This window comes from Lycium barbarum, chromosome 5 (assembly GCF_019175385.1).
Source record: "Lycium barbarum isolate Lr01 chromosome 5, ASM1917538v2, whole genome shotgun sequence".
Taxonomy (NCBI): Eukaryota; Viridiplantae; Streptophyta; class Magnoliopsida; order Solanales; family Solanaceae; genus Lycium; species Lycium barbarum.
The window spans coordinates 1,736,834-1,808,922 of record NC_083341.1 but is presented as its reverse complement, the minus strand read 5'-3'; the positions used below and the strand labels follow the sequence as shown (position 1 = coordinate 1,808,922).

The 72,089-nt window shown below is 33.9% G+C and overlaps 4 protein-coding genes across 4 annotated transcripts; 3 read left to right on the top strand and 1 right to left on the bottom strand.

The window, feature by feature from the left end:
- Positions 1 to 4,199: 4,199 nt before the first annotated feature.
- On the top strand, positions 4,200 to 6,149 carry LOC132642117 (uncharacterized). The gene has a single exon (XM_060359386.1). It carries the CDS (start codon positions 4,200 to 4,202, stop codon positions 6,147 to 6,149), a length of 1,950 nt encoding a protein of 649 aa, XP_060215369.1.
- Positions 6,150 to 38,706: 32,557 nt separating this feature from the next.
- LOC132640070 (probable protein S-acyltransferase 15) lies at positions 38,707 to 43,537 on the top strand. The gene is made up of 7 exons (XM_060356494.1): positions 38,707 to 39,108; positions 41,661 to 41,753; positions 41,844 to 41,945; positions 42,022 to 42,093; positions 42,539 to 42,637; positions 42,718 to 42,813; positions 42,888 to 43,537. Exons 1-7 carry the CDS (start codon positions 38,722 to 38,724, stop codon positions 42,981 to 42,983), a joined length of 945 nt encoding a protein of 314 aa, XP_060212477.1. The 5' UTR covers positions 38,707 to 38,721; the 3' UTR covers positions 42,984 to 43,537.
- Positions 43,538 to 45,943: 2,406 nt separating this feature from the next.
- On the top strand, positions 45,944 to 49,339 carry LOC132640069 (large ribosomal subunit protein eL38). Its single transcript, XM_060356493.1, has 3 exons — positions 45,944 to 46,101; positions 48,717 to 48,900; positions 49,116 to 49,339. Exons 1-3 carry the CDS (start codon positions 46,099 to 46,101, stop codon positions 49,136 to 49,138), a joined length of 210 nt encoding a protein of 69 aa, XP_060212476.1. The 5' UTR covers positions 45,944 to 46,098; the 3' UTR covers positions 49,139 to 49,339.
- Positions 49,340 to 49,869: 530 nt separating this feature from the next.
- On the bottom strand, positions 49,870 to 55,694 carry LOC132640068 (uncharacterized). The gene is made up of 5 exons (XM_060356492.1): positions 55,538 to 55,694; positions 53,970 to 54,466; positions 52,171 to 52,554; positions 51,246 to 51,471; positions 49,870 to 50,440 (listed from the first exon to the last, which is right to left on the bottom strand). The coding sequence occupies exons 1-5, from the start codon at positions 55,625 to 55,627 to the stop codon at positions 49,985 to 49,987; spliced, it is 1,653 nt and encodes a 550-aa protein (XP_060212475.1). The 5' UTR covers positions 55,628 to 55,694; the 3' UTR covers positions 49,870 to 49,984.
- Between the last annotated feature and the right edge of the window lie 16,395 nt (positions 55,695 to 72,089).

Below are 72,089 nucleotides of genomic sequence, written 5' to 3'. Positions count from 1 at the left end.
ATCCCTCTCGTATTTTCTTGCCAAGGTATTATATGCCAAACCATTCGAATTTCTCTTCCTTTCCTAACTTCACAGGTCTTAAGAATATCCTTAATTAGATTTATTAGTTCTTGGTGATAAAGTTTAAACCTCAAGAATAAGTAATAAGAGTATTTAGTCCAAAAAAAAAAAAAAAACTAATGTAACGCCAAAGTTACATATTAGTGCTGATTTTATTAACATTAATAATCATGATGTTATAACAAAGAAATGTTTAAGAATTTAAAAGAGAAATAAAGAAAGAAATAGTTGGCAAGAGCCAATGATACTAATAATCCTGAACACAAGAGAAATTTTATATTTTTTGAAAGAAGAGAAGCATTTTTTTTTTGTAAACTTCGATGTGATGGAGAAGTCGGGGGAAATTTAATAGGACGAGAAAAAAGATGTTATAGAATAATAAATTTGGTCAAAAGCCAAAAAATAATTAAATATTGAAATATCATCTATTCTTTAAAGGTTAATTAAGAAAGAATTGACAAGTTTAAATATAAACAGGAATTAGGGCATTTCTTTGAATGATGATGATAGTTCATTAATGTCAATTAATAGAAGGGTGTGTTTGAAAAGCTTGATATAATTATTAGGGGGAGTAACTAATTAGGATTATCTTATATTGATTATACTATTATTATATTTAAATTTTAGCTTGTAATGAAATTATTCAACTGTAGTTGTGTCTACTTAAACTTCTGGTAAGTATATATTTTTATTTAAATTGATTATAATATTTTGTAAGACGCGAAGAAAGAAGCTATAGATTTATCAATAATTGAGGTTAAATGATGTGTTGTTTGGATTATATTTTGCAACAAAAATTTATTCTAGAATTTTGTTCAAAAAGAATGGTATAATTATTAGGTGAAGTAACTAATCAAGATTATCTTCTTAATTGTACTGATATTTAAATTTTAGCTTGTAATGAACTTAATTAGAGATTTGTCCACTTAAAATTTTGGTAATTAATTAGTGATGGACTATACATGTTGATAATTAAATTGATTATAATATTTTGTGAGAAGCAATCAACAATTGAGGTTAAACGATGTGTTGCTTGGATTATATTTTGCAACAAAATTTATTTTTTTCGATTTTTATCTTATAAGTGCTTGTATTATATGTCTGAGAATTTCTGTACGACATGATTTCTTCTACTTTATTGATCTTGCTAAATATGATTAAAGATTAGAAATAAGAAAATGTAGCTTGAAACAAATTTTAGATAACGAAAATATTTTTAAATTCATATTTAGATTTTAATTCGTAATTACAAGTAAATTCAATCCTAATTATTTTTCTACCCTAAATTTTATGAACTGAAAAAAGTACCATAGGGCTCTTGATTTTTACGATGCTATATCATTGAGAAGTATTTCTTTGAACAGGGTAAATTGAAAGAGATAAAGAATTGAGGTCATTACCATTTTTTTGTTTTTTGCTTTTAGGTGTAGGAAATATAGAAAATTGAGCATCACTTTCTTTCGTTAAATTAGTTATCTGGCATATTTCTTCTACATTTTTATTTATTGGAATAAATTAGGAACTCTGTCTATAAAGTATTAAACGCCAACGTAATATGTTATATGGATAAATATATGTTGCACTTTCAATAGGAATATCAATTACAATAACAAAATTTTGATAACGATGAAGCAGTTAAATAACACAAGAGAACATAAACCAACACCATCGTTTGTAAAACAACTATCATGTGAGATACAAATCCGAACTAATTTATCATATTTACATGTCTAAAGATATTGAATTTTTTTATTGCGTCAATGTTATAACTTTTATTCCTTCGTTTAAATAAATATTGCATTTAAATAACGCAAATTATTATTTTCTAGTAATTCATACTATATATTTATTGGTTGACGTGATACACACGCGCAACACACGTATTCTAAAACTAGTAAGTTTAAATACCAAAAGGAAAATCACCCCTAAAAAAATGGATATAAAAGTCCCCATCACTGTTAGAAGCACAAGTTTTTCCGATCACATCAGAAATAGTTCTAAAGGAGCACATTTCTAATGAATTTTCAACAAATTAAAGTAGGTCATCAGAACAACATGTGAATTTTATTAGTTATATTTTTCTCTTTGTTCTTTCACATGAGAATCATCAACTATGAAATCTAGACATGATCAAAAACATAATTTAATTTTCATCAGACTTTCTTTTTGTTTTTTCTCTCTCAAGTGTTTCATGTTAAAAAATATTCAGCTTTTCTACATTTGACTTAAACTTTCAATTAAACAAAAATCTTTCAAGTTAAAAAAAAAGAACCTGTGAAGTTTGAAGTACATAATTATTATTTAGCTCTAGTCAGTTTAACATGGAAGCTATTGTCGCAGTGTTAGAAGTACTCTATCAAATATTACTTAAATTACACAGAATATTGCACGTACATAATGTCCCTTTTTTTTGTACACTCCAAAAAGGAATGTTTCTATACAATTGAAAGTTGGTACGGACATTTTCAGCTTTCATTACTTGGTTTTTGTAGTACAAATGGAAAATTCTAAGAATTAATGATCAGCATGTGTAAAGTAATTACAAATAAAAATCTTTTCTGAAACATTTATATTTCTTTTTATTGATTGCGACCGACCATACAATAAAATATCTATTTGTAAACATGGATTAATTTATTACTTGGATTTATTAATGAAAGAGTCCACAAATTCCAACATCCAATGGTTGTACTTTTGTTTCTTCATCTTCTTTGTTCATTCATCTATTTCTTCTTCCTCCTCATTTTTATTTTTTTGATTCATGAAAATAATGATAGAGAAGGAGAATGAGTTCTAATGTTAATCACAAAGGATCAATAGTGCATTTTCATTATTAACTAATAAGAGATTTCATGTGTGTCTTTCACGTTTGCATTTGTACTGCACTCTCCAATATTTTTTTAGGCAATCTGAATACACACTCATGTTAAATAATAGTTTTTAGCATCTAATGGACACCCAACTTAACACCTATATATGCGATTAGTTAGGCACATATACAGATATATCGAAATATTCCTGACAAGTGTAACTTTTTAATGAGATTTCATGAGTGTTTTTAATGTTTCAAGATTTATCGTACATTTCAATATTTAAAAACTCTCAAATATATGCCAACTTGGTCCTTTTAGGATTTCATGAGTTTTCTAAATGTTCTTAGATTTCATGATTGCTTTTAACATGTGATTTGTTGATTAACATGGATTTATTCGCTGGATCTATGTCATTATTCAGAAATTACTTCTTTTAATATTAAAATACTCTTGACAACGGTACCTATAACAAGAGATTTCATGAGTATTTTTAACGAATTAATAAATATCCTACATTTTAGAGTTCAAAGAATCTAAAAATGTCAGCTTGATGGTATCAAACAGCCCATAGTTTATATGTAACCAACCTTTATATGAATCTAGCTCAAAGTTTAATCTCAAGATTTTGCCAAGTCTTTTTATTCATAGATCTCAAATTTAATGCAATGGAATTGTGAAGCCCAACACAGAAGGCCCAATCACTTAAGCACGACCCGATCCACTTATATTCCTTTACTGTGTTATTTTTAATTCACTTCAGTTTCATTTTTGTATATACACAGATATTTTGGGAATGAGAATGATAAGAAGTTCATTTCAATATTCTGACTTTCTCGCTCTTCTATGACCCGTTAGGGCTTCTCTTTATTTCTCCGCCATTGTTGCTCGATTAAGCTTGATTGAGCATCTCAACATGGTATCAGAGCGGAGTATAAGAATCACCTTGCTACAAGCTTTGTTCCGATAGTAATTATGACATTTATGGTTGAAGATTCCATTGTCAAGTCTAGAGTTCGATTTTCAGTTTCAATTTTGGTTTTTGCTTCTTCTTGTTGCTGAAATCAAAGAATTTCTCATCTGGTTTCCAATTTCGAGTGTTAATCAGGTTATTGTGGTTTCGATTGTGGTGATTCTCAGCGATTTCGGGATTTTTTACGGTATCTAGGGTTTCACAGTTGAACAAGGCCTTTACTTTTTCAGGTTGAAGAAAAAGCTTGGTATTACCTACTCTATTCTCATATCTCATCTGATAGAATTTGATTTCCGCTGCTTTGTCGAGTTCTGCTATTTTTTATATCGTAGTTGTGTGTTGCTGTGTGTATAATCATGGTTTTGAATACAAATCCTGCTAATGCGACCCGTACAACTACCACGTCGGGTAATTCTAACCCTAGTACTGAAGGTTTTAGTCCTTTCACACTTGATTCCTCCCATGTTTTCTATGTCCACCCATCTGATAGTCCTGGTTGCCAACTTGTGGCTGTTCCTTTCAATGGTTGTGGTTTCGTTACCTGGAGAAGTAGTATACTAACCTCCTTATCAGCTAAGAACAAACTAGGGCTTATTGATGGTAGAAATGATAAACCAGCAGTTGATTCTCCATTTTTTCCTTATTGGGAAAGATGTAATGACATGGTGAAAGCTTGGATAACCAACTCTGTGTCTAGGGAGATAGCTACTAGTGTAGTGTGTATGAAAACTGCTAAGGAAGTCTGGGAGGACATTAATCAAAGATTTGGAAACTCTAATAGTTCTAAATACATTCAGATTCAGAGAGAGATTGCCTCCACAAGTCAAGGCTCCTCTGATATAGCTACTTATTTCACTAAGCTTAGAAACTTGTGGGATGAACTTAATGGTGCTTATGTTGGACCAACATGCACATGTGTAGCTTTACCCAAATTCATTCAGGACCAGCAGCTTTTTCAATTCCTAAGTGGTCTGAATGATTCACACTCCACAGTCAAGAGTAACATCTTAATGATGCATCCACTTCCTTCCATAAGTAAATCATACTCCCTCCTACAGCAAGATGAGAGTCAAAGAGAAATTCTTCCTTCTAATTCAAGTTTCTCAAGTGACTCCGCTGCTTTTTTATGTTCTGGACCTTACAACAATCCCAACAAGCTCACTCAGAAGGTCAATTTTGAATCAAGAAGAGGTGTAGTTCCTAATGGACCTAATGGTTCTGACGCGAGAAGGGGGCATGGTGCAACTACTGGTCAACCTGGTGGTCTTTATTGTAAGTACTGCAAAAAGACCAATCATACCATTGAGAAATGCTATAAGTTGCATGGGTCTGATTTCAAGTTCACAAAACCCAGAAAGTTAGCATCTTGTGTCCAAACTGAGGTCCCTCTAGTTGATCCTACTCTCCCATCTGTTCCAAAAAGTATTCCAGCCGCAGCTCATGGTTTTTCTCCTGAGCAACTTCAACAACTTCAGGCCATGTTTCATCAGGCTCACTTGTCATCTACTGGTTATGGTTCTGGTCATATTTCCTCACAGGAATCAGGTTTTGCTCATTTTGCAAGTTTGTTTACTGCATATGCTGTAAATTCTGTAGGATCCCATGTATGTGCAACTTCACAACTAGGACTTACTCCTTGGATCCTAGACTCCGGGGCAACTAACCATATGACCCCCCACAAACATTTACTCCACAACATCTCACCATTACCTAAACCTTTTCTTGTCACTCTTCCAAATGGATACAAGGTTAAGGTTATATCAACTGGATCCTTGCATCTCAGAAACGACATAGTTTTATTAAATGTTCTCTTAGTTCCTTCTTTTCACTTCAACTTAATTTCTTTACATCAACTCATTTCTCAGCTGAACTGTGTAGCTGTGCTTACTAAACATCATTGCTTATTACAGGGCCCTTCTCAGAAGAGGCCAATGGTAATTGGTAAGGTTGTTGGGAGGCTCTACTACTTGCATCCTGATGCTGCTCTTTTTCCATCCTCCACCAGTTCATCACAAGTTTTTTCCTCAAATGTTTGTAATATTGTTCCTTCTGATTCTTCTATTTCTGCTTGCTTCCCTGATAATTCCAACAAGCAATTCAACTTTGTAAATAGTCCTAAGAATTTCCCTGCTACTTGTGCTCAAAGTTCTACTTGTAATCAAGCTTCTGCTGTGAATAAAATGGACATCTTTTGGCATCAACGACTTGGCCATATGCCTTTTCACAAAATGGCTTCTATCCCTTTCCTATCAAATAAAGTTTCTTCGACACAAACTTTTTGTCTGTCCAGTTTTCCCTATGGCTAGACAACAAAGATTACCCTTTCATGATAGCACAATTCACTCCACAACTCCTTTTCAACTGATCCATGTAGACACTTGGGGACCATATAACACTAGGACTTATAATGGGTTTCTGTATTGCTCTTGCAGTTCTCAAAGCTTTTACCTCCATGGTTACTGTCCATTTCAAATCTAAAGTCCAGACCTTTACGTCAGACAATGCTTATGAGCTTGGTAGTAGCACTGAATCTGCTGTTTTCTTTTCCAGCCAAGGGATACTTCATCAAACTACAATTCCGCACACCCCACAACAAAATGGGGTTGTGGAAAGGAAACACAAACATCTTCTTGAAGTGGCTAGAGATTTACTTTTTCAATCAAACCTTCCTCTCAAGTATTGGGGTGATTGTGTCCTCACTGCCACATACTTAATAAATAGAATGCCTTCCTCTGTGCTAAATCAGATCTCTCCCTTTGAAAAACTTCATCATCTTCCACCAACTTATGCCCATCTTAGATCTTTTGGTTGTCTCTGTTTTGCCACCTCTCCTAAGGCTGGTAGAGATAAATTTCAACCTAGGGCAATAAAATCTATCTTCTTAGGCTATCCTTGTGGCAAGAAAGGTTACAAACTCCTAAATCTAAACAATCACTCAATCTTCTACTCTAGAGATGTGATTTTTCATGAACATATCTTCCCTTACTCTTCCCCTTCTACATCTCTGTTTCCTCCACCACCTGCTCCTCTATTTGTGGATTCCCCACCTAGATCCTATGATCCAGTTCACCTTCAAGCTCCTCTTTCACCTCCCATATCCCAAACTCCAGCTTCTTCATCTCCTCCTACACAAACTACACCTGCTTCCCCTCCTGGCTTTCCAGTTTTACCAACTCAACCTAGGACTTCTACCAGAACCAAGTCCCAGCCATCTTACCTCTCTGATTATATATGTTCTTCAGTTTCTGGTCCATCCAAGGTTCCCAGTAATGTCTTTCATGTACATGAACCTCAGTTTTCTCAATAGGCTGCCTCTCAGCCTGCTTGGCAAGAAGCTATGTTGAAAGAATTTCAGGCCCTAGATGCAAATCACACTTGGGATATTGTCCCTCTCCCCTCTCACAAGAAAGCCATCCCTTGTAAATGGGTTTACAAGATTAAGTAGAGGGCTGATGGTTCTATTGAAAGATACAAGACTCGCCTTGTCATTAGGGTGGACACACAAAAAGAGGGCATTGACTTCACTAAGACTTTTTCACCTGTCATCAAACTTACCACTATCAAATGCTTACTCACCCTTGCTGTTAAAAGGGGTTGGACTGTTTTTCAATTAGATGTGAATAATGCTTTCCTTCATGGTGATCTCCATGAAGAGGTTTATATGAAGATCCCACCTGGTCTTACTGTTTCCTCCTCCAACACTTCTACTGTCCCCTTGGCTTGCAAGCTTCGAAAATCCTTATATGGTCTTAGACAGGCTTCTCGGCAGTGGTTTTCCAAACTGTCCGAGGCTTTGATTTCACGAGGTTATACTTCCAGTTTGAATGATTATTTTTTATTTACAAAGCAGTCCTCTGGTTCCCTGATAGTGTTGGCCGTGTATGTTGATGACATTCTCCTGGCTGGGGATGATCTAGTTGAGCTTAATTCCTTGAAGAAATTTTTGGATGCCCAATTCAAAATCAAGGATTTGGGTACTGTACATTACTTTCTTGGCCTGGAAATAACTCCTACTTCTACTGCATATGTTATGAGTCAAACTAAGTATACCACTGATTTGTTAAGCGAGTTCAACTGTCATCATTTTCCCCCAGTGAGTACTCCCTTGGATCCTTCCACCAAGCTCACTTTGGACATGGGGGAACCCCTCTCTGATCCAAGTGTATACAGAAGGTTGATTGGCAAGCTCAATTTTCTTCAACATACAAGGCCTGATATTGCCTTCACTGTCCAACACTTAAGTCAGTTTCTCCAGCATCCCCAAGTCCCACATATGTTGGCTGCTTTGCATGCTCTTCGATATCTCTCCCACAGTCCAGATCAGGGTATTTTGCTTTCCAGTATCTCTGATTTTTCTCTTCAAGCATACTCCGATTCTGACTGGGCTGCTTGCTCCATCTCTCGCAAATATGTTTCTGGTTACTTTATCACCTTGGGTGGTAGTCCTGTGTCTTGGAAAAGCAAGAAACAACCCACTATTTCCTTATCATCTGCAAAGGCTGAGTATAGAGCTCTTCGCAAAGTGGTTGCCGAACTTTCTTGGCTTGTAAGGCTGCTGGCTGATCTTGGGTTGCATATTACTGATCCTGTTCCTATTTTTTGTGATAGTCAATCTGCCATACACATGGCCAAGAATCCAGTCTTCCATGAGCGTACCAAACACATCGAGATTGATTGTCACTATGTTCATGAATGTTTGTTATATGGATTGATCACCTTACATTACATCTCCACTGCTGATCAGTTGGCTGATATTATGACGAAACCTCTTCCTGGTGCAGTCCATCATGGCATCTTATCCAAGCTGGGTGTGTCCCCACCCTCCAGCTTGAGGGGGGGTGTGAAGCCCAACACAGAAGGCCCAATCACTTAAGCACGACCCGACCCACTTATATTCCTTTATTGTGTTATTTTTAATTCACTTCAGTTTCATTTTTGTATATACACAGATATTTTGGGAATGAGAATGATAAGAAGTTCATTTCAATATTCTGACTTTCTCTCTCTTCTATGACCCGTTAGGGCTTCTCTTTATTTCTCCGCCATTGTTGCTCAATTAAGCTCGATTGAGCATCTCAACAGGAATAAAGTAACTTTAGTTGACAATTATCAATTTGATATAAATATCAGCAAGTACGAATAAGTTTTTGCCTACATATATATATGATGTCCGTCAAGTTTTTTTATGATTAACGAAGAATTAAGAATCCTATTATGTAGGGTGAAGAGGTTAATTATATGTGCGTCAATTCATACGTTACACTTTCCAAAAGATCTTAAACCTCAATTGGGGTTTAGAAAAGTATTCTTATCATTAAACCTATTATATACCTTTTTCAAGGGACGTACAAAAATATTAAAATGGATATTATAACATGGAACAGAAGTTGTATTAATTACTTTATTTTACAAGCCATTAAATTCTTCATAGTTTTCAATATTTTAATACACTACTTTATCTCTTTTTGAACATTGAACGAACGGACAAGTGAAATGGAACAGCACATGAGAATCCTCATATAAATGTCAAATAAAATTGAGTATAATTGAGTGTAATTATACCGTTTGGCATGTTTGTTTGACCAAGTAATTATACAGTTAATTGGGAATTGAGTGAAACTACACTCTCCAATTCTAAAGCGAGTTGAGAATTGGTTGTGATTACAGGGTTACTTTTTAGTTTGTTTCTTTTTTTGTTTATTTTAACTTATTTTTATTTTTAATTATTGTTTTATTTCTATTATTTTTATTTCTTTTTATTTATTTTAATTTCTATTATTTTTATTTATTATTTATTTTTATTTGTTAAAATGTATTTTTTTTATTATTTTTTTTTTTTTTTTTCATTTCCTTTCTTCTCATTCCCAACATTTACTTCTTGTGGTTCCATGTAATTGCTCGTATTTTTTTTTTATCTTATTCATTTGCATAACCGTATTATTATTCTAATTTTTGAATCTACACCTCTTAATATTGGAAAGAATGAGTCATTAACAAACTTGACATATAACGAGTGACGTTATTAAAGTAGAATTTCATTGTGAATGAGATTATAGACTTATATTTTCCCTTTCTTTTGAATTATTTACTTAAGTTACATTGAAACTTACGTATGCAATGTTGGAATTTGATATAAGAGCATTATGTTAAACTTTTCTTTTGGATTTTAAATTTAGGTTATATTTTCAATTTTAAGTTATTTGCGTTCAGATTGCATGTTGTTTATTTTTCACTTACATATGGATTTTTTGTGTCAAACATTTGAATAATTTTATGGCATTATATTTATAAATATTATTTTTTGACCAAACATCCAATTCATGACGTTCTCACAAAAAAAGTCTTCTTTTAAGTTTTATATTTAATTAAAATTAAATATTATTAATTTGAAAAATATATATCAATTATGTTTTATAATATTAATTACAAATATATGATTATTCATTAATATATTTTCTAGAAACAACGGGTTATTAAATAACTAATTTAATATCATTTACAAAGGAAAATATTTTTTAAATATTATTTTTTATTTTTTATTTAAATTTTATTTTTAAATTAGACTAACTGTGTAATTACATTTGTGCAACCAAACAACACGCTTGTAATTATAGTGTAATTACGTTATGACAAACAAACAAGTCTGTTATAATTACAACCATAATAATTACACCAATTCCAATTACCAGGTGACTTTCCAAACATGCCCTAAGTGAAAATAAAACCGCACTTTGGCTTCAAAAGCAAAAGACATTAATTAGTCGATAACCACTTAATTAAGCATGATTTTGAGGTTTGAAGGTGGTTTTGTCTCCAATTTGACAAGGATTACTTAAATTAGTGAACTGCTAAAAGGGAAACAACCTTGTAACTAAGGAAAACTAATATACTTAATTACAAGATCATTTTTATTCTAAGTTGTCCACAACGATCAGATTAATTTTACCTTTTATCATACTTTATTACTAAGAAAATGACCAAATTAATTGATGTAGTGTTTTGCTATAAACTCGAGGACGACAACAAAAATAAGAAAATTAAATGCCTAAAAAAATTTGAAAGATAGGTTAAACATATATATCACATACACCTAAAAAGAAAGTAAAGAAGATTGACCACGATCCATAAATCCACGGGATACTAGGTTGTTGGCCATGATTAGGACAACAGATACCCCACTTGCATATATGCATTATGATTTTTATATTGTTCTAACGTAACCTAGTTTTTTTTGTTATATAATCATTAGTATCCGCGAGAAACTTTAAAGTATCGATAATGTTATTTCTGTGTAATCCATGAGTCACAAATTCAAATCATATTAGTCACGAATTTGAGTCGTACATCATCCATTAATTGATGCTTGTGTCAAGAAATATTGCCTACAACGTGATCCCTTGGGGTGTGACCCTGCATAAACGTGGTATGCTTGACGCACCAAACTTTCCTTTTTAATCATTTGGTATACGAAAACCGCTAACCCAACTAACCCATATATGCATCATGCAGGACGTGCCCATTTAAAGGAAGCGCTCCCTACAAGAAAATTTCTATATATTTAGATTTCGAATCCCAAACTCCTAGCTAATTAAGCGTAGATGAATCTCATTCATCTCATCATATCATTATTGACATGATTTGTTATTATAAAACTAGTTGAAAACAAAACTTTCTTCAACATTGTGCAAATCAGAGTGAAGTTTTTCTAGAAAGATTATCTTCACCTTTTCCCTCGCTGTGTTGGTCTCATTTTCGTGTTCTATGAATGCCTCAACAAATTAACCTAAGTTGCATTATAAATCACTAGTGAAAGTAACACATGTTTGAGGGTGTCAATGAGGATGAAAGATATGATGTTGTCATAACCAAATTTAGAATTTGAGGTTTATGCATCTTTAATTAGTAATTTATATATATTAAATTAATTTTGAAGATAAAAAAAATAAGATTTGACCAAATTACTTAATTGTGCCGACCTTATATCTATACTCTTCCTCGCGACCTATTAATTAATGATGTCAACGATATTGTAATGATGACAGTATCAATTGTTATAAGTTGATCATAATAACATAACATTAACACAAACAGCAAAAGTCTAGGATGATTATCTTTATTTTTTGTCTTTTTCTGGTAATGATATCAAATCAAGATTGTTGTTTTGTGTGCTCATAGTCCAATTATTTATCATGACTTGATTGGACTAGATGACATTTGGTAGATACTCGTATTAGTTTTTTGCTTATTATAAGCAGTTAAATGGGAGAAGAATCACTAGTACATATGTTTATGCAAAAACAAACCTATTTTATTAGTGAAGCTAGAAAACGATATTTTAATATAGATTAGATGATAGGACTACATGACATAACATGATCTCTCCACCCTAATCAAAAGTTTTGAGCTTGGATCTTGGGAATGAGAAAATTTTAGTATGAAACACTTCTTTCTTTAATTGATCTTGTTATGCATGAATTCAGATCAGTCGGGACTCCAAAACGAGCACGAAAGACCGAGTGAGAAATCAACAAAAATAGGTGTGAATGCCCAATAAGTAGAGTTAGTAACTTAAAACAAAAGGATTTAAACCACATGGGCTGTGTGAATTTTTACATACTATCAGTCAATTTTAACTTGTGAGTAGCTACCATTTTACTTGGTCAGTAGTGCATCAATTTTAAAGTCAAGATAACCAATGCAAATAATACAAATAACCTGCTACAACAAATTAAGATACATCAATATCTTATTTATACTATCAATAATCTATATAAATTAAATCATTTCATAATTCAAAAGATCTTCTAATCATGCTTGTCTTTCTATGTACTATTGAGAAAATACAGCTCTCTTATAAATTAAAAAAAAAAAAAAACCCTCAGATAAAAAGTGCACAGAAAATATTCATACATGATACACCCATTGGTAACAGAAAAAAAGGTCAAGCTAAAGGGGTAGGTTACTTAGCTTGTCTATATAAGTAATAATACCCTCCTCTTTTCTTTTCTCAACTCACTAATATTCTTTCTTTCTTCTTCTTCTTCTTCTTCAAATATTTCTCCTTTTCTTTCTAAACATCATTTTTTTTTCTTTTTCTTTTTTTGCTTTCTTCAACTTGTTAAATTCAACTAGTTATTCACATAGAAATCTTTTCTCTTTTCTGATTTCATAGCTAAGATTTCTTATTTCACATCCCAATTTTTTTTATGATTATGCTTCTTGATTTTATATTATATAGTATTACCGGGTTTAAACGGAAGTGATATGAACAGTGAAGCTTGATATAAACCGGCTTAGACTTACTTTAGATTAATTCAGACGCTATTGTTGTTTTATGTTTTTGATTTCCTTGCTTTCACATTTGAATGTTTGTTATCCTATTTAGCCTGCAAGTGAGATTTCTGCTCATTATAGTCATCGATCTCTAGGGTTCGATCTGCACCTGAATAATATTATTCTTGTGTCTGGACCCTAGATCAGATAAAGTTGCTTGTCTGTTGGCAATGAAAATTCAAAGCTTTGTTTCTAACGGTTTCAATCAAATCCTTTTAGCTCTTAATACTAGATTTGTTCTGTAAGATTATTTCTCTCTTTAGTTCACCTAATAAATATTCACATCACATCACTTGTACCTGAATCCCACATCCCCAAATGTGTAGATTCTCATTTACAGAATATAAGTATTTTTTGTCCTTTGCCTCTGCTTAATCCTTTAGTTTATTCCCTTATTTAATTATTTTACCTCATCTTTTTTAATTTTGCACAAATAGGGTTAGGAAAAGTTATTCATATTATATATATTATTGAATCCCTTAAAATTTTCTAGTATGCAGTAACAAAGGTGACAAAAACTTTTGTTGTTCGTTTGAATCTCAATTGTGACATTTTTTTCATTTTTTGAATTTCTTTGTTAGAATTTCTTGCTCCGCCACTGAGCAGGAATTTCGCCCTCTCCTTCCAGAGGCTAATTCTTCACATGCAGTTAATCGTCCATAGATTGAAGCATGTCAATATCGAAGTCAATATTTGAAGTTTTTGGGTTCTAAATACATATTATTGAACCTTTTCCTAATATTGTAGCGCCGCCCCGATGCACAGTTGTTGCTTGCTAGTGCAGCACCATCAAGATTCACATAGAAATATGGAGCAGAAATTGAAATCTGCCCCATTATTGAATACATGAGAATCTTGATGATGCTGCATTAGCAAATGATGACTAAATTCTTTAATTCTGCAAGGAAATTTGGGGCAAATTATCCTTATTAATTATTAGGTGAGTTTTCTTTCGTCTGTGATTCTATATGATTGGTAGTTATTTACTGTTTTGGTTAATCTGATGAAGTTTTAATTTCTTATTTAAATAACTTATGAATTCATCAAACACTAAGATCATACTTTGATTTTCGTGTGCTGATTTTAGTATGTATTCATACAGAAAAATGGACCTTGAATCAAACTCATAAAACACAAGAATTATAACAGTTGTGTCGTGTTTCTTTATATAGAGATCTCCCCAAGACATTTGTGCGAACTCAAAGGAGGTACTTAATTTTCTTGATTATCGTAATGACACTTTCACTGTTATTTTAAATGAATGTAGGTCTTTGATATGTGAATGACGCGTGGCTCAGACATAGCTACAGAGAGCAAAAGAGAGCGGATTTGCTGGTAAAGGAAGAAGTCAAGAAGAAGTTTTTTGATCCCATGTTTGTCAAAAAAATAATTATGACAGATAAACTAGGAATTACTTTTGTTAGAACAAATTTTAGTCCGTAATACTATTGTACCGAAGCACATTATAAAGTTCTTTAATGTTTTAATCCTTTTCGGGGCAAGAAAGAATCATTCTTTTGTAGTAGACTTTATATTCATTTTTGAGTACTGAACGAACATGGGAACACTTTTGGTGTACAATTAGATTGATATTTTATGACATATTCTTGATACTTTGAATAACTGACAATTGCAATTCATATTAAGCATTTGTGCTTTTAAATGACTCAAATGTTCGATCTTCATTTGGTTAGACCTCATCTATGTACTGCATACATACAAGAGTATATACTTTTTTTTATTACGTAGCATTTAGCTTATATAAACTAACAACACAGGTTTTTGTACTATTGGTGTAATTTAACATTTTTCCTTTTCACAGGGAGTACTCTCTTTTGTGTAACTATTAGTTTAATGCAATCTAACATAAATAACTTACAGGTCCACGGGAATTCATCAACAACTTATATTAAGAAATTTATTAATCAAATATCTATAAGTATATTTGTCTGTGAACCCAATTAATATTATTTATTAACTTGAAGTCGTCTTTGTAGGAACCCATAACTTCAACTCCCCGATCTGCCTCAATGTAAATATACATAGAACGATATTCGAGCAGGAAAAAGAAAAGAAAAAAAGAAAAAAAAACGACGCATGCATACGAAGCAGATAGCTGCAAAGCTGAATAACATAGGATATTAAAAATTGAGTTTAATCCTCAACTTGTATAAACTAATCTGATTTGCAACAGATTGACTATTTTGTATTTGCTTATTAATTACTGGAGGAAGATAATAAGTGAGACCTCTGATAAATGTGCCATAATTGATTTTAAACCCTCAAGCTAATTAGAAAGAAGTTGTATGAAGTAACTATACTCAAGATGTGAAAAAGGACGAGTCCTGGCAATAAGAAAAAGAACAAATTAGCTACACATGCATTAGTTCTGTTACAACATGTATGTGTGTGCGGATTTAGGAGTTAAATTTTAGGTGTTCAACATCTTAAATTTTTAACACTGTATTTCTAAAGTAAATAGGTTCATATCTATTATTCATTGTAATTTTAGTAAATTTTTACACATAAATTTATACTCCGCATCGAAAGTTTGAGGTTGAACCTCGAGTTATAGTGCTTCATCCGCCTCTGTGTCTATATATATATATATGGTTTTGGAATATTCATTTTTCACTTTTTGATATTATCATGGAGTTTCACTTCGTGGAATCTCAAATTCCATGGAAATGTCTATTTTTCAAAGAGACGGAAAGTGATCAGTGAGGTTAGCTTTATTTTTATATCATGATATCATAAACAAACTCATCCGTAATTCATAGTTTACCGCATGTTGGATCATATATGACATTGTCCACGCTCTAGTTGATAGGCCTTAATAGTATATTTTACATGGTTGAAGCAAATATCTAAAAGCTGCAGTAGACAATATTACCTGCAGGTTGAAAACGAGCTTAGACACTACCAAAAAAAAGAAATTAGCCACGAATTTCATAGCCGTTCTATAGCCAAATAACAGCTATTACTGTTTTTTAGTTTTTGTAGTGTGGTATATGTTCCTTTCACGTACATCCAATTAAGGAAAGAGATATGCGTGGCCAGTTAAAGTAAAAAAAAAAATGATCCAAATTTGTAATGAACTGGAGAAGACACTAAATCAATTTTGATTTGTCCATTATAATTAAAGACAGTACAATTCATGTCTCAAGTGCTCTGAATTAATTAGTTTTGCGTTTTGAAATTGGTGAATAAAAATACGACACACTTCCCTTTGTGAACCATTGAAATTTAGCAGAATCAGATTCTTTTTTAATCAGTTAATGGAGAATGGTCCAAATAAAGGTACGTACTGAAGTCTGAAAGGAAAAGAACAATGTAAAAAAAGTACAACTAGTACACAACTAATTAAAGACCAAAACAAATATCACGATCGATACAGATATAGAAGATCTAGCTTGTTGTCCGCAGAACTAATATAATGTTTGGTTTTCGGTAATAAATTTTATATAAGTAATATCACATAAGTTATATTTTACTACTATATAGAAGTAAAATTAGTATCAAAGGCATTTTAGACATTCTATCATATGGCTATGGTAGATATGCTTTACCTGTTAACTGCAGATGGCTTTTACTCCAAATACACAGCATAGATCTAGAAATTTACCATCGTTTATCTATTTCTTCAACTTTTTTTTTTTTAATGTGAATCTCTTACTTTAATTATCTATTTACTTCCTTAAAAATGTTTACGTGCTAACCTTGCTGACTAAATGTGGAGTTGCTTATCCATTCAAAAGTGTACTTTTTCTTTGTCATTTTTTGGCAACTGAAATATTAATTTCTTTCCCAACAATTTACATGAGAGGAAAATAAAACGTTAGTTGTAAAGAAAGTAAGAAAAGAAGGCAAATTACCTCATATAAATGTGCTACCAACATTGTATTATCATGTATAAGTAAGGATGGAGTACTAAAATATTCCCCCAACTTTGATAATATGCATATTAATACTCAAGGTAATAGACAGTTATTGTGACAGTCATAAATAGAGAAAAATGATAAGCTTTCTTCAGAAATTAATATATATATGCACAACGTTTAAGGACTAAAATGAGACTTTTGAATCTTGTGATACTAAATTAAAGATGTGTGTAATGTATTAAAATATCCTTTAAATCTTGTGATTTTAAACTTGTCATGTGGAATGTTTAAATTGTTAACTTACTAAATATATAAAGATCCACTTTTTTGAATAATCAAAAAGAAAAATAAAACAGTTAAATTGGGACGGAGGGTGTAAATGAATTTATAAAGAATTCCAAACAATCGATCTATAGTTGGGCCCGTGCAATTGCATCTAGTAAGAAAATAAAGTTTAATAGTATCAGACCCGGTTATACTCTCACTCTAGAATGCTCTCGGCGCACGATTAGAGCACCTTGCTAACGTGCACTGACAACTGATTTCCATTGCAAAAGCAGGTGGGGGATGACCTCGAAAGGATGAAACCCAAGGCGTACTTAATGGATCTGGGGAAGGCAAGGGAAAATAGGGTACTAGTGTCCCACCTACACCAGTACCGGCTATGAACACGGCGAATTGGAACCCAAAATTCTCACCGCCACACCTTATCGCAGAAGTGGGGAAAGCTTCTGCAAGAGTTGAGAAAGATGAACTGAATGCCACATCTAGCTCAAAAGTGGAGACGAAACCGATTGGAGGTGCAACAGAGAACGATGAATTGAGGAACGAGGCACAACAACTGCTTCCACATGCTCCAGCTACCGAGGAAACAACAGAGAAACCAGCTGAGAAGAACCCTATAACAGAAGCTAAATGGTTAGGGCTTTTTTCCAAAAATCGAATTGCAGCTAGTGGTATGCCTCTGTCCTATTATGCACCGGTGGTTGTGAATGGAATGCTCAGGAATAGAGGAATGCTCTTGTACTTTACACTATGGGGGAAACCCCAACTTACAAATATATGAGTAACTACATAGCTAAAAATTGGAATACAGTAGGAAGTTCGGAACTCTACTATCATGATGAGGGTTTTTTTATTGTAACATTTCAGACTAGTCAAGATAGAGATGAAGTTTTGTCCTTTGGGCCATATACTATGAACAGCGTGGCTCTGATATTGTAGATATGGACACCAAATTTTGATTTCCAAGAGGAATACCCTAGTACAATTCCTCTTTGGGTTAGATTTCCAAAACTTCCATTGAATTGTTGGGGGCCTATTACACTAGGGAGAATTGCGAGCCGTTTGGGAGAACCTATGTTTGCTAATGAATGCACAAAGAACAAAGCTAGAGTATCATTTGCTCTGGTCCTAGTTGACATAGATATCACTCAAGAACTTCCTACGAAAATGGATATCATTGAACCATCAGGAAGTATAGTTGCTTAGAAAGTGGAGTACGATTGGAAATCTATGTTATGCAAGAAATGTATTAAGTATGGCCATGTTTGTAGAAAGGAGAATAAGAGTGACGTCGCACCTACTAAGCATACCCAAGACAATAAAAAACAGCCAGTGCAGACTAGAGATGCTCGGAGGGATAAAAGAGTAACCCACTAATGGCAAAACAAGCACCCTATACTTGTTCAGCCAACGGGAGCAGTGACAAATATGGTACAAATTGAGAGTGCTTTAACCAGTGGTAAGAAAATAATAAAACAACAGGAATAGGTAGAGCCAAAACTACAACAATAGAATCCAAAACCTGCAGAAGTGTATGGCAAAACTCCATTAAGGCTCTAGATGGCAGATCCTCATCACAGAGTGGAGGCATGGGTAGTATGTCTTACTCATCCCTAGTCCAACAAAACCATGCTCCAACACAAGATTCCAGTGTGGTGAAGACTCTAAATAAATTTGCTCTGCTTACAAGAGATTCATGGGGTGTTTGAGGATTGGCAAGCCTCATGAGAGGGAAAGGCTAGTTGCTGCTCAATGAATTGGCTGATATGGAATGTGAGGGGGATAAATAAGCCCTCAAAGCAAGGGGAAATGAGTAATTACCTACGGGAAAATAAAATATGTTTAACTGTACTTTTGGAGACTAAAATTAAGGAAAATAAGTTCATGACGAGTCTAGATAAAACTGCGCGAGGCTAGAGCTTTGCAAACAACTATCCATATGCGGCAAATGGAATAATATGGTTGATATGGAAAGCAACTGATGTTCTTGTCAACATTCTGGAGATTCATGGCCAGTATATTCATTGTAATGTTACTGACAGATAGAATAATTTCAAAAGTGCATTCACGGTGGTTTAGGGTAGCACTTATGGCGTGGAGAAGCAAGCACTCTGGACAGGTTTAACCAGGATAGGTAATACAATGAATGATCCATGGTGTGTCTGTGGAGATTTTAATACTACGTTATTGCCTGTGGATAGAATGGGTGGACAGCAGGTTGCAGATAACGAGATCAGGGACTTTTAACAACTTATGGATATATTAACATTAGCCGACATGAAATCTACCTGTAGATTCTTCACTTGGACTAATAGACATGTATGGAGCAGGATAGATAGAGCTATTTGTAATGAGAAGTAAATGCTGGCATATGGGAATATCACTACGCAATGTAGAGAAAAAAAAATTCTCTGATCATTGCCCTATACACATGGAAGTTACTGTTCCATCTGGACAGAGCAGGAAACCATTTTGTTTCTTGAATGTACTTGCTGATGATACCCATTTTATGTACATTGTGACACAGTGCTGGAACAAAAATATTCAAGGAAGCTATATGTTCTAGCTCTGGAGCAAACTAAAAAAATGTAAGGACCCTTTAAAGAAACTAAACAGAAACGGTCTGGGCAGTGTGGATATTAGGGTGGAGGAATCAAGAGGAGAGCTGAAAAATATACAATCACAACTCACTATACAGACTGACTCTGAGTTGTTGGATAGAGAAAGAGAAGTGCAACATGATCTGAATAAATGGTAGGAAAGAATTCTAAGACAAAAATCCAAGGCACACTGGATATCAACTGGAGATGGAAACAATAAATATTTTTTCAATTGTATGAAGGCAAGGGCCAGTTCAAACAACATTTTTGTCCTTAAGGGTGGAAATGGTACTCTTTTACAGAAATAAACTGATATAGAGAAGGAGTTCATAGAGTTCTATAGGGGCTTGATGGGTTCGGTTGCTGACAGACTACCAAGCATTGATGTAAGTATCGTGATAAAAGGGGCCAGAATTACTCAGCAGCAACAAAGAGATATGTGTATGCCTATAACGAGAAAGGAAGTGAAAACAACTTTGTTTGATATTGATGATAATAAAGCACCTGGGATAGATGGATTCAATGCCTTTTTTTTTTTCAAAAAGGCCTGGGACATCATCCACGAAGATCTATTCCAAGCAATTCAGGATATTTTTCAGTACAACAAGCTTTTGAGGGTTGTCAACAATAAAATGGTTACTCAAGTGCCCAAAACTTCTCATCCTAAAACTGTAAAAGATTTTAGACCTATAGCATGTTGTTCCACAATCTACAAAGTGAGATAAAAAATAATCTCTACCAAAATTAAAGGAGCTTTGGAAGGAATTATTAGCCAAAGTCAATCAGTTTTCATACTTGGCAGACTTATTTCTGATAACATTATATTGAGTCATGAACTAATAAAAGGATATACAAGGAAATAGATATCTCCAAGATGCATAATCAAAGCGGACTTACAAAAAACATTGACTCCATTGAGTGGGTATTCATTGAGCAGATGTTGAAGGAGATTGGTTTTTCCCAGTAAAATGGTGCAGTGGATCATGATATGCATAAGAATAGTCAGCTATACTTTCATGCTAAATGTTGCTATATCTGAAACTATTCCAGCTAAGCGAGGTCTATCACAAGGGGACCTTATGTCCCCGTATATTTTTGTGATAGTAATGGAGTATCTAACTAGATGATTGGGAACTCTACAATAAGAACCTGATTTCAATTATCATCCAAGGTGCCAGAAAATGGGGATAGTTCACCTCTGTTTTGCAGATGATCTACTGATGTTTGCAAAAAGAGATGAGACATTTGTGCAACTATTAAATGAGAAATTTCAGTTGTTTTCAGCAGCCTCTGGACTGAAGGCAAATCTTAGCAAGACTCAGGTCTATTTTGGGGGTATAGATTTCATAACACAACAAAGTATTTTGGATATTTTGGGGTATGAGTTGGGAGAATTACCGTTTAAGTATCTCGGTGTTCCTTTATCAACTAAGAGACTGACTGTCATACAATGCAAGCCACTGGTAAACAAAATCATTGCCAAGATTACTACATGGACGGCCAAAACTTTATCATACGCAGGAAGAGTTCAGCTCATCAAACCTGTCGTGTTTGGAGTCCAAGCATATTGGGCCCAACTGTTCTTACTGCCTACGAAGGTAATGAAAATGATAGAGGCTATATGCAGGAGTTACCTTTGGACAAGTGAAGCTATAATTTCTAAAAGAGCACCGGTGGCTTGGGACAGAGTATGCTTACCTAGAGGAGCTGGTGGGTTAAACTTGCTAGATTTGAAGATATGGAATCAGGCTACCATTTGCAAACTATTATGGGCACTGATCTTAAATAAGGAGAAACTCTAGATCACCTGGATACATACCTACTATATAAAGAAACAATCCATTGACGCTATGAATATTCCTGCTCAAGCGTGTTGGATGGTTTGAAAAATTCTAAAAATGAGGGAAATATGGCAAACACTTGGAGATACTACAACACTGATTCAAGGAGGTAAATTCTTTATCTCTAAAGTCTATGCTAAAATTAGATGTGATTGTCACACCCCTACTAGGAGTATGACGGGCTCCGACCCATAGGCCGGGAACTACCTGACTTATCCGTTACTTTGAACATTATAAACCATAAATCAAAGAACACCTGCACGTAGAAAAGACCCAACATAGGAATATCCGATCATTCGCATATGTTCATATGCGGATTAACAAGGTCGTCATAACATAACGTATATCATAAAACCGACAAGACTAACAGTAAAGTATCAAGAGCTCAAAATAAAGTCGATAAGGCCACCAATATATTATACCATAATATGAATCGGTAGAGCTATAAAACATCTAAATGTACACATAGGTCTACGAGCCTTTACATAAAGTACAAATGATCATGAATGACAACATAATATAGATATGAAAGGTACATGAAATAAGAGAGATAACCTGCACATCTGGATGCCTCATAAGCCGGATGTCATGCATGCTTAGCCTTTTAAAAAAATATTATATATATATATATACACACATAATACCATGCCCAACCATTAAGGCTCGGTGTCATATATATAGTATCATGCCCGACCATTAAGGCTCGGTGTTATCATCATTAGTCGGCGTTCGGGCCTCCTGCGTTCGGGGCAATATCATAACATACCCACTGCAGTGGTGTGCGTATCTACGTGTCATGCCCTGCCGACTATAGTGCAGCGCGGTGTGAGAACATATATATATATATAAAGCATGCATGGGAGACAAATACAACAACAACAATAACAACCCAGTGAAATCCCACATCGTAGGGTCTGGGGAGGGTAGAGTGTACGCAGACCTGACTCCTACCAAGGTAGGACGGCTGTTTACGAAAGACCCCCGGCTAAATAAAAACATAAAAAGAAGTCATATAAGGTTAGATAAGGTATAAATACATGGGAGACAAATAAAAGCTATAAATACATCGGAGTGACATAAGATCGATACCCTCCGATTATATTATTGGAATAATCATCATCGCTCTATCTCACCTTGAAGGAACAATTGTTATAAGGCGAGATTAACAACAATGAATAAAAATCAAGAAAATCACGAAAATAACTCAACATTCTCATATTCACATTGAAATCATAAGCTTGGGACATTTAAACATGAAATCATCATCATCGTTGTAATCATCATAGAAATATTATCATTTTTAGCATCATCATTAACATTGTAAAAACATGTCCGTTGTTGTTGTCATAAAAGCTTATAAAATCATAAATCTTTGACTTGGAAAATAGGGACGTTTTTAAAAAAACATTTATGGATTATCAAGAAAGAAGTCATGCCTTTGAATCATTAACTCTAACTTTTGGAAGTAATGAGGTTATGAAATGTATGTTGGGAATTCAAGTAGGCAAAGAGATGGATCAGACCCGAAGGTCTTCTATCAACGGATTCTCAGGAGAACTCCATTTTCTTCGGAGCTGCAATCTATTTGGTATTGTCCTTATGATCATTTGTATTCCATGTAGAGGCTCGTAGACTTGTGTTTACAGTTAGATGTTTTGTAGCTCCACCGGTTCATATTACGGTATAATATATTGGTGGCCTTGTCAGCCTTATTTTGAGCTCTTGATACTTTACTGTTAGCCTTGCTATCTTTATGATATATGATGTGTTGTGGCGACCTTTTTGGTCCGCATATGTACATATGTGCTGAATGATCGGATATTCCTATGTTGGGCCTTTTCTGCGTGCGGATGTTCTTTGAGTTATGGTTTATAATGTTCAAAGTAACAGATAAGTCAGATGGTTCCCGGCCTACGGGTCAGAGCCCGTCATGCTCCTGGTAGGGGTGTGACAAAGTGGTATCATAAGTGTAGAGTGGAAACACTTAGTATGCCACAATTGTGCTAAACCAAATCAAACTTTCATCTTATGGCTACAATTATGGGGCAGATTGTGAACTAAAGATGTGTTGTTGAAATGGGGTATATCTGTATTTGCTACTTGTGTGATATGCTCTCAAGCACCAGAAACTGCTATTTTGAGTGTCCTTACACTCATACACTATGGAAGGATATGTTAGAGTGGCAAAAATGGTATAGAAGAATACAAAGCTGGGAAAATGAATGGGAATGGGTTAAACAAAATTCTAGAGGCAAAAGGGCACTATCTTGAAGGCAAGCTTTGCGGCTGTGATCTACTCTATATGGATTGAGCGAAACGCAAGAGTATTCTAGACCAAGGCTAAACCAGTTGATGTTATACTTCGCCAGATACAACTTGGACTATGCATCAGGATTAGAGGAAATAGGAGGTTGGAGGATTGTATTGGCATTTACTAGGCTGGATAGTTTAGTAGCAATTGTGTAGGTGTCCTGTAGATGTTGCGGATTGATAGTTTATTCAGTTTTTCGAGAAGGGCGGAATAGGATTATTCCCCTTGGTTATATACTGTTTCAACTGGTAATTAATAAAATCTTCTTTAATTGCCATAAAAAAGTTTAATAGTATCAAAAATGTCACAACCTGACTAAGGGTCGTGACAGGTACCCGGGGCTAACCACCGAGCATCACTCGTTCTACTGCTCATCATGCTCATTAAACGTTCTTTTATCAAATTAATACTCAAATCATAAGAAAATCATTTTTCTTTTAAGATCATAAATTCTTTTATACATAAGCCTTTCGACAATCAAAATGATATATACATACATACATAATAACAACCTCGTGAGACCATATAACCCACACTACATATTTGCGAGCCTCTACTAGAGTACTAGACATATAGAAGGGACAAGACTCCATGATGCCCAAAATATACATGTGCACACAAAAGAATAATCATAAGCACCTCCGAAACAATGGAGTGCTCTCAAATCAGCTACTGGCTCCTACCAGTGTGGATCAAGCTCACCTCCTTGTCTACCTGTGGGCATGAACACAACATCCAAAGAAAACGGACGTCAGTATGAACATTGCACTGAATATGTAAGACAAGAATGAAATAAACATACTAGAAGAATCATAAGCCATGAGAGGAAGGTATAACCTGCATAAGTTTCGTAGGTGAATACATTTCATACATATATCGTATATTTAGTACATATTACATCACAACACATATATCATCATATCATAATCCTCATCATTAACCCGCGTCCGGATAATCATCATATGTCGTCCACTAGTGGTGATTATGTCTGGTCTTCTGGGCACGATGTATACATAGCAGCCCGTCTTAACGGTGACATGCCCGGCCATTTAGGCACGGTAGAATCATATTGTCACATAATCATTCATAACTTTACATTTTCTTACCTCGCATAAGTATATCATAAACTTACATTAATGATCATTTCATAGACATATCATGACTTAGCATCATTATAAATTTATCATTAAAGACATACATTAGGATTTGAAGGCAACTACGGCTATGTCGAGGTGACATAAGGTCGTGAACCCTCGATTATATTATGGAGTAATCATCAACATCATATCTCACCTTGAAGGAACTAACAATTTAAGGTGAGTGTACGCAAGGAGAAGCATCGATGAAACCATGCTTAGAAATATTAGCTTCATGGACATCTTATATTACACTAGGATTTCTCATACTTATATTCGTCATCATCATTATCATGCTCGTATCGTATTTCCTTTCTTAATCGCGTGCGTATGTAGCTTCGTATATTCATGAACTCATAGTCTCCATTGTATAGAAAGATCATGGAAAATTTGAGACATTCATGCCTTAGAAGGAAAGGATTGGTCTTACATACCTTTTCGTCTACTCTATCGCTCTAACGTTCCTCTTCAATATTCTCATTTCTACCTTCAAGAGAAGCTGCACAAACTTTAGCTAATCGATCACTTAAACGTGCTTACTAAAGCTAAAAAAAATTGGGTAGCATTTCCTTTGTTTCTACTGCTTTCCCCATATCATATTTCAACTCCCCAACGTCAATAACATTCATAATATCATCGCCATTATTCAATTCCTACAATTTACTCTCATGGTCATCTATAGTCATAATCATACTACAACGTTACATTCATTCTCATCTAATGTTTCTCTCATACTCCTAACATCATAACGTGATTACAATCTCAACATATCAAGATTCATGATTCATATTAATCCACTATTCACAATTGTCACTAATCTCATCCTTTTGTAATCCATTTTCCATTTTCCTCCATAATCCAAGTGTTTCAACTTTTTCATACCTTAAATACTATAGAATAATCATGAAACTCAACTTTGAATGCGTAAGAATGGGTTTTGGTTGGTAATACTTCACTTGAAGAAAACCCTCCCAAGAGAATTCTTGACTTGGAGGAACCCTAGTGAGCTTCCTTACACTTGATTCACTTGAGTCTATGATATAAACCTTTGATTTCCCTTGTATTCTTGAAGATGAAGTATGTGGAACCTTCTAGAAGTCTTGAGAGAGATGAAAAAGCATGTGGGAAATGAAATTAATGAGGTGGAATCACATTTATATAATTGAACTTACTCAGCTCGTCGAGACTTCCACGGACACTTGTTCGGTCCATGGAACATGGCACGGTCCGTGAAAGTGGTCATGGTTCACCACCATGGAATACTTAGTTGTTGTTGAGTTATTCGGACCATTATAAGGTCCGTATAACAATCCACGGGTCGTATAACATGGTCATGTAACTCACAGTTTTTCTGAAGTTGTTCTCGTCGTTTCGTTTGATCTCCAATCCTTATACAACCTTCTTAACACTTGTTTAATACTTCATTAATGATCTAAAAATTCCTATATCTCGTCCTCAAGATCTTACCAAACAATTCTTAACGCAATAATTTATGAAACCTTTCCTAGACCTCACTTATTCTTATCAATCCTTATATCATCAATTCATATAGCTCCAAGATCTTAACGGACGCATTATAAGACCACTAATTATCCGTCTTATAATGCGACGACATGAAATTTTCAAGGTGTAACAAAAAACCAACTGTTATACATTAGTTATGTATCAAAATAAATACAGGTTTATTGCGGACATTCTGATGTTCCTTTGTATTACTATTTGATACGAATCTAATAAAAGTAATTCCTAATTTGTATGCCCTTTCCGACTACATATTAAAAAAATACTAAACTATTATAATAGCTATGTCTAAGAGTTGGTTCCCCTAACAGCCTAACTGGTTCTATAACTTAATTTAACGATTTGGATATACATATAACAAGGAATACCTAATAGCGTAAAGGAGTTATTCCACTCGTTGAGGAATGCAACACAATCCAGCATAATTATAAGGGGCAAATCAATTAGCTGACTTAGCCAAAGATGTTGCTATATAGGATCCATTATAAAAATTAGTAACTTTCTTAGCTTTATCCAGTAGTTCCTCCTATGTTTATTTCAACCACAGTAGGAGAGCAGACAACTTTTTGTTCGAATATTTAGGATAACTGTATCAATAGTAACACCAAAATTAGCACAACATGATATCAGCACCAACAACATACCCATTGGCAGTGTAATTCCACAAAAAGAGTCTGGAGAGAATAGAGTGTACGCAGACCTTATCCCTAACTCATGAGGTAGAGAGACTGTTTTCGGAAAACCCTCAGCTCAAAGTATTAATTATATAGCATTGACTGTCAACTACATATTTGTTGAGATTGAAACCATTTAGGTTGAATGTCATAGTGCTAATACCTTTAGCTCATATGTATATTAATTAATTCACATATACATATTATTTACAAACTAACGGACCCTTCTTCACTTACCAAACCCTAGATTGTTACTTCTCAACAGGACCCCTCCAATAATCTATACCAATACAACATGTGCTCTATAAGCAAGTCCCACCATATATAGTAAAAAGTCATGTATGGTATAATGGTAGAATCTTTTCATAGAATTTGTAAAAGGTTGGACTCATCAACTTTTGTACATAGTACCTTGTTTTTTCTGAGTGGTTGGCCTCTGTTACAAATTTGGTTGAAAAGGACAAAGTTTTTCAGTTTTTACACTAGAAAAAAAAATGCTGGAAAATGCGTTTAACAAGTTAAATTTAGTTCAATCAACTAACTGAATACCCCAGTCAGATTTGGACTCCGGTGACAAAGAACGAATAAAGATACACTAAAAAAATAAAATTAGCTATGAACTTCGTCGTTGTTTAAATTGCTCACAGGCAAAAACTTTTTTGGTTTTTGTCAATAAATTTTTTGGTTTTTGTCAATAGGATTAGCTATGGACTTTTCTGTTTAGCTACGGAATTTGTCCATGTATAGTTTATTCCTGTTTTTTCAGTAGTGTGTAACTGTGCATGAGAATCGATACACTGTACATTACTTAATTGCTTAAAAAGAATTTTTGATTTGTTTCTTCTTCACTAGAATTCATTAATTTAGCTTCTTTTGAAGCTCATACATTGTATCCCCTCGTCTCTTTCTTATTATTAACACTATTAAAAAATTACTATTTTTTTCCCGTTAAATTTTTTATTAAAAAATGTTCAATGATTATTTCTCAATGACTATTGGTGTTTCAAATAAAAAAATAAAAAAATTTTGCAGCATTTCAATAGAATCTATTTCCAACATATCAGTCCAAATTTGTATACTTCGGAGAAGCGTCGTACTATGTTATCATTTCAATATTATTCTTTATCATTTGTGGATCACTGTAGCTTGTAGGCCTCGCTCCTCGATCACTGTAGTTTGTAGGTTAAGTTTTTAAAATGTAACTTATTTTAAAAAGTAATTTTTATAAAAGCGTTTGTCAAAAAAGTATTTCAGTTTATGATTGATCAATTAATTTAAAAAACGCTTTTGAATAACAAGTAGTGTTTGACCAAATTTTTAAAAAGTATTTCTAAGCATATTTTTTGTCCAAAGTGCTTTAAAAATAAATGTTTTTGGGCAGAAACTATTTTTTTTTTTAATTCTGAAAAACAACTTCTGCTGCTCCTCAGAAGCACTTATTTTCTCTCAAAAAGTGTGGTCAAACGCCTCATTTTCTAAAATAAGCACTTAATAGAAAGAAAAAAAAAACACTTTTGGGAAAAATAAGCTTGGCCAAACATGCTATAAAGTCCTTTACAGAATTATTTTTCAAAAATTGAAAAAAAATTCTCTAAGGATATTTTGTTAAAAAATATTTTCGAAAAACTTTTTCAATATTTTCAAAAAGTAATCAAAATTGAGTGACCCCATGAAGTGTAAGTGTCGACAGTTCTCAGACAACGTTAGATTTTGTTGGTACAAAATAATATATTTCGTTTGCTTTTATTATTACTAGTATTTCTTTTAAGAGACAATGTGAATATTTTTAGGTCCCTCAGATTGGGCAAAAATGTGATGAAAGATGATTCAAAATCCAGTGCCTTTTCTATGCATTACTAGTTAGCGATTCCCTGTGCTTTGCACGGGTCCAATTTTTTAGGATATTTACACTTAATTATATAATATAACAAATATATTACTAATTATTAAAAAAAATAAAAAATTAGCTCTAATCTGCCTCTTTTAGGCCCTGATCATTTTTATAGCTATTTCTGCACGACAGAGAAATTGTGATTAATTAATTAGATAAAAATGAAGAAATTGTGATTACCTAATCTTTTCCATTTACTATCTCTATATTAAAGAAGCAAATTAAAGATTCGGAGACATATGAATCTAATAATGCAAATTCAGGGAAAAAGGAAAAGAAATTAAATGTGACCATGATAAAAAATAAGAAGTCAAGAAAATGAGTAAAACAGCTCTTTTCTATGTCAACGAAAACTCCATAGTTATTGCAAATTTAGTTTATCCTTTAGAAATTTTAGTCATATAAATCTTAATTGAAATATAGTAAAAACTGTGACATGACCAGAAAGTACTCCAAAAGTCCAAAAGCTGTAGCAGAAGTAAAGATTTTAAAGTAGATGTTTATGGGAAAATAATAATTCGTCTGTTTCAATTTATCGTGAACGTATTACTATTTAAAGAGTCTATGAGATGATTGTTTAACCAAGTTTTCTTTACATTTTTTTTTAAGTATTTGAATTATAAATTGTCACGACTTATAGTACTTTTTATGTAATAATAAATTTTATTTTTATAAACTTGAAAATTTTATATTAAAATTTATGATTAAAATTATAAAGTTTAACCCCATATTTCGAAAAGATTTACGGGCCCCGCATAAATGTGTGAAAGCCTGTGTCACATTCACGGGACATCAGCAACTGTGATACTTTCCTTTTTTAGGCACTAATAAAAGACTCAAACATACTTGGATGGTTAATGATAATTTTCGTCCCTGTGTTATTGTATAATTCCTATTTTAATCTTGTGATAGTGGACTTATCATATTTAACCTTAGAATTAAACAAGGTGAGTGATTTTGGTTCAATCTCTAACGGACTTGACAAAGCTAAACAAATCATTACTGCTACGAAGGGTACTTTAGGAATTTATTTCTCCAACTTTAATTACACGAAACAATATTTTTTCTTGTACATCATTGGTTGTAATAGTATTTTAATAAATAGTATAAAAATTTCCAAAGTACAAAGCATATTCAAGACAGTGGCTTTTCTTTTTTCTAGTAGATACTTTTCATTTTGAATTAAGAATAGGAAAGTCATGCAATAGGGATTTCAAGAAAGAGTACACCCAAAGTGAGCTTTATGTTTAATAAGAATAACAGTGATTTTGAAAATTTATTTTAGTGTAGTTATGATTTTAACGGTAGATCTAAATAACTTGGTGATTTTAGGATTCAAAAAGTTTAAATTGTTTAAATAAACCAATGAGAACAAATTATTGAGATGAAATGACGTAAATACCTCCGGGAATAACTACATGCCTGCCTATTCCCGTTTATTAGATAGTAAAATTATTAACATTATTAATATTTCATATTAGCATTGCAAATAAAGATATTTTTGGGTCGGTCATCAGTTTAATTTGGACAAAAATGAATGAACTTTTATACCATAGTTCTTCTTATTGTGGTTACTTGGCTTACTGTTACTCAAATACCTTTTTATTTTATTTTTGCATGATTTTTTGTTTTGGATTTAAGTTATATACATCGATAATGTAATTTCTTTTTCTTTCCGTTGTCAGTGAATTTTTAACTTGTGATAGTAAATTAACTACCATTTTTGCTAAATTATTATGACAATATTTTTAGAAAGATTTACATGTAATGACCTAATAGGTAACATGATTGTGTAGTGTTTTTTTATACTGACAGTGCATCAACTTAAACCCATATATTAGTTCTTTTTTTTTTTTTACATAAACATTACCGCATGTTCTCCAGGTATGGAGCTAGGAGGCACAAGGGGTTTTATCCGAACCCCTTTTGCCGAAAATTTATCTATACATGATTCATTTTTTTTATGTATATATTATAAATGTTAATTAATCCTCTCAATATTTTAATGTGTTTATTTTCTTAATATTTTAGATCCCCTTAGTAATCTTTTGGGACTCCGGCACTGATGCTCTCCTTGACTAATTTTCACTAACTAGTTAACAAATCCGTGCTTTGTGTGGTGAGTTATTTCATTTATAAATTTAGTAAATAATTTATAATATTAATTAAATAAAATCAATGTATAAAATATAAATAATACACTGATACTAATGTCTTTGAGTAAATAGAGAGAAAATACAAACAAAAATTATAAATTAAATGTCTATAGATAAAAATACATAAAGAAAAAATAAAACGTTGATGAACAGTTCTTTTAATCGGATGGATTTTTTTTTCTACGTCCCTTCCTATCTAAATGCTAATTAGTTATTGAAAAATATGGTAGTATTTATTAGTGACGGTAAATAAAATTAAAAATTATCATAATTTCAGGATTTTAGTATTCTTAGTTAATTTCGTTTCACCGTCATATTTTTTGACCCTCTACAGCTCTACTAAATTTCTCAGTATTTTTATTAATTCTATTCTTAGGTATTTCATTGGCACATAATATTCTTTAAATTTTATGTAATTAAAAAAAAACATAGGAGTACTTTTCTATTCTCACACGCTAGCTACTCATTTTTTCATTTATTTGCACCACAAATTCTTTTTGGATATAATAAATTAGAGCAGAAACATTACTGTACTTTTTACTTGAACAAAAAATGATCAAATTTAAGTTTTTATTTAGGCAGCACTAATTAATGGCCAAAAAAAGGGGGTACTTGAATATGTACTATCACGGTGGAACCATAATCCTTACCATCGTATTTCAACCATGACTATTAAAGCTTAAAGCACTGGCATACAAGTTAAATATAAACCAATAATTCGTATATGAATAATAATGGAGTTAAAACAATATGATTTTCTCCTATTCATGATGGCTTTTCATAAACTCGACTTGTATGCAATATTTGAACAATAGTCATTACCACATTAGGAAACTCTCTCATAAATTATTCAACAATATGATTTAGATTACTTCTCATTTTCTTCTTAACTTATCGTCAACTTCCGCCTTTCTTATAACTATCAGCAAAAATATAATTACGAAAATTAAAATCTTCACTAAATAAGTATTATTGTTGCCACCATTGCTGCTTCAATGTTGATAATTTTGATGTGTGTACAATAATGATTCTTCACAACTCTTCAATGTATAGTTACTTCTATTCACCAGTCTTGATATTCCAAGAATCTTTCACGATGCAAAACTGCAACGTGTCATGATAGTGAAATAAAATCATGCATTTAAAATCTTTCAGTTGCTTATTCTGATTGCATGTGTCAATGTTTGTCTATTCACTTCTCATATATATATATATATATATATATATATATATATATATATATATATATATATATATATATATATATATATATATATAAAGAGAACTTTTTGGGCAAACATTGTCTACCATATGACCAACTATTTAGTAATATTAGACTGAAGTTACGTTCGTGCAACATCGACTGCTATAATTCCACGAAGTGGTTTTCGAGAACACATTAAAGGGAAAAAATAAACCTAATCAAAGAATGTTTACCAGGATAGAAAAAGGCACACAACTAATTTTTTGAAAAAAATGCAAAGCGTAAAAAGAAAAATATAATACCACATATGAAATATGTTAGTATAGCAACCAAAATCAATAAACATGGAAAAATAAACTATTGAATGTTCTGCTCTATTACAATCCATAAGAACAAGTAAAAAGATTTAAAGAAAAAGAGTTTAACACACTATCAAATTGATTTTAACAAAAAACAGCAAGATTAAAAAAAAAATACTCGCCAACTAACAGTATATCCACACTAAAATGCCAAACAAACATGATCTTTACAAGCTTCCAAATGAATTTTGGAATGAATAAATAGCATCAGTACTAATGAGAGTCTACATAGGAAGAAAGGGAAACCTAAACATCCCTAATAAAGAGGAATTAAGATAACGTCGGTCTAGTTTAATAGTATAAGGGAAGAAGTGACATTTTTATTCATCATTTTAAAGTGGAAAAAAGCAAAAAATTGACAAAAAAGATAAATATAACAACTGGCCAAAGAGGGGTGCCACATCACTCCTCTAATACCCAGCTTTATATATATAAGTGATTTTATAAGGTTTAATTGTGCAAAATCCCTTCAAATTCAGCAATTAAGTAATAAGAGTATTTTATATTTTTGTAATTCATGGATAAATAAATTAGTCCTACATGAAAAGAATGGGTTATTCATGTTGAGGAGAAAATAAAGACATGTCCAATTACTTTTAAAAGGGAGAAGGAGTGGGCTATTCAATATAGTGAATGAAAGAAGAGAAAAATGCAAAATAAACCAAATGCGGATGATATATATTTTTGAAAGGCTAAATTAAATACAATTAGACGTGACTTTTGGGGAAGGTTAAATTAATCGAGAGTGTAGTGGGCTGTTAAATGTCATTAGTGACACTTTAAGAGAAGGAAAAGTAGAGTATTAATTATTGAGCCTGTTATTGTAAAAATACATAAAAGTTGTAAGAAAAAATATAAAAAATAACTAATTTACGACAACTAGAAATTCATGTAAAAATCAAACTAAAGAGGAATCATAGACAGAACTTATAAATAATAAATAAAGAAGAAAATAATACAATATGCGCACCATTCTTACGACCTTAAAGCATTAAAAAAATAGAATTAATACATAATCTCCCGAATTCTTGTCAACATCCACTCCCACACAAACGATCATCATTCAAGAGACTCCTCCTCCTCCTCCTCCTTCAAGTTAATCTAATGCATGAATATAGTACTATAGTAAATATAACAACATTATTACTTCAAATATATTCTTGCAATTCACACCGTCTTAAAATAAATTATAAATATATCATTTCTCCAAGTAAAAGAAAAAAAGGATAAATAAATAAATCTTTAAATAAAAATAAATGGTACTTCTTCACGAACTCAAAATAAACAGTATATCTCAATGTTTAAAATTTATTCCTTTTAAGCAATCAATTGTTAATTTTGAAAATTGGTTAGTAGTTAGTAGACTTACAAAGTTATAAGTTACTAATTTGAACTTTATCAACTTACGGCAATCAGAAATTCATATAAAAATCAAACTAAAGAGGAATCATAGAGAAAACAAACAAAAATAATACAATATGGATATATCACTCTTACGATCTTAACCATTAAAAAATAGAAAATAAAAATCGAAGTTAATACATAATTTTTTGAGCTGTCGATATTCACTCCCACTAGTCAATTACCATTCAAGAACCTTCTCATGCCGCACTTAATAATTCGTTAAAGTCGTCGTTGGTGTTTTACCAGATCTTAAATCGTTAAACTAGTGTCCTGTCTCTCTATGATCATAATAAGACCTCTATGGAAAAGGAAAACAAAGGATATCGTCCCTCTTTAAGCAGACGCACCAAAAGCCATTTTCTCATGGTACTAAAGAACTCTCTTATTGATATTTTTATCTATTTCTTGCTATTCTTCTTTATTGCATCATTCAATTCATAAAAACGGATATTGAGAAAGGGTAGCTGAAAGATGTTATTCGTGCAAATGGTCATTAAAGAGTCCTATATACAAACAAAATAAAAAGACAAACCGAAAGAAAGGTAAAAAGGCAAAAAGAGATAAACTCAATTGTTACGGACTTGCAATTTTAAAGAAGAGACAGAAGAGGTGGGAGAGAAATAAACGGAAAACAAAGAGGTGTAATTAAATAGCTTAAGACGTGATTGTTAGATAAGTAAACATAAATTCCACTATTGTATATCTAATTTTTATTAGAAAAATTAGGTTAAAATTTCAAAAAAAATAAAAATAAATAGGAATGCTAGCCATAGAGATGTGTTACATCACCTTGTCTATGTCTAACTTTATTTTATATATATATAGAGAGAGAGATTAGTTATCTATTTAAGTCATCATCACAAGTGTTTAATTGTTTATTCATACTCCTCCTGGTCATAGAATTCATCCTTTAATTATTTGTTTTCTTTTTCCTTTGAATAACATCTAGTTAGGTGATGATATGATATCAATAAAACTAGAAAGTTCAATGAGGAAATATTCAAGCACAAAAATGTCTTAGTGTTGTAGGTTACCTTGAGAAAAAAATGACACAAACTTATTAATATTTTGTTATTGTTGTTGTTTTGCTTGATTATTTTTTCATATGAATCATGCTATGGTATCACAGTATTTCCAGAATTTACCAATTGGTTGTAGTCGTTGAGTACTTCTAAAAATATAGTATTAATTAAGGACATGTGATGAACACACGTTCTTGTCTTTTGGACCACAGTTTGGGGAAAATATCCTTTTGATGGGAACTTGTGATAAATACTAACCGAGTCGTTTTCTTCTATCTTGTATGAATGTTTGCTAGGTATTGTGAGTGAATATGTACGTCACATAATGTGAAAAAGAATAGTATTATTTTATTCCTAGTATATCTTTTGATTCAAGAATAATGTCTTTGGAATTTCAATTTTAATTTTGGAGTTCATGATTTTATCCTGAAATTTGAACAAATATTGCTATAAAAATTATATCATGGAATTTATTTCATTGAAAAAATTGGGTCGGAGAATATGTTGGAGTTTCACCTTTAAAAGTTTTGACACCAAAACACTATGCTGGAGCACCTGTAGGAAATCACACACTCCACAATAATATGATCGAATTTTACTTGTAAAAGTTTCAAACTCCAAAACATTATATTGAGGTGTTTCCGTACTTTAGGTAGGAGTGTTCAAATACTTTTTGTATGAAAGAGTGGCTAAATGTGTTAAATAGTTTTAAAATAATGGCTAAAACTTGATTAGTGGCTAAAAAGCGACTATTTGGCAATTTCTTCCAGATTAGTATTTTGAAGTTTCATCGTAATTTGACTATGCAATGATCCTTCTCGTCATCAGGGATAGCATCATTTAGGTCTATCTCAGTTCCGCAAATTAGAGCTAGTATTGTTTAAATCTATCTCAGTTTTGTAATTATGCAAGTACCCCTTTGATTTCCAGTTATAAAATCCCTTCGTTTCAGCCAAAAAAAGAAAAAAGAAAAAAAGAAGAAGATAGATTTGGACTGGCTACACTTTGCAAATCTCACATTACTATCATTTTTTCGCACGGATTGCCCTTCAAAGACTGGTCTTTAATTTTTGCCCCTCAAATTGTTGGTCTTTAATTTTTCCCTTCGCTTAAAAAGTGGCTGAAAATATCCTGGGATTCTGGGTTCGAATCGCTGCTCAGTCAAAAAAAAATCGCAAGGCAAGACTTCACGAAAAGTTTGTCTTACAAAGCAGAGTTTGTCTTAAGGCAATAAAAAAAATGTTTACTCTGCTGGAATTCTACAAAAGTTAGGCCTTGTTCAAATAAGCCTAATTTTGTAATGAAACTTTGTCTTACATTTTTTTTAATTGAGCCGGAATTCAAACTCAAAATCTCAAAATATTTTAGACCAAGGTCAAAAATTAAAGACCACCCCCGAAAAAGGAAAATCGTGCAAATTGCCTCATTACTATGAGACGGCCTTGAGGAAACAGGGCTCAAGGCCCATTATTAAAGTCAACAAATTTGTTTCATTGTTTTGCGCTGATTGCCCTTCTTTTGGGGTGGTCTTTAAATTTTGCCCTTCAAATTTGTGGTCTTTAAGTTTTGCCCTTTGCTTGGAAAGGTGAACGAATACATGAAGTTATGGGTTTGAACCTCCGCTCAGGCATAAAATAAAAAAATAATTTCGCAAGGCAGGACTGGAGGAGTGTATGCCGAATCCATCATACAATCTTTAAGGAAAAGCTAAAGTTATGCCGGATCCGGCATAACTAAAAGTCTGCCCCATAAGGCAGAATTTTTCCTAAGACATAGTTTAGTTATGCCTTATATTTTAGTTAAGGCATAACAAAATTATGCCCCATAAGGCAAGAACTTTCTTAAGGCATAGACTTTGCCTTATAAGACAAAGTTTAAGTTATGCCTGAAGGAAAAGTTCCGCCTTATGAGCATACTTTTAGTTATGTCTTTGGGGCACACTTTTTAGTTAAGGCATAACTAAAAGTTTACCTTGAAAAAGTGTAAATATATATATATATATATATATATATATGCTTCAAGGCAAAGTCTACCGGAGAGGCATAGCAAAATTTAAACTTTGCCTTATAAGACAAACTTTTAGTTATGCCTTAAGGAAAACTTACGCCTTATGGAGCATACTTTTAGTTATGTTTTATGGGGCACACTTTTAGTTAAGGCATTACTAAAAGTTTACCTTGAAGAGTTAAAAAAAAAAATACATATATATGCTTCAAGACAAAGTCTGCCCCCTCCGGCAGACTTTTAGTTAAACATGACTAAAAGTCTGCCGGAGGGGGTATAACGAAATTTAAACTCTGCTTTGCAATTTTTTTAAAAATTTTTGACTGAGCGGGGGTTCGAACCCGGAACCTATGGGTTTTAGCCGAAGGGCAAAATTTAAAGACCACAAATATGAGGGGCAAAATTTAACTACCACCCCAAAAAAGGGCAATTCTGGGAATTGCCCAATTTGTTTCGTGAACTCTCAAATTGGAGCCCAATTAACATAACTGAATTTCAAGAATTTGGCCGAAGCAATTCGAAGCTTTTCTATTCTCCATCTAAAAAATCAACAATGGAACTCAAAAAAATAATATCAGTACACATTCTTTGTGTGTCAATTTTGTGGGTTTCGTTAGCTATTTCATAATATTCATTTTCTTGAATAATTTGTTGGGTTTATTTCGACTTCTAAATTGTGTCCAGGAATATTAGAACAAAAATTGCATCGGGAAATCTTATTGATAAATTGATTGGAGCTCCAGGAGTGTATGCCGGAGTTTTACCTTTAAAAGTTTTGACCTCTAGCACACTATTTTGGAGTTGCACCTATAGGCGAATTTCAAACTCCAATATAGTGTGATCGAGTTTCACTTGTAAGAGTTTCAAACTCCAGTATAATATAATGTGATTTTTCCATATTTTAGGTAAGAGTTTTTTGTCCAAATATTCTTTTCGCATTAGAGAATGACTAAACATCGAATAGTTTTTTTTAAAAAATGTCAGTGAGCTCGCTAGTTATATTTGCGAATCTCATATACTTTTTAATTAGTAACTATATTAACTATTTAAGAAAAAAGAGAAATTGACATAAATAACCACTCATCAAAATAATAACCAACAATTGTATATTTTTTATATATGAATGTATAATATACATTTTTTTTATACAAAATTGTGTATAGTTTTTTTTTTTTTTTTTTGTGCATATTTGGCTAGCAAATATAATTATTTTTTGCCCCTCGGTCAATTGTGTAACTTGCCGGAGAAAAAAACACATGGGCTCAAGGCCCATTATTAAAGTCATCAAATTAGAAAATCCAAGAACTGAATTTCAAGAATTTGACCATTACAATTCTAAGCCTTTCTCTTCTCCATCTCAAAAATCATCAATGGAACTCAAAAAATTCCTATCAATTCACATTTTATGTGTGTTAATTTTTGTGGGGTTTCTTTATTATGTTACAATATTCATTTTCTTGGATGATTTGTTTAGTTTGCAAAGCTCAACTGGTAAATTTCACAGTTTGTTCTTCACTTTTGTAGCTTCTCTTTGTGTTTTCAGTTTCTTTGTTTGTGTTTTGAAAGACCCTGGTGGGGTCCCTTCTTCATATTTGCCTGATGTTGAAGATCATGAAGCTTCAGATCAAGAATCCAAAAGATCTGTAAGTCTTTATTTTATATACAGTGTTGCTATATTGTGTCAAACTCTTTTAATTATATGAAGATTGTGATTTGTAGTGCTTTATGCTGTTTCAAATGTGTATACTATTTTATTTATTTGACCCTGGTGATCTAACATTTGCATGATGATTGAGAGAGTGACATTACAACAACTATGCCTCAGTCTCAAACAAGTTAGGGTCGGTTGTAGGAATCCTCACTGTTTTGTTTAAGCTCAACTCATGTCATCATCGTACCACTTAAAATAAAAGCGAAAAATAAGCTAATCTTAGTAGCTCAGTTGGTTGGCTATGTGAACTTTCACCTTGTTGGTGAGGGTTCAATTCCCCACCTTGTAATCCCCTCCCCATGTAAAAAAAAAAAAAAAAGCTATTCCCAACTAGTAGATATCACCTGTATAAATCTTTTTTTCCCATTATGTCCTATTTTTAGCTAAGTCTGCATTGATGCCAAGGATTGTAGGTCTTTCGAGACAACTACTTCCATTCTGATTGAGAGAGTGGAATTGCTAAAGGAAAGAAAGGGTTTAAGTTAGTGCTTAATTAGTGTTGTTGCAGCTTACTGGAATCTTCTTACAAGTTACATTAAATGGTTCAAAGTTCTTAATTTGGGAGGGTATCTTTATGTTGCATCATTTTTTTTTTTGTTTCAATATTGACTGATGTTTGGTGTTTTGCTAGTACTATTTTTTTATTCCATAATTTTATCCCCAGAAGATAAGTAGCCTAGTGCGTTGAAAACCATGAGGTCTCAGGTTCAAACCCCAGCAACACAACAACAACAACAAGCCCAGTATAATCCCACCATGTGGGGTCTGGGGAGGGTAGAGTGTACGCAGACCTAACCCCCACCTTGAAAGGTAGGGCGGCTGTTTCCGAAAGACCCTCAGCTCAAGAGAGGAGAACAAGAGAGGAAAACAAGACAAACCCCAGCGAAGGCAAAAATACTAGGTAATTTCTTCCCATCTGTCCAAGCCTTGGTGAACGGAGTCAGGAGGTAGCAGGTACCCCGTAAAATTAGTCGAGCTGTGCAAGCTGGCTCGGACACCACAATTATTAGAGAAAAATATAAGTAGCCTAGTGGTAAGGACCTTATAACCTCCGGTAGTAAGGTTTTGGAGGTTGAGTTACCAAGGGAGCAAAGTGGGATCATGCCACTGTTTGGCTCCTGGCTAGAGGGGGTTTCAGGTGTGGTTTACGGTATCAGAAAAAGAAACTTTTTATTGCCATAGATGGCTGTATGTTAAGGCATATTCAGATATGATGATTGATTCTACATTTCTAGAAAAAGAGATGTCTGATTGCTGGACCAAGCGAATAGGATTACATGGCCAGACAAAAAGGTTTTCTGGATAGCCAACTTTGGGTTGCTGGAGCAGAAATATCAGTAATTTTAGACCTTTTGTAGAATTTGTTGGGTGGTTACTACTCCATGTGCCAAGATCAAGGAAGGTTAGTGGAGAAAATGGCGTTATGGTATTAGTGATCTTGGATGTATTTCTCAATTTTTACCCAAGACAACATTTTCCTAATCTGGCTTCTAAAGCTATTTTAGGTGCCTTCTCAACCTTTCCACCGATGTTCTAATATGACCCTCCGATTATAGATTGCTCTTCTGGGACTTCGATGGAGTGCATTGGGATTGGGTAACCCTAGGGATAGTCATGGGGATCTTAGTAGTATAGAGAGGATGCAGGGTGAAAGTGAGAGCAACTAAATTGTGGGAAATACTACCTATTTGCATAATGTGGCCAGTCTGTGTGGCTGGAAAGCCAAAATTCTTTAGAAGAATACATAGCAGTATATATTGAAGAATACCTAGCATTATATATACTGTAAAAACTTACTTGCACCAACTGTTTACATCAAACCAATGAAGTTAACTTTATCAGTTAAAGATTAAATGAATAATACATACATCACATAACTAGAGTTAAGTGATAAATGTGTATGTAAAAGACATATGTCTTGCATTTATTGATTTGATGTAAACACTCGATGCAGATAAATAATTACCTTAGATATATTGAAGAATTAGTGCTTATATCTTCTTCTTTGTGCAAGTAAAAGCTAAGTGTGTATGTCTGTGTAGCACTATTTTATAAACATAGACGGGAGAGAGAAAATGTTCATTCTTTAATAGATTTAAGTCTTTAAATGAGATAGTTACATAATTCAACATGATGTAATGGGTTCAAGTCTCCCCGCCACTCATAAAACAAGTTACAACGTGCTTGGCTCGTGAAGAGTATTTCAATCTTCTATGTTAGCAATCGTGTTAAAGACATGCTTAAGTAAATAAAAGTATGTTTTCTCTAATAGTTTAAACTTTTAGATGAGGCGGTCACTCAATTCAACATATTTCATGCAGTATCCGTTGCATTCCCACCCACTTCCTTTTGTAATTACAGTATTCTTGGTTGTTATTTTATGCTGGAGCAATAACTCTACTAACTATTGAATGCACAATAATAGTACCTAATTAGTGCATATCTACTCACCATCTAGAAAATTGTTGAATATCTGATATTCAGGGTTTGCTTAAGAAGAAATGTGATAAGTGTTCGGAATACAAGCCTCCCAGGGCACATCATTGTCGCATCTGCAGAAGGTGTATTCTGAGGATGGTGGGTCCGTCTCATCTTTTTAAGGATCTTTTTTATATTCTAAACAATGTATGTGTTGGCTAATTGACCATAATTTGTTTCTCCCAACAGGATCATCATTGTGCCTGGATAAACAATTGTGTTGGTCATAGGAACTACAAAGCCTTTGTAACTTTGATCTTCTATGGAACTATTGCTGCAATCTATTCCTCGGTATGGTTAATTTAGTCATGTATGACTTTACTTACTTGTGTTCAATCTGTGTGAGTATAATATTTGACGTTCTCAGGTTATATTGGTAAGCAATGCACTGCATAAGGATTGGAATTTCGATGGAGTGACGCCTCTCAAGCTATTTTACGTGAGTCAGTTGTCATATTATATGCAATTTAGCATGTTTGATGGCTAGTGTATTCAGCATTGGGTTTTGACTTTTCTTTTCCTTTTTAGTTTGTTTCAGAAAGAATGTCACTTTCTGTATTTAATCACTCTTTACGCGCATCATCCTACATGACATATTTAAGACCACAAGATTCAAAGGGCATTATGATACATTAGACACATCTTTAGTTTAAGATCACAAGATTCAAGAGTCTTCCCTATTATCTTAAACTCCGTGCCTAATCAATCTAAGACACGTAAAATGAAACAGAGGGGGTATTACTTTTTCTAACGGGGTGAGTTCAAAATAATTCCTTGCAATGGGCTCACCAAATCATTTTTACTTCTACTCTTGCTTTCCCCTATAGTGTGGTACGGTGAATTCCAGGTGGTTGCAGAAATCTAATGCTGTTGTTCGTAAACAGATTGCAACTGGTGTTGTGAATATTGGCTTAAGCGTGACATTGGGAACTCTTCTGGGCTGGCATATCTATCTTACAATTCGTAATATGACAACTATAGAGGTATTCACACTGTTGAAAATACTACATTAACCTCTAAATTTCCCTATTGGTGTAATTGCTAAGCACGGACTCTTTAACAGTACTACGAGGGAAAACGAGCAGCATGGTTGGCGAGTAAATCTGGGCTGAATTATCATCACCCTTATGACGTTGGCGCTTATAAAAATATTAGTCTGGTACCCCTCTCTTTCTCTTACTTTAATTATACTGATGAAATTGCACTCTCTGATGACCTATTAATTCTTAACAGGTATTAGGTCCAAATATGTTAAAATGGTTATGCCCCACGGCGGTGTCCCATATAAAAGACGGACTCAGCTTCCCTACTTCACGTGAGTACTCATAATGCGGTCTCCATCGGAAAGTTTCAGCAGCAAGTGTAAATGTTAGTCCAAGATCGTTACTTCTTGGAGCAAAAATTTGAAAATGATGGCGACTGACAGCAGCAGATGCAGATATCACTCTAACTTGCAAGAATATTTGCAGTTTCAACTATTGTCTCCGAAACACGGTACCCAGGTTGGAGATTTTCCAATAGCATATCGGTCAACTGCTGCGTCATTCAAAACAAACCTCTTGGTATATGTTTGTCTGTTAAAGGAATGCAAGAAGTGAGATTGTTGTACAGGTTATAATCATATTGTTACTACATTTTTTAAAACTTTATCCCCTGTATTCAATTGGTGAGATGTATCCAGAGTTATCCTCTGTAATATGTTGAAAGTGAATGGTATAGAGTCGCCTTTGTTAGGGAGCGTTTCACCCCCAATGTCGGACTTTGCAGTCCGATTCCGAATTTAGTCGGGCTCCAATGTGGATACTAGATACCGGGTGGGAAACGAGAAAAAAAGAAAGAAAGAAAGTGAATGTATTCTTTCAGGCAAATGGTTCTTTTCCGTATGAGCTGGTGCACAATGTTAAATCCTTCTTGAAGCATATTTCCTTGCTCTATTGAATTCTAAAAGTGTTTTTTTTTTTTTTGACATTTAGAATATGTAGATATTCCGAGGCTGATTCAGGATTTTAATTTATGGGTTCTAGATCACTACCCTTTGGCTTATTTTGTTCTGGATTAGATTATTGAGAATTTTACACCACATGATTGTTTATGAGCTGCAATTACCTTATATACACACTGTCAAATAATTAGCCTACTAATAAGACTTGTAGCAACACAATGGAATGAGTTTATCCTTTGAATTTAGGCTTCAATCTTTGGTAAAACGTTTCTCCTTCAGTTTTTTCAATGGAATAAGGTCCGCGTACACTCTATCCTTCCCGAACTCCACTTGGGGTACTACACTGAATATGTTGTTGTTTGTCGTCTTTTCAATTTTCTCTCTCCCTCCAATTCATTTACCTCTCTCTCAGACGTTCTCGTTTGCATTGTTGTTATTTCTTAGCTTCAAAATTTTCAATCAAAATGCCTTAGATCTTCAACGAACTATGACAGATCTTAACTATAAATACTTAACATACAATTGGAGAACACCAAGTTCTTCAAGTTTAGGAGGCCAAAAAGTCTCTTTGGGTCTTCACATTTGGAAGACTAGACATGTCTCTATACACATATTTTATCACTTAAACATGGTTAACTTACATGTAATCTCACTTTAATTTTTGAACTACTAAGATTAAATCGTTTAACTTGTTTAACTTTGATATGAATATCCGATGCAAATAAATATTTACCTATCCAAGACTCCATGAGAATTTAGCAAGAGCTTAGATTTGTGGATGATTTTTTTTTTCTAGCCAGAGAGAGTGCACAAAATGTATCATGATTAACAACCAAAAACTTAATCAAGTTTGGCTTTTACTTTAGAAAATATTCCATCTTTGCTAAAAGGAGTGACATACCGGAATCTTTAGTTATATCGAACTCATTAACTTCTGCTCGAACATATATTTGTATTAATAATTTAATTTAATATAAACATATCAGAAACAACCTCTCTACCCAACAAAAGTAAGGTAAGGTCCATGACTCCGCGTACATCCTACTTTCCCCAAACCCACTTATGAGATTACACTGATATGTTGTTGTGGTTGTACATACTAAATTTAGAATTCAGATATTAGCCCTAGTCATCATCTAAAATCAAGACCCCGTAAAATGAAAGTCTTGGTTACGCCTCTATTTGAAAGTTGGTTATGTTTGTACGTGAATTTTATTTAGAAAAAAAATCAAAAAGTTTTATAAGTTAAAATTATTAAAATTCACTCGAATTGTTATTCAAATTAGTTTTTCAATTTCAAATTGAAGTTGAACAATGAGCCAAAACCAAACATTTATTTATCGGGTTGAAGATGGCAATAATGAAATATAGTAAATTTAAGGCAATTTGTACGATTGGCCTCCGTGAGGGGTGGTCTTTAATTTTTATCCTCAAATTGCTGATCTTTAATTTTGTGTCATTCGCTTAAAATATCCCAAGATTCTGGGTTCGAACCCCGGCTTAGTCGTAAAAATAAAATAAAAATTCACAAGTCAAGGCTTTGCAAAAAGTCTGCCTTATGCGGCAGACTTTTCCTTAAGGTTTAACTAAAAGTCTGCCAGAGACAGCCGATTGTGCCTTATAAGACAAACTTTTTGCAAAGCCTTACCTTGCGTTTTTTTTTAACTGAGGGGGGCTCGAATCCAAAACTTCGGAATATTTTTTGCCACTTTTTAAGCGAAAGACAAAAATTAAAGAGCAACAATTTGAGGGACAAAAATTAGGAGCCGTTTGCACATGATTTCATCTCATGAGATGAAATTATGTTTGGATATGCAATTTGAATTTCTTAAGTTGCAATTTTTTTTTATAAACAAAAAAACCCCATAAGTTATGAAAATCATCAAATTTTTTCCAATTCTTATACAATCTTACCAAATGTGTAAATCATAGTTCATAATAAAATTAATACGCTACTAGAAGGCCTTTCTAAAAAATACAACATCAATTGATCAAACTTTAGTTCATTAAAAAGGAAAATTTAACATGAATAATAATGTAACTACTCTTTAATATAGTCCTCCAACATGGTGCGAATAATATATCTACCAACTTATAGTTGGTAAACATGATTGATAAATATATCTACCAACTTATGAGTCTTTTTTTACAAAATATAAATGTATGAGTCAAATTTTACATTTATATTTTTTAAAATCATGCCTTTTTGAATAATTTAAAATTTCATCTCATGACATGAAATCGCATGACCAAACACCTACTTAAAGACTACTCAGGTCACCTACTTAAAGACTACTCCAAAAGAAGCACAATCTGCGCAAAAAAAGAAGAAGATAAATTTAGTAACAAAACAACTTTTTACTAAAATAAATAATTTATTTTTTTTATAAGTGAACTAGGGTTTTAGCAAATCATATTTATATAGCTTTATTCTCTCCCTTACCTTGTTTTTTCTATCTCTTGAGCTAGCCGTCATCTCCTCCTTTCCCCCTACCCCCAAAAATGGTACATTTTCTCCTGTTTTTTCTTCTTTCTTAGATCTGTAAAACAGCCTATATAGTTGCGTTGTTACAATATTTGGACCTGAATTTGAAGTTTCAAACACAATATCACTATAGTTAATCTTTTGTATTATATGTCATATTTGTTTTATGATTCTGAACTGTAAATGAATCTTTATTTTGTGGGGTTACTTCTATTTGGGTTCACTTGCATAAATTAGGTGTTTATTGAGAAAAAAATAGAGTTTTTTTTTGGAGGAAAGTGTTACAATGTGGGGCTATTAGTGTAAATGTCTAGAGTTTCCTCTTTTTCCTGTATTGGGGTTGCTTTAAGATTTTATTTTTTGGAAAAAAATTGGCCATTTTATTGTTAGTTAAAGTTTTGGAATCAGTAATTTAAAGTTTTTAGCTTAGTAAATTGATAGTTATTCTGTATTGTCCCTTCTTGGTTTAACAATTCTGACTTGTAATGAATCTTGATATTGTGGGCTCTCTTTATTTGTGTTTTTTTTTTTTTGGTTCCATGTTTTGTTTATCCAAGAAAAGGGTAAAAACTTGGGCATGTTTTTGATCTACTTAAGTAGATGTTTATTGAGATAAAGATGGATTTTTTTTTTTTGGAGAAAAGTGCTATAATTGAGATTATTAGTGTAAATGTTAAGGTTTTCTGCTTTTCCATTTAATGGGGTTGCCCCAAAATTCTATTTTGAGACATGTTTGGCCATTTTATTGGAAGTTTTAGTTTTGGAATCAATGTTTTTGGTTTGTTTTCTTAGTTTCTTTGCTTTATAATATTTTGACCTGAATTTGAAGTTTCAAACTCAATACCATGATAGTTAATCTGTATTATATCATATTTTATTTTAGTGATTCTGACTTATAATGAATCTTTATTCTGTGGGTTTCCTCTATTTGGGTGTTTTTTTCCATTTTTCTTTTAACTTGGACGTATTTAGATTTTTATTGGGATCAAAATGGATACTTTTTGGAATAAAGTGCTACAGTTTTGAGAGTTTCTTCCTTTCCCCTTTAATGGTTTTGCTCGAAAGTTATATTTTGGGACAATTTTGGCAATTTTATTGGAAGTTTTAGTTAGTTATTTAGTTTCTTTGCTTTATAATGTTTTGACCTGAATTTGAAGTTTCAAACACAACACCATGATAGTTAATCTATGTTATGTCGTCTTTGTTTAATGATTTCGACTTGTAATGGATCTTTATTTTGTGTGTTTCCTTCTTTTTGTTTTTCCTTGACTTGCATATATTAGTTGTTTAGTGAGATGAAAATGGATTATTTTTGTAGGGAAGCGCTACAATGTGAGAGTATTAGTGTAAACTGTAAATGTTTAGAGTTTCCTCCTTTTGCTTTTAATTGGTTTTCTCCAAAATTCCATTTTGGGACAAGTTTTAGTTTACTATACAAAAAATAAAAGAGAAAACCTTGAACTTGTTTTAAACGGATTAAACCTGCAGAATTTGAATTGATTTGGGGGGTTGGTGAGGTTGTTGTTGATTGAGATACATATTGAGACTTCTGTACTGTTCATCTTTGTTTTGATGATTCTGAACTGTGATGAATCTTGATTTTGTGGGTTTCCTCTAATTGGTTTTTTTTCCTGTTCCATTTTTTTGTATATCCAGGAAAATATATAAACTTGGACATGTTTTCTACCTGTATAAAGTAGGTGTTTTTTGAGATAAAAATAGAGGCTTTTGGAAGAAAGTGCTATAATGTCACGGTACTAGTGTAATTGTTGGAGTTTCCTCCTTTTCTCTTTAATGGGTTTGCTCCAAAACTCTATTTTGGGACAAATTTTTTGGCCATTTTATTGGATGTTTTAGTTTTGGAATCAATAAGTTAAAGTGTCAAACTTAATAACATGATCTGTATTATTTCATCTTTGTTTAACGATTTTGACTTGTAATGAATCTTGATTTTTGGGGGTTCTCTCGATTTGGGTGTTTTTGTTCTATTTTTCGTTAATCCAGGAAACGGTTAAAACTTGGGCATGTTTTCGACATCCATAAAAACAGAGGCTTTTGAATGAAAGTGATACCATGTCAGACTATTAGTGTAAATGTTAGAATTCCCTCCTTTTCCCTGTATTTGGTTTGCTCCAAAATTCTATTTTGGAACTATTTTGGCCATTTTATTGGAAGTTATATATTTGGAATCATAAAATAAAAGGAAAAACACAGTTTTAGACCTGCATAACTTGAATTGATTTGGGGGTAGGTAAGTAGGTGTTGTTGAGATACAGATTGAGACTTTTCAAGGGGAGTGTTACTATGTTGGATTGTATATAAGAAATGTTCAATTTATCTGCTCTTACCTTCTTATTTGAGCAGGTTTTTCCATTTTTTGTATGTTTGAAATCAAGAACATTTTTACTTCCTCTGTAATATGTATATACGCCTACAACTTCGTGTTTGGGGATGAAGATCTTTATCTTGTTGTTTATTCCATCCTTAGGTTGTTATAATGTGATTGATGCGATTTCTTGTTTCCTGGTAATTTTCAGTTAATCAGGAGATTTGATTAGTTGATATTGTATTTGGGCCTGCTGAAGACTTCTTTGTGTTCTGTTTTTGTTAATTCTTTACTTGATATTTATTGTAGCCTAAGCAAATCCACGAGATCAAGGATTTCCTTCTTACAGCCAGAAGGAAGGATGCCCGAACTGTCAAGATCAAGAAAAACAAGGATATGGTCAAGTTCAAGGTTCGCTGCTCCAAGTACCTCTACACACTCTGTGTGTCCGACTTTGAGAAGGCTGACAAGTTGAAGCAATCACTTCCTCCAGGTTTGCAATCTTTTAACTGCTACATTTTGCCAACTACGGTGATATTCGTGTAACGTTTATACGTCTGTGTCTTGATTAATTGTGACTTGTATGTTCTCCATCTTGATTTACTGAGCCTACCAAAAGAGTGTAGATGTCTTATCAGTAATGGAACATTTGGTATTGTCTGAGTTGAATATGAATTTAACAGGCGGATTACATTTTGAATTTTGTAGGTTTGAGCGTGCAAGACCTGTGAAGAAGGATTTATGCTTTTCATAGAAGGATTTATCTGTGTGTTTCCTTTGCAATATGTCTTGCCCTTTGGCATGTCTAACATTTTAAGCTTTTAGATATTGATTGTTGCGTTACTTTTTTACTCATTTTGACAGTAATTTTGAGCCTTAATGATGCCAAATGAATTTTGATTGTTAGATGCCTAAGTTGATGTTTCATGCCTCATTGAGTTTCTTTAGGTTATTTTCAGTATCTTTGAATTCTCCAAGAATTAGGAAATTTTTGGCATTATATGCTTGATGTGCTTGCATTTCCCTCTCCACCACTCATGGTATATAAATAGGCGGTGAGTAGGAAAAAGAAATAACTTTGTTCAATTTGAAGTTGGACTTCATAATTCTCTATTTGATGAGCTGTGACTCTTTTAGCCAAAATGAAGTCTTGAGTGGCCAGGCTTATTTGGTACTAGTTTTAATGGGAGTAGCATGTACTTGGTGGAATAGTAAAATAAACTGATCCGGACACCACAATTCTCAAAAGAACGGTGCCTATAAATTAAATAAACCTGGATCCAACTATTTTAACTTTCACTAGTGATTGAAGTTCTCGAGCTCACTTTTCTTTTGTTTTGGGTTACTGCTGCATGTATAGATAATGTTGATTATTATTCAGTGTATAACTTAGATAAACCCTTCTGATAACTTGCTGCAATTTGTTAAACTACAATGAGCTTGTAAAAATTAAGACAAAAATACACTCTTAAACTATCAGAGAAGGAACATGCATTTCTTTATTTATGGTCAATGATAAATGCAGCATTCAATTACAAATGATTTGCCAAAGTTATAGTGAGAAATCATTTGGCATTTCAACATACACAATAGGCAAAGAGTGAAGTTCCAGCAGTGTTGTTGGGATTAAAGACTCCTATACCAGACCTGTAACCATGGCCAACATAAAAGCACCCATTGCTCACTGACATACCCCCATACACAGTTGCACCTGTCTCGTTCGACCACAATATTTTCCCAGTTTTTGCATCGATGGCGTAAATGGGACCTCTCGGATTTTGTGAACCAGCTAACAACACTCCATTGGCAACAGTTATAGGGTTTGATCTACCGTTGTTTGGAACTGCGGTTGTCCATAGGATTTTGCCGGTTTGAGCATCCATTGCCACCCAACCTCCACCTGTTGTCACATTTGTCGATGGGTACAATGTGTAGTTTAAGTTATCGCTGTTAGCAATGCCAGTGTACACCCTCTTTGTGTCTGTGGCTGCTCCCCATATGCCGCCTCCTCCTACGCCTCCAGGACCAGCTTCCTGCATACATCAACCTCATTTTCTTTAGTGTTGCATCATCTTCAAGTTTGACCGTGTCTATTTTTTTAATACAAAATTTATCTGATAACCCCTTAAATTTGTTGCAATTAGTGAGAAGAGAACCATGAGGTCTTAGGTTCAAATATTTACGGAGATAAAAAAAATATTAGGTTATTTTTTTTTATCTGTTTAAATTTTAGTAGGAAGAGTTACCGGTACTCGTGCTGGTGGGAGATAAAAGGTATCATGTGAAATAGTTAAAAGTGTGTGCAAGTTGGTCTAAGACGAGAAACCTCAGCTATGCTATCAGGTGGGATAGTGGGAGGTAGCAGGTATTAGATGCAATAGTCGAGGTGCTTTTAAGTTGGTCTAACCACCATCCTCAAAAAGAAAAACTTGTCCACATTTATCTACTGGACACCTCAACTATAATATCAGGTGGAATAATAGGAGGTAGCAAATATATGGTGAAATAATTGACTGCACACAAACATGCCCAGCAACCACTGTTATTTAAAAGCATTGTCACAGTTATCAAAATAAATAGTCGAGGTGTGTACGAGATGGTCTGAGATCACTGTCTTTAGAAAAAGGTTTGTCATAGTTATCGACTAGACACCTCAACTATGCTATCAAATGGAATGGTGGGAGATAGCAGATTTTAGATGGAATAGACGAGATGTGTGCGTAAACTAAATCAAACACCACCATCGCTATAGATATTTATCAAAGTTATCAACTAGACACCTCAACTATACCGGTGACCAAAAAGTAGTAACGTTTGTCTAAAAAGGAGAGCACTTACAGTAGTCCAGAAGAGGTCACCATTATCACGATTCAATGCCCATGCAATTCCACTCTTCTGCACAGCTGCTACAATGTCTAGCTTCTTTGTTCCATTAACAAGCACACTTAACATCATTGGAGCTTCACCAAAATCATAATCAGGGCTCGGGCCAACCGGGCAATTAGGGTTCGTCGAATTTGCGCACGCGACAAACCACACGTCGTATCCTCCAATCTGTTTGTACCTGTTCGCGACAAATTTTGTTAGCAGAAAATAGATAATTGCAATCACAAAACAAATGTGATAAAAAATCATTTTAATGATTATTTTGTTAATAAATTGAATTTCATTTAAGACGTGTAATTTTGACTTACATAATTTTAATAATCCGGGGAAATGACGCTGTATGTCTATTTTTGAAAATATTTACGCCACGTACCCCATACTTTGTGTATAAACACCCGATTTAGCCCATATTTTTGTATAAACACCTTTTCTATACTATTATACACTCTTATAAGGTTGATATATTATGTATAACACTTTCCTCCCAGTGTATATGTATAATATTGTAAATTGGGCTACGTGGTGGAAATATTTTTAAAAGCTGTACATTTTTGAACTTTCCCGAATCCGGAAAAATTACTCTTTATGTATTTTTTTGAAAATATTTACGCCACATAGCCCGTTGCTTTGTGTATAAACACCCGATTTATCTCATATTTGTGTATAAACATTTTTTATACAATCTATAATAATGTAGCATAATATTGTATGTTGGACTACCTACACGTAGCGTAATATTCTTAAAAGCTGTACATTTTTGAAAATTTCCCTTATATTAATCAAAGTTTGACTTGGTCGATCAACATGTCATGAAATTAGAATATAATCCAAATTTCATTATGAATTTAATCCAATAAAATTTTGATGTCTACAGTACCATTCGATCTCACCGGTATCCAAATCCAAGGCCAACATCGAGTTCGAATGGTTCTCGGGCTCGATGCATGGGTCAGGTCTGGTCGGGTTCGTTTGGTTCCGTTGATTTTGCTCCTTTTGGCAGTCCTCAATGTGTTTAGGGACGGAGTAGAGGTTTCCAGTGGCGATGTAGACGTGGTTTCTCCGCGAATCGATGGAAGGGCTGCTCCCCCATATGGCGGCGCCAGAATAACCGCCTTTTTTTCCACCATTTTCTGGCAGCATGAAGGTTTTCCATAGTATTTTTCCTGTTTCAATATCTAACTTGAGGAAGCTACCACGAAAGTAGCAACATTCATCGATTGTAGCACCTTCTTCTAGTGATGAAGTTCCTACGTAAAAAGCTCTACAAACATGGAAATTTGCATTGATTTTTGTTAGCACTATGACACATAGAAAATAATGGTGGAACTAGGAATTTTGACAAGAATAGGAAAACAATTAAAAATCATACCAAAAATTTGATTCTATAACTCCCATCAGTGTTTTAAAAGGCGTTTTCGGGGGAGTCCCGGGGCGGGGCGTACCAAAAATACCCCAGGGCGATGGGTCGGGGCGAAAGTCCCAAAAGGCGTACGCCTAACAATTCGGGGCGTATGCCCGGGCGTTTGGGGCGAGGCTTTTTTGTTGGGGCGTGTTGGGGCGTAAGCCCAGAAAACTTCTTCAAACTAAAACGAAATTTGTTAAATAAGTCCTGAGTATAATGCCTAAATTCTCGAAAGTCAACATGTAATTACTCAAATGTTTTAAAAAGGAACTGAAATATTAAATTTAAAAGTCAAGACCTTTTTTTTATTGCTAGAATGCCTAATATATGTTCTTTTCCAATTATTTATCTTGTCTTCTACTATCTCAAAAAAGTAACGAGCAGTCACTTGTACTTGTAAGTAGCGTATAATAGATTGTTCTAATTAGTTTTTTTGTGAGGGTGGAGCATATATATATATATATATCACTTATTTATAGTTTTCTTCAATTTTTTACGCTATTTCACCTATTTAAAAGTATTTATTATAATTATATCATTTTATAAAATACTAAAAATTAAAACTCCATGGGGCTTACGCCCCGTGCCTCGGGGCTTTCGCCTCACTGAGGCAGACGTAAAACGCCCTGCCTTACGCCCTCGCCTTTTAAAACACTGAACTCCCTTATGCTAGGGAGATTAAAAAATTTATGTATGTGTAGAAGATTTGTGTTTATCCTATTTCATCCTGTTGAATTTATGTGATATAATTTGACTTTCATGGAGTGTAAAAATGAAGGATTTTTTTTGAATTCCATAATCTTAAACGCGTCATACATTTGTGTGACTCAGAGGCAGAGCTAGAAGGCTACCTATTGATTCGATTGAACAAAATCACTTTAGTTCAAATACTATATTTATATTAAGAAATCCACTAAATATGTACCTAAATCCAGAATCCTGTTATTAACACCTGACTATGATACATAGGCACTTCAAGTAAAAATAAGGAAGCTCTTTACCCCCAAAAGTGAAATTTCTTGGGGCAAACCCAAATTAATTTGCCTCAAAATGAATACTATACACCAAATGAAAACCCTAAAATTATAAAAATGGAAAGGGTTGTGGGATATTGTGTTCATCCGAATCTGTAACTAAGACTGTAGCTCTGCCCCTACTAAAAAAGTAAAATTTTTCAAAACAAATTAAAATTACTTGGGCCGCAAAGTGGGCACCGAACACCGAGCAGAGCAGGAAACTTAAAAAAATGGGGTTGTGGGGTCAAGTAAACATACCCCTTGTAGTATGTACCAGACATGGTAACAACACTAGCAGGATGGTCATCCAATCTTGTACTCCAAATAAGATCTCCATTACTTCTTTTCAAACCAAGAACCAAACTTGGCCCATAAACTCCAACAATCACCAAATCCCTATCACTTACAACACTTGGTGTTGCTCTTGCAACTATACTTGTAACATTAGGCAATGAAGATGAATTAAATTTCCCATTAATTCCAGTCAATTCTTGCACACTTTTTTCCCAAACTACAACTCCATCTTTGGCTCTCACTGCATATATATTGCCATTCCAGCTAGGAAAATATAATATTCCAGCGAATATCGCTGGCGTAGCCGTTATATCTTTTCCGGCTTTGAATTCCCATTTTAACCTCAGCTTTGAAGCAGTCATAGGACTAATTTTTCTTTCACCATAGGCAAATCTTTGATTGTACAAATCACCACCATGGTTCATCCAATTTCCTGATGTGTGATGCTTCCTGTTATGCCACTGTATTTGAAACAAGATGTATGTTTAGAAAGAAAAATAAAAAATGAGAGGTTACTTTTTTTTTTTGATGACATGGGAACTCGCACCCGCTACCCTTTGGGTGCGCACAGGGTAAAAGAGGTTACTTTTATATGACAATTTGAAGAAATTTATATTAATTGTCGTATCACCTGAAAAAAAAAAGGCAATCTATTTGTTACAATAGTTCAAATACACTGATAATATAAAAAGTTTTCTACAATGTTAGATCTTTATATTGTCTACCCGTAGAGGCGAACTCAATATATGAAGTTTATGAGTTCTGCCTCGCTTGCAACAAGCCGTTTATGCTATTGGATTCACAATTTACTATGTATATATTTAGTGAATTTATACAAGATTTGGGCTAAAACTGTTGGGTTTTTTCTAAACCCGTACCATATATTGTCCATCCGCCCCTGACTACTTGCAATATGAATTACTGACTTGAAGAATAAAAGACGAGTAAGCTTTTTAACTGGTTAAATTTCACTGACAAGGCAAAATTTCATCACATGTTGACAGTTGAACATAAGTTAAATCTTTGAAGAAAAGAGTTTAATATCTATAAACCGACAATAGTATCAAACAAATTTTATACCGTTAAGTCATTTAGAAGATAACTATAAATAATTGTTCATAAAAAATGGGACTAGTAACTTAAAAATAAGGCAAATTACATGCTATTACAGTTAAAACACACAACAACCACCCCAACAGTTTGAGTGATATCTTGAGAAAAGGTTTAATATTCGGTGTATCCTATATGTACTCAAGTTTATTGGAAGTATTTCAATATGAGGTAGCATCATCGATAATAAATGAAGCCAACGACCCTCTAAGATCAAGCTATATACAATTACACCCTCGAGTGACAGTCAAATGGGGACATAAATACGAGATGCCCAATGAAATGATCCGCCGAGTAAAGACAAGGGCTGCTTCTTTCTAATGAAGCTAAAATAAACTTCTTCATATATATGCATGCAATTGTGTGAAAAATCTATATGAAGTTAAAAAAAGAGACAGATGTATAGATAAATATATACTTACGTTTGGATTAGATTTGGCACAAACTGACAAAGCACAAAAGATCCATGATATAAAGAGAAACATATTGTTGGAGAATAGATGAATTGCCATTGGAAATAAACCAGAATTTGGTTCCCTCTGAGAGTTAATTATATAGAACTGCTAATTAAGAGCTCAAGGGGAGTTTGTTAATTATTTTTAAAAGTTAAATCCAGGAGTTGACTTTTCACGTTATCTTCAATTTTTGATTAAGTTGTAAGTCGTGTACAATTTAATCATATGCATGTTAGAATTAATTAAAAGGTTGCGTAGGTCAATTGTTACCAATAACATAGTCTACGATTTTATCCAGTTCTATATTACTAATAGTCAAATTTGTCCTACTGGATACTTCAAAATCATGCCCTTATATTCCGGTTGATTTATGCAAATGTCTCTTTTTTAGGTCATCATTTAGTTCTTGTTCCTACTTTTTAAAAATTGTATAAGTATAGTTCTCTGGACTGATAAAACATAGACTATGTCTAAGGTCTGCACAATTTTAGACCGTGGAGTGACGTTTTCTTATAAGATTTTCAGGTTGCACAAAGAAATCCTTTAGATCGCCATCTAAAAGGCTCATAAGTTGCAAGAGAAATAAAAAGATGGTCATTTACTAAATAGATATCCTAAAATGGGGTAACCAACAAAAATATATGTTATATTCATACTAATCTCCAGCTTAAGTTTTTTTTTTTTTTTTGTGGTTGGGGTGGGGGGATTTATTTTGAATAACCAATTAATATGAAATATGTAAAATGAACAAATTGAAGACTATTGAAAATATATATATAAGCTGCATTGGTCATGCTACAATGGAGGGGAATCTTACGCAATTAATTAAATCTCAGACTTAATATAATTGTATAGCAAGTTTGACACGCTTGCCAATAATTTAGACAATTCTAATTTCTAAGAGGAAGAGAAATAAGGCTTCATTGAAAAGTCAGCTTTAAACTCTAACAAATGATTGTTGAAGATATAATTAAATAAATAAAATTTACATTATTTAATAATTTAAGATTTTAAATACAATTGTCACTTTTATATCATGTTAGAGGTCCTGGTTCGTATAGAAAATTTTGATGGTTCTACAAGGACTATATTGTTGTGATTCTTAGCTTCCTCCAGTAAAATGTACGGGTAATCATCAAGTATTGACACCAAATTAATTATATACATGTTGGCTCATATTATTTGTTTAGCTCCAATAATCCATGTTCATGTTTTTTCGGAGGTTTATATGCATGATACGTGTTTGCACATATATACACACACTTTTCTCACTTATACATGGTTAGTTAACATATATTTTTGCCTCATTAAATCACTAATTAACCATGATAGTTTGATTGATTATCCAGAATTCGAGATCATTAGTTTCAACTCTAGAGACATAAATAATAAGATCTCATCTATGTCAACTCTAGAGATCCCATCTAACCATAGGTATAAGATCTCATCTAATATTTCAACTCTAGAGAAGTAATAATAAATGCCAAATTTTTAGAGTTTGATCAAATATTATTTAGTCAAAAGCAGAATAAGATCAATTTGCAAACGAAGTTGACAATATCTTAATATGTTTAATTTTGCTCCTTTACAATTTATAAAAACTTAAATATAATTAATTAAAACGCGGAAGTCTTGTTGATGCAACTTTAAACACGAAAATTGATGTACATTTTAAACAACTTGTCTTTAGCCTTGGTAACTCATAAATTCCCTCAAATAATTGATATACGCTGAATGTCATTTATACCATTACAATACTGATTTTTTCCTGTAGTTGGTAGATAATGAAAAAGACAATAATCTCTTTATAAGAACTTCCATTCTTGAACGATTTGAAATACGAAAGTGAGTTTAATGGCCTAAATCATTTATGTGATATAATTTGACTTTAGACGGTGTTTAAAAAAAAAACAGAAGACTTTTGAATTTGTGATTTTATATTTGGATGAGTATCCAACCCAAAGCCTTATAAGGCAAAGGTGAAACTTGTATCTAAAAAATAAGGCGAATACATGCTACAAAAGGTAAGTATAAAAATTTGTTACTCCTACTATCGGTGAATATTAGTTAGCACAATAAGTGAAGAACGGTCAACTCTGAATAAAAGAAATGAAAGGGTTAACACATACAGAGTATACTATTTTGAAAACGTCGACGAAAACCACTAGACAGTGAAAGATATGCAAAGGAATAATTTGAAGAAATCGATCGATCAAGTGTATACCTAAAAGAATTCTAAAAGATGAAAAAGCTATTGGATCGGAAAAGATGCATAATGCATCTATTGCAACTTGCATGATAACTGTTGGATATTGGTTATGGGTCGCGGGTCGCCCATGTGGACTGACCCGGCTCGGTTTTTTATTCTGAAATGATAAGATGAAAATTAACTTCCCTTGAGAAGCTACCAACACAGTAAAAAGTCCTTGAGAAGTTACTAACACAAAAAAAGAAACGTGAGAGTGGGATAAGATTATGGGAATGTGCTGGTGTTGGTTTCTTTCACTTTATCAACCGTAAAAACATAACCTCCTCTTTTATATATGAAAAATACTCCAGCATTCTCCATAGATACACAGAATAGAATAACACACAGTAAAGAAAAGAGAGAAGTAAAAGACATCTAGTTCGTGAAAAAGTACTTCGTTTCCAAGTGAGACGAAGTCAAATTTGGAGCAATTTTTGTGGTGATCTTGTGCAAAACTTCCGCTGCTAACAGGTACATCATCTTTGTTCTTGTTTCAAGATATGAAAACCTTCATTGGCATCAGAGCTACTGTTAATTGTTCACAGTCTGAGTATTTTTTTCTTCTCTCTTGAAATATCTGCGTTGTTATTTTTTTCTTCTTTCGATATAATAGAACGCTACAACAGATTTGCTAAGAAAAGAATCATTGTTGCATTTTCTTTTGCTAATCTATTACAAACAAAGAGAGAGAAAGAAATTACTTTAAAATTGGTTCCCGTGTTTCCTTTTTGTTTGTTTGGGTGTGAAAAAGAAAGTGTTGCTCTTCAATAAATTGTGGTCTTTACTTTGTAAAAGAGTGAAGTTGCAGCACTTTATGGAAAAGGTGAGTGTTCAGAAAGTAAAATGTGTGGTTGTCATTGAATTACGTGTGGTTACCATTGAATTACTAAGACCTACATGTCTATTGAGTATGACATGAACAGAAAAAAAAGGAAAAGAAAAGTACTTTATTGTACTAGTACTATTTGCAGAGATACACTTTAATAGTAATGTCATTTCTTGAATTAGTGGTCCACTTGATTAATGTATTTCTTTAATTGTGTAAAAGATATAGCAAGTTTTTTTTTTTTTTTTTGAAAAGTCATGTCATATTCTCAATACACATTAGTGTAAGGAGTTTTCTACGATTGAGAAATCACCGGGCATTAACGTGACATCAGGGGCAAAGAACTTGCCTAAATATAATAAAATTATTTCCTTTATTCGATGAAGTTGCTAAAGACTAGAATGGTTGTTGTTTTAGTAAAAAAATTTTAACCTCCTAATAGCCATGTCATTTTATTGGTATATGATCCTTGACGTAATTTTGTCTTCTACAAGTAATGTGGCATGTGTTGTCATATTGAATGGTATGTCCATTATTATTGTTTCATTGTTCCCATTTCAGACATGGCTGGACAGGGACAAGCTCGAAGTACTCCAAGTGGGAGTTCCCGAAATTGAGCAAGGAGACAATGTAGAAGAGTACGTCGTCGTGGGACACATTTCCATGGACGTGAAGTCATAAGGAATAATTGTCACACCCCGACCTTACTAGGGTGTGATGGGCACCCGACCCCATATCTGGAGCCGAGCGAACCCACTGACTCTTATTACATATATAAACTCTTGAATCAATTAAGAATAGAATACATAGTAAGCTCTCCAATTTTGTTTTCTTTTCATAAGTAAAGTCTATCATCATGTGGGACCCGTGACCTGAAACATAGTAACATATCGACTGGCGAAGCCGTCTACAAAACTGACACTCTATACCCACGACTCTGTCTGCAAAGTCTCTAACATCGAACAAAACATCATGGCTCATATACTCTGATTCGGCAGCACTCCAGAACAAGTGGAGCCTACCAACCCCGCTGGAGCATCTTCTATGCTAACTTCGCATCCTTTGGGTGTACCTGCGTGGCATGAAACGCAGCCCCCGAAGAAGATGGGTCAGTACGAACAATGTACTGAGTATGTAAGGCAAGAGTAAAATCATAAGATCATGGTAGAAAACATAGAGAATAATATATAGTAAGAACATAACTTGTACCTCTGTTTGCCTCTTAAGGCAGATATCATGTAAGCTAACTTTCCCTTTTTGAAACGACTTATAAATATTTACATGTAAACTGCCCAACCATATAGGTATGGTGTACTTCTGTCTGAGCATATCATGGAACAAAGGAGTAACCTGAACATATGAGTGCCCCTGAGGGCGGATGCCATGCATGCTTTATCTGGTCACGTCATATCATGTCGTATCGTATCATATCATGTCATATCATATCATATCATATCATATCATATCATATCATATCATATCATATCATATCATATCATATCATATCATATCATATCATATCATATCATATCATATCATATCATATCATATCATATCATATCATATCATGTCATGTCATATCATGTCATGTTATATCATAGCACCGAACAAGTCGGCTCGCCCACATTGCGCCGAAATACATCGGCTCGCCCATATATCCCGCGTCCGGGCATCCCGCGTCCGGGATGATAAGCCAGCTGACCAGGTGGAAATGAAACATGTTTCCCTTCCCATTTCCCCATGTATCCCTTCCCCCCACCCTATGTACATATTCATATCTCATATACATATGTCATATAAGCATGCAGGAGAGCCCAAAGAAAATCATGTATCCATCGGAGTGACGTAAGGTCGGTGACCTCCGATTACATTATGGAACAATCGAGATCGCTTTGTCTCAGCTTGAAGGAACGAGTATTTTAAGGCGAGACTACCAACAGAGGATAGCGTTGAAAGGAACATAGAAGGAAGTCATGGGTGTCATAGAAGTCAATTCATTTGCTTTGGAATCTTTAGAAGATAGTGTCATAACTAAGAAATAGAATTAAAGATCGAGAACTAGTTTGATACTTTCATACTCATATGGAATCCTTAACTTAGAACTCTTAGTCATGGAATCATCCTTGTCATACTTATCATAGGCATATTCTCTTTCTTAACATCATCATTATCATTGTCATCATAGAAGTGTCCTCGTTAGCATAGTTACAGTACTTGTCATTTGATGAACGGAATAAGGATCAAAAGTTTCCTTTGGGTTCTACTTCAAAATAAGTCAAACGGAACAATAAAGAAAATCCGGGAACAATGAGCCCACCTCAGGTCAAATGAGGCGGCGTACCAAATTTACGTACATTACATTTCATGACGTCACTTGTGAGGGTTTTAAGGTAGTCGGGTCCTATTTATGCAAGTTCTAGATGTTTAGGAAGTTCTTTCCAACATTTCACACAATTTCTAGTTCAATTCTACTGAATGAAAAAAGGGAAACTTTAGGTGCGGATTCCGGAGAATAGAGTTATCCCCGAGGCTCGTATCCAACCTAGTATGCCTAAGACATGCCAAGAAAGAAAGAGTAACACCTTACATACCTTTTCTGCTTCTTATGCGACTCCAAATTCAAGTTGCAAATCCGCCAAAATCTACAATTTGGTCACATTTACCAAACCTTAATTAGAACATTTAGAAGTGGAAGGTAACATTTGTCTACCGAAATTTCGGCAGCACTTCCCTTATAAATACACCATCTCCAAAACTTTAACTTAGCCAATTTAATCAACAATAATCCGGGAATTCAACCCGGCCAAACTATCAACAACATTGCCAACAATCATAGTAACAAATTCAATTAGCATACTACTTCCTTCAAGACTTTCCAACTCCAACAAAACAATAACAACCTTATAATTTATATTCCAACAACACCATACTAACAACCTTATATTCCATACATGCAAGAACATCATATTCAATCTTCATAAACTTCTAGAACAAGTTTCCAACAATTACCACCTAAACTAAAATTGTTAAGCTTCCATTTTCCACCATAGATTTTACTACAACAACAACCAACATACAAGATAAAATTTGCTCACTCTCTTCCATACCACCTAAGCACCACACGGCCACACATACACACTACATATTTTTATGAGTTTCATTCACTTCAACATACCACAGTATGCATGAACCATCTATAACCACAACAATCATGGTACTAAGTAAAATTAATTCATCACTTCTACATAAGTCAACCACCCACATGGCTACAACATAAATTCCATATTCTCATGGATTTCATTCATTTTTCTATACAACAACATATATAAACCATTCACAACACACAAAAGAAGATGAAACCTTACCTTTCTCCTTTGATTCTTCACTTGGCTAAAATTATAACCTTGCAAGAATATGTGTTCTACTTGCCCCCAACAACTCTTCCATGTCATAGAGGACCCTCCAATTGATAGGAATACTTGAAGAAAATAAATTTTGAAACAAGATTTCAAGGACCTAGTTTTCCAAGGTCTTGGCCGAAATGGCCTATGTTCTTGCTCTCCTTCTTTTTGTTTTTCTTTCTCTCCAAATTCTTGAATTAAGATGACCACCTCTCATATATATATATATATATATTAGGCCCTCCAATCACAAAATAGCCACATGCCCTCCTCTTTATTCTTCTAGAGTTTTCTTTCCTTTTCTTGAATTTCTTTTGAATTTCTCACATGGTCAAAGAAGACCAAATGTCTTCTTTTGTACACTTTAGTCCCCAAAGCAATATGGGCATATACTTATTCCACACGGCCAACATGGAAATTTCGAGGATTTTCCTGAACATTTATGAAATTACCATTTTGCCCCTAGGCTTTCACCATATTACCATGCACCATTTTGCAAATTTCTCTTTTTACCCTTAACCTTCCTTAATATTTCCATACCATAATATTCATAAATAATATCCACAACCAACCTGTACATTAAAATAATTTTTGAAAATGGTCTCGCCCTTAACTTTCCACGACGACTTTGGAATTTCCAAACACACAAGATACGGGCTATAACAATAATGTTCCAAGGGCGACCCAAAATCTACTAAGGGATCAAAGGGCTATACGAAGGGAAGGAGAGAAGAAATTTAAAGAGTTTAAAGCTTTTAAGATGTCTCCTAATACTTCAGTGCCTGAACATATTGAACTTTTTCGGTTGCAACGAGAAGAACTGGCTAATTTTATTGAAGTCTCGGATTGGGAAGCTTTAAAAATTTTAGTAGATTCCCTCCGAGAGCCTTGGAGTGGTATTTTAGTTAATATTTATCACGATTTCTTTCTAAGTCAACCTTTTGAGGTGTATGTTCAAGAACTTGAATTCGAGTGGGAGATTATGAACTTGTAATTTAAATTGTGATTTTTTTTTAATATATGGTTATGTTGTTTAACTTTCTTTTATATCCCATTTATTTATTTATTTATTTATTTTTAAATGGGTTGAGACTTAATTGAAAGTTATTAAATAAAATTCACGCTAAGTTTTTTTTTTTTCCATTTCTGATTAAACATTTAGACTGTAGATGATGATTGGAAACTTTGTGACCTTTCGATTTTATACTAAATGTGAAGTCATTTATGGAAATTAATTGCTTGAGTGTGAATATCACATGCATAAATTTATTAAAGTAAGTATTGATGAATAAGAACTTGCTTAATTGTCTCAATCAACAGATATGGCATCTAAGAGTATCATTGCTGACTTAAACAAAGGTGAAAAACTGAATGGCGAGAATTACGATATCTGAAGTCGTAAAATGTGGTATGTACTAGAAGAGCAAGATGCTCTAGAAGGTATTAACCATGTTTTGGTTCACCCAGAAGAGGGTAACACTGCTCAACACAGAAGGGATCTGGAAACTTACAATGCGTGGAAAAAGAAAGATTCTACTGCACGTGGAATTATTGTAAGTTCTGTCGTTGATGATCTCATTCACGAATGTGAAGAATACCCTACTGCTCATGCTATGTGGGCACACTTACGAGAGACTTATGGGGGTACCACTGTGACCCGCCTTACACAGCTGACTATCAAATTTGACACTTACAAGAAGCGTCATGATCACAATGTCAAGCAACACTTTAGGGTGATTTCTAACATGATTGCTCAACTCAAAAGTGTTGGTCATGTTCTCTCTGATGAGCAGCAGGTTCAGGCAGTGATCCAGTCTCTTCCCAATAGTTGGGAACACTTGAAGGTTAACTTAACCCATAATGATAGCATCAAAACTTTTTCTGATGTTGCCCGTCATGTCAAGCTTGAAGACGAGCGTCTTGGTGCTACCAAAACTGTATCTAATGCCTATGTGGCAGAATCAAGTGGCACAAAGTCTTCTGGCTTCAAGCGCAAGAAGAATTGGAAAAATGACGGAAAAGGTAAGGAGACCGGAGAAGAACCTTCCAAGAAAAAGAACAAGCCAAATTCCAAGAAGGAAAAACGGTTTTTCAAGAAGAAAGACAAGAGTAAGATGAAATGCTACAACTGCCATGTTCCAGGACATTTTGCTCGTGAGTGTCCCGAGCCGAAAAAGATAGCATTTCAAAACGCATCTCTAAGTGCTACATATGTTTCTAGCACTGTTTTACTAACTGAATCTTATCATGTGTGGATTGTAGACTCAGTGTTGACACCCAATTTTGTCCCTCCTTTATTTCAATTTATTTACTCGGGCTTCTAAATTTATTGACGAGCTGAACACTTTATTTTCACTATTACTAATTTTCACTACTTTACTATCAACATCACGAGCATTACTTTATCACCAATTTTAAAATATTCGTCATCGTTTCATTTCTTTCGGGTTTAGAATCGTTAAATTAATTACAAGACAACACTTTGTAAAATCCTTACTTTCTATATACTAATTACTATTTATCTTCACATAATAAATATTGTACTAGTTACTAAATTAGAAGCCCGAAAATAATTAAAATAGCGGAGGAAGGACCAACAATTTTCAGCCAAATTAATGGCCCAAAATACCAATACAATATTATTCCCTACCCAAATAAATAACCCACATTTTAATACCCAACCCACATTTTTAGCCCACTATTCATTCAACATCAGCGGCCCATTTTCTATTCCTACCCGATCCAGCCCAATTTTCCCCCTAAAAACCCAATCCCTTCAACCGGCCATCTCTTTCTTTTTTGCCCTAATCTCCCTCTTCCTCATTCCCTTCTCCCTACTCTCACCGCCGCACCTCTCACCCTTCCTCTCTCCTCTCCTCACGTTCCACCCACTTCATCCTCTGCCATCTCCACTTACCCTTGTCCCCCACGCCTATCTCTTCCATATTCCCTCTGTTCCCCACGTTGATAGTCTCTCTCCCACGCTCCTCCCTTTACTTTAATACAAATTAAACCTTATAAATTAACCCGAGGTTGAATCGTTGGAAGGGGGGATTTTTTTTGGATATTTTAGGAATTGATTGAGTGTTTAGTGACACACACCATTTTCCAACCATAGTCTTCACTTTTCCGGTGAACTTTAGCCGGATATCACTCTAAATCACTATATTTTTCATACAATCAAAATTGTGGGTTTAATCGAAGCATCGTTTGTTTGTCGTCTTCGGGTAGATTCACGACCTTAACACCCCGTTCACTGCGCACAAAAAAGGTAAACCTTGATGCGTTTTCAATCTTTAGCTGCTGCTTTAGTTACTTAATTATGTAGTTTCCTTGTTGTCATATTGTTTTGTTTGATGTTGGGATGTTGTTAGGATAGGGTGTTAATTGCCAAAGAATGAATTTTGAAAGACGTCACTGTGGTTTGGATGTTTAGACTAAATTCCAGGACTTAGAATCCATTTAGAGCTGAATATACATAGGATATACAGTTGGGTTAACAAGATAAGAATAAGATATACACCCGATATACACACCCTGATATGTATATTTTAGGTATACTGTGTATATGGTTAAAACAGTTCTAAACTATCCCTCTTTACTCTATTTGTTCTAAGTAATGTACCCTGCGACAAATGTAATCTGCTTAGATTTAAATACGATACAAAATGATTTGTGTTCTGCCTGTGGTCTTCTGTAAACAATTAAACTGCATTACTGATTTAAGTGTTATCGTAGGCTATGAAAACTGGCAGTTGTTTACTGCATGAACAGGAAATGTCATGTATACATTATGATATATATATGAATTATGTATTCTAGAAACTGAGACTGTTTTGCTTCTTCTGTCACTCGTTCAACTGCCATGGAACCATTGTATATTTGACTCTATGTTTATTATGCACTGTTCGATTTCTACTGTGTAATCACATGGCTTCCCAAAGCATCTCATCTTGCTTATTATGGTGACCTGCATTTGATCATGCATCCTATGACTAGAACTTAATCTCCATATTGCCTGCATGAGTATGTTAAGCTTCCAACCCAAACTGCAGTGCTATTGTTGACTTTAAATCCATGATAAGCCTGCTGCTGTGCCTCCTCATACTTGTTCCCATGTCTAAATATCACCTTAGCCCAAGATGTGCCTAGGAATTATGTCCATTGATACCTTCATTATCGTTGCGAATGAATGCTTATCATTGAATCAAATGTCGACCTTGCATTGCATGCATTACACTACCCTTAGCTCTGAAATCTGGAAATCTGATTCGTTTTAAGCTATCTCTGCCTGTGACCAAACTGAAAATTGTTCCATTTATGTTGGGACTACTTTGTTCATTTCTTTGTTACTTGGGCATATTATTGGCTGCTGCATATTTTCAGTAAATGTTCACTACCTTTGTCTGGTTTAGTTCTGCTATTTGGTACCTGTTTCGAAGAGGGATTGCTGTTCATCTGGCCGAATCACTGCCGTATATCACTTTGGCTAAACATCGTTGACTAGTGTTATTTGTTACTTACTGTTGTGGGTTGAAGCTCAGTTGCTCGTGTAGCTATTAAAACTCTTTGTGTACATCTAATCCGAACGAGGATCCATTATGTGGGTTTAACTCCTTTTCTCATTACATGTTTAATATACCTTGTTTTAGTTGAAGGCTGTGGGACCTATGCTACGATTCTACCTACACATACTGAGCCAGATCACTTGCATAAGGATTTTACATGACTAATTACAAGGAACTAAGTGTATCACATACCTAAGCCATTGTATTTCATTTTCACGCACCTCTATTTTTCTGAGTATGTACATGTTTGTTCATTCGATCTCTGAGGATAGTTGCCCCCTTTTATCAACACCTTAATCAAATATGATCAATGTAGGGACTGACCTAGTTGGTCCATATTAGTTCAAACTGTTTGCCTTACTGTCTAAACGTTATATAGAACTACAATTGGTATTTGATGTCTTGCATCCTGAAAGTGCTTCCACAAAGGTCTACAATTACTCTAAGTGCTTGCTTTTCTTGTTATATGCTCAATCAGCCTCATAATACTTTACTTGATCCATGTTGCTGTTTGTTGACTATGAAAGTGTACACATGGAGTATACTTAAATATACACGATATATGCATAATATACTGATTTGTTTTGAGTTATATTTTACATGTTTAACCTTGTTTATTGATCGCATACTAATCGTTTTCTTTCGTTTTTATGCATGACTATCGCATACGAGTCCCTCGGATTCGTCTCCTCCCGCATTTGGTGGTGGGCTGAAAGTCCAACATGACTCCTCTTGTGTCCAGCCCCTGTCTGTAGCCCAATAAGAGTACAAAATTTGGGCCAAAGCCCAATGAACAGGGACATCCCACAGCAGCAATATAAACAGATTTGTTGGGTTTAAGCCCAATGACGTGAACAGTAACGCAGCAGCAGTCCCTGGAAATGGGCCGATCCCATTTAACCTATTTGCTCTTTTATCTTTTTTTTTTTTTTTTTTTTTTTGTGCATCTAATTTGTGTTGTATGACTAACATTTATGCTTGTTAATTAAGATAAACTTTAGTAACATTGAGGTTTTTAGTTTAGTAATGGGTAGTTAATTTCACAAATTACATTCAATTCTATTTTCTAAATTATTTATAGTATCTATAATATTCACTTGGAGTAATTGATCTTTCAAAACGGTATGCCTACATATTTTCAAGCTAAAAGAATCAAGATTCATTCTTACTATTTTAGAAGTTTAAACCGTAACAAAATCTTACATTAATGTTAATTTATTCTAAGAAATAAAAGCCAATTAGTTTTAACGGATAGCTTTTCTTTTTTCACTTTAATTCCTTTCCAACACTTGAAATACATATTTGTTTGAAACAACCTTAGCGCAATATATACATTAAGCTATTAGTCTTTATATGAAACTTTTAAATTTATTTAACATTAATCTTACAATAACTCTTTTAATTTGTGGGTTGACATAACTCACTTTTCCTTCAAATACATATAAACATCACATGTCCTATTTCTTTTTAGTTTATTTTAAACTCTTTGTGCAACTATTATTTTTCTACAAGTGTTACTTTAAATAACTTTAGAAAATACTTATAAGATATTTTCTTAAACATTTGAAACATTACATTTACACTTAGCATAATTAAATTTTAGTCCGGTCGGTTAATCATTGTTAATGGGTCTTAAAGGATGCCTAATACCTTCCCTTTAGACTAATTGAACCCTTACCTAGAATCTTAAGTTTCGCAGATCTTAAACAGAGTTAACTTTAAACATAACTTTAATGAACTTTAGGTGTCCTAATTCACCATAAATAATTAGGTGGCGACTCCTTAACAACAAACCAAAAACAGGAATCTCCAATATGTTGTACTTCTACTTTAACCCGGTTAAAAAAGGGGTATGACACTCAGAGGCCACCGACCATGTGAGTCGTGATCGAGAAGCGTTTGTGGAGTTTCGTCGATTCTCACCTGGATCAAGGTGGATATATGTAGGAAATAATGCAAAGCTTGAAGTCAAAGGGATAGGCACTTGCAAAATGGACTTGCGTGGTGGCCGAACTTTGATGTTGCATGACGTCCTATATGCTCCAGAGATCCGACTTAACTTGGTATCTGTGTCTGTTCTTCTAGATCTAGGTTTCGATTTAAAGTTTAGTCGCAATGGTGTTAGAATTACTCAAGACAATGTTTTTTTATGGTTTTGGACTCCGTTATGATGGTTTTATTGTTTTAGATTGTAATCCTTCAAACTTATGACTATTTTGTTGACCGTTGTGTAATGACATGCTATTCTAGTAACAGTGATGTTGATGTTATTACATGGCATGCAAGATTAGGTCACATAGGGCAAGACCGGATGAATAGATTGGCAAAGGAAGGGCATTTAGGTCCTTTCTCCAAAATTGAAATGCCAACTTGTGAAAATAGTCTTGCCGGAAAGATTACGTGTAAACCATTTAGGAAGGTTAAGAGAGTAGATTCCCTGTTGCAATTAATCCATTCTGATATCTGTGGTCCAATGAATGTGAGGGCAAGGTCTGGTGCTTCGTATTTCATTACATTTATTGATGATTTCATGCGCTTTGGTTATGTCTATTTGATTTCTCATAAATCTGAAGCACTTGAATACTTTAGAAAATATATGAATGAAGTTGAGAATCAATTGGATAAAAGTATAAAGACTTTAAGAACCGATAGAGGCCATGAATATTTATCAAAACAGTTTGAAGAATTATGTAATGAAAAAGGCATTACAAGACAGTTAACTACTCCTTACACACCTCAACAGAATGGTGTAGCAGAAAGGAGGAATAGAACATTATTGGACATGACAAGGTCTATGATGGCGCAGGCAAATTTACCTATCTCCTTCTGGGGAGATGCATTATTGACTGCAACCTACATACTAAATAAAGTGCCTTCTAAATCAGTTACTTCCACTCCCTATGAGATATGGACTGGTCATAAACCGAACTTGAATGATCTACGACCTTGGGGTTGTGCTGCATATGTAAAGGATCGTTTTGGTAAGTTTGGAAAACTGAGTCCAAAAGGGAAGAAATGTATCTTCATAAGATACTCAGAACACTCCAAAGGGTATGTGTTCATTGGTGAATTAGAAGATGGAAGTATAACTTAAATTGAATCACGAGATATCATTTTTTTAGAAAATGGTTTTCCCAAAAAGGGCGAAATAAAAGAAGGAGAGCCTTTTTACGAAATGTTAAATTCAGATGATCAAACAATGTCTTCGGACATGTTTAATAGTCAAATAGATCAAGGATCGGTTCCTGGTCCAAGTGGGAGTTTTGAATCCCAAAATCCTTTAGAGGAATCTGAATTTCAACAACGTAAGAGTACCAAAAAAAGTGTACCTAAACGATCTTATGAGATTGAAGATTACGTTTTCCTGGTGTCTCCCACAGAATTGGATGAGCCTAATTCTGTGATTGAGGCTTTGGCAAGTCCTGGAAAAGATGAATGGATGAAAGCAATGAACGAAGAATTGGAGTCCATGAGAACCAACAAAGTCTGGGATCTGGTTGACCTTCTTTCTGGGCGTAGGGCAATTGGGAACAAATGGGTTCTCAAGGTTAAACGTAAAGCGGACGGGTCAATAGAAAGATACAAGGCACGATTGGTCGCAAAAGGTTTTACCCAACAAGCTGGAATAGATTATGAGGAAACCTTTTCACCAGTTGTGAAGTTTACCTCAATTCGGTTACTTTTGGCTATTGTTGCACGTTTGGATCTAGAGTTACACCAAATGGACGTGAAGACAGCTTTTCTCAATGGAGAATTAAACGAGGAAATATACATGGAACAACCTATAGGTTTCATCGTTAAAGGCCAAGAAAAGAAAGTTTGCAAATTAAAAAGATCTATTTATGGCCTGAAGCAGTCTTCAAGGCAGTGGTATTTGAGATTTCACAAAGAGGTGATTTCATATGATTTCACCACGATCGATGAAAACCATTGCATCTATGTGAAGAAGTCCAATGGAATGTTTGTAATTCTTTCCCTTTATGTGGATGATATTTTATTAGCCGGAAATAATTTGGAGTATGTGAAAACTATCAAGTCATGGCTTTCAAAGTCATTCGACATGAAAGACATGGGTAAAGCAGACTATATATTGGGTGTTAAGATCCAAAGAGATCGTTCCAAGAAGGTTTTGAGTCTATCTCAAGAAACTTATATAAGGAAAATTTTGGAACGCTTCCGAATGAATAGTTGCAAACCCATGGATACTCCAATAGCAAGAGGTGAAACTTTAAGCCTTGAAATGTGTCCAGAGACTGAAAAAGAAAAGGAAGACATGTCTCGAGTTCCATATTCTAGTGTTGTCGGGAGCTTGATGTACGCTACGATGTGTACTCGTCCGGACATTTGTTATGCCGTAGGTCTGGTTAGCAGGTATCAGTCCAATCCTGGAAGAGATCATTGGAAAGCTGTGAAGAGGATCTTCCGATACCTGAAGGGAACTGTTGATTATTCGCTATGTTATAGTGGAAATGATTTACACTTGAGAGGATACACAGATGCTGATTGGGGTGGTGACTGGAACGATAGAAAATCGACATCCGGTTATGCTTTCTTACTTAATGGTGGTGCTATTTCATGGAAAAGTAAGAAACAAACTTGCACGGCTTTTTCAACTATGGAAGCTGAGTTTGTGGCTTGTGCATCTGCAGTACAAGAAGTTGTTTGGTTAAAAAGATTCTTTGAGCATTTGGACGTAGCAAAGAATTCTCAAGGATCAATGATTTTACATTGTGATAGTCAAGCGGCTATTGCATACACAAAGGATCCTAAGTATCACAGCAAAACCAAACACATTGACATCAAGTATAACTTTGTAAGAGACACTGTTATATCCCGTATTTTTGAACGTCAAATTATTTGCTGAGGTGGGGCCCACACATCGAGATTTTTTTTGGGACATCTGAAAAGTCATATTAATCACATATGTGAAGTTAAACACAACTCAAGAAGGACCCTTGGGCCAAATCAAAGTGGAAGTCTTCCACACGAATATTTTTAAGAAAACGTTTTCGGGTGATCTGACTTCTAGGGGCAAAAACGGTATTATAAGTTTGGAATTTGGAAAAATACCAAGAAATAGAAGTTGTAGATAATTGAATTAGCTTTCCAACCATAGGTTGTGGGTTCCCAGGTGACGTCGGTACAAGGAGATATGGACGTTTTAAGGTCGAAAGGTCAGTGGGCTAGGCTCAACTCGGGACCAACCAGGTTGACCCAAAATAATAATAATAATAATAATAATAATAATAATAATAATAATAATAATAAGGCCCAAATGAGAGAGGGGTGGCCGGCCAACAATGGCCCAAGCCCATGGACTTTATTAATTTCCATGTGCTAATTAATATAAGGGTCATATATGAGTCATAAACTCATAGAACTTTCAAGAAATTAGAAAGGGGAGAAAAACAAAAGAGAGGGAGAAACCTAAGGGCCATTTTCGGCCAAGCTCAAGACCAAAAAAAAAAATTTTTTT

Excerpts from the sequence above, each read along its gene's own strand:
- LOC132640070 (XM_060356494.1), top strand. The coding sequence starts at position 38,722 with ATGGGCTCAAGGCCCATTATTAAAGTCATCAAATTAGAAAATCCAAGA. Across the intron at positions 41,754-41,843 it reads GAAGGTGTATTCTGAGGATG|GATCATCATTGTGCCTGGAT; the intron begins GTGGGTCCGTCT and ends TTCTCCCAACAG. Across the intron at positions 42,814-42,887 it reads CTTATAAAAATATTAGTCTG|GTATTAGGTCCAAATATGTT; the intron begins GTACCCCTCTCT and ends AATTCTTAACAG.
- LOC132640068 (XM_060356492.1), bottom strand. The coding sequence starts at position 55,627 with ATGGCAATTCATCTATTCTCCAACAATATGTTTCTCTTTATATCATGG. Across the intron at positions 54,467-55,537 it reads GTGCCAAATCTAATCCAAAC|TGGCATAACAGGAAGCATCA; the intron begins GTAAGTATATAT and ends TTTCAAATACAG. Across the intron at positions 52,555-53,969 it reads TCTGGTACATACTACAAGGG|AGCTTTTTACGTAGGAACTT; the intron begins GTATGTTTACTT and ends CCATGTTTGTAG.
- LOC132642117 (XM_060359386.1), top strand. The coding sequence starts at position 4,200 with ATGGTTTTGAATACAAATCCTGCTAATGCGACCCGTACAACTACCACG.
- LOC132640069 (XM_060356493.1), top strand. Across the intron at positions 48,901-49,115 it reads GAAGCAATCACTTCCTCCAG|GTTTGAGCGTGCAAGACCTG; the intron begins GTTTGCAATCTT and ends TGAATTTTGTAG.